General features: G+C 39.0%; 1 protein-coding gene across 1 annotated transcript; it reads right to left on the reverse strand.

Moving 5' to 3' along the window:
• Positions 1 to 15,176: 15,176 nt before the first annotated feature.
• Positions 15,177 to 33,830, reverse strand: LOC137266307 (uncharacterized). Its single transcript, XM_067801792.1, has 5 exons — positions 33,220 to 33,830; positions 17,388 to 17,415; positions 16,374 to 16,583; positions 15,680 to 15,798; positions 15,177 to 15,349 (listed from the first exon to the last, which is right to left on the reverse strand). The coding sequence occupies exons 1-5, from the start codon at positions 33,400 to 33,402 to the stop codon at positions 15,215 to 15,217; spliced, it is 675 nt and encodes a 224-aa protein (XP_067657893.1). The 5' UTR covers positions 33,403 to 33,830; the 3' UTR covers positions 15,177 to 15,214.
• Positions 33,831 to 72,089: the final 38,259 nt, after the last annotated feature.

The raw sequence follows: 72,089 nt of genomic DNA on the forward strand, positions 1-72,089 counted from the left end.
CTTCCAATTCTAATATTCCCCTTCCCAGTGTGTCATCTTTCCGTGTGTGCGACCAGTGTTCAATATTAAGGTTTCCTGAAGACCAAAAACAATGAACTCGGAAATATCAAACAATCAACACCCAACAAGCGTCCAAGATTATCCTACACGATTCCATACTCCTCCAGAGCAAGCACATTAATGCCTAATAACCACAGAGTGGGTGGTTACATCTGGGTGCGATGGGTAAGTTCAGTTTTACGCCGCAATCAGCAATATTCCAGCTATATGCCCGCTGTCTGTGAATAATCGTATCTGGACAATCCAGTGATCAACAGCAAAAAATATTTTCTATCCTGGAGACTTTGACCATAGTATTTATTGTTTTGTGACCCGAACTTGCTGATAATCATGTTTGTATTGACCAAGTGAAACGACAGTGTATTTTCTGTCCGTAGATTTTATGTTATCACGTTATTTGGCAAATTGTTTACCTGTTAGAGATGGGGTTTTTTTTGGTTTTTTCGGACCACATTCATCAATGATTTGTCTTGTCATCTCCATGATCTTGTCCAAGATTTCCTTTCCTTCAGTTGTCTCCATCACGTATATTCCTTCCCCAGTTTTCTTCGTCTTCTTAATTCTATATCGAAGCAGTTTGGTTACACGCGATACCTCCTGATGCAAGCATATGGCCACTCTAAAATTATCTCATTTGAAGTGATGTTCAGGAGAATCAGTCTGTGATGGTCGATAATCAGATTATAGTCTTCTTGTTGAATGGTGATAGGCGTGTTTCGGTGGACCTTCACGAAATACGACTCTGAATGTGTATGTATTTTCTGAAAGTCAGTGAAACATCCATCTTAGAATAAATGTCTGAATTTGATCAATAGACTAAGTGATATTATTATATGAATCAGACCAAGGTTCAATTCCCCACATGGGTACAAAGTGTGAAACCTATTTCTGGTGCCCCACGCTTAGAGATTGCTGGAATACAGCTAAAAGTAGCGTAAACTGTACTCAATCACTAAAGAGGTTCCTAAATGGAACGATCTGAGGTCGATGTGAGGTCAGTTTTAGACATTAACCTTATTGAACGATCCCGAAACATATTGTGGACACGTGTATAAATACGCGTATGACTATATCACCTACTTGATGACAGAGGCGTGGACAGAAGGGCTCGTATCATACTCTTTTCGAGAATATGTTAGTTTTCCTTGATGTTTGATGTTGTGCCCTACTTTCCATAGAGGGCCGAACATTTAATTCATGTCCTTTATGCAATGAATAAATAATGATAACTGCTAGGTATTGATGCTGTATAGAATTGCTCCGATAAATCATGATAACTGTTGTGTAGAATTGCCCCTATAAATCGCTAAAAGTGCTTTGTAGTAGTGCTTCGATAAATCGCGATAAGTGCTGTGTAGAAGTGCTCTTATGAATCGTGATAACTGACCTGTAGATGTGCTTCGATAAATCGTGATAACTGCTAGGCATAAGTACTTTGATATATTGCGATACACATACCAATGTTTGTGTTGCCTTGCCTTTTAACGTCGCGATCACCTGTGTATAGACCAGTCAATCCCGTTATTGATACGACGATTACCAATCCAACCCGAGGGGGTACGACGATATGTAATGAACCAAGTGTCCTCACCACCCTAAATTTTGTGTCACCATCATTTCTGTCTTCGGTGTGGCAGGCATTATTTGTCTTCGGTGTGGCAGGCATTATTTGTCTTCAGTGTGGCATGCACTATTTGTCGTCACTGTGGTATGCATTATTTGTCTCCAGTGTGGCATGAGCTATTGCTATTCTGTAGAAATGTGTTTGAGTGAATGGGTGCATTTAGGCTTATGCCGTCTCCCAGCGATATGACGGTGATCTATAAATAATCAAGTCTGGATCAGACAGTTCAGTGATCAACAGCATTGGATACGATGACCTGTGTCAAACAAGTCAGTGAGCCTGATCACCCGATCCTGTTAGTCACTTCTTGCGGCATGTATTGCTCGCTGAATTCTAACCCATATTTTCAACTCTAACCCTCTAATCTTCACGGGTCGCTTCTTACAACCAAGCGTTACTGAAGATCAACTCTAACCCTTTTTACACTTTCGTAGTAAAGTTGTCATTCTAGTATTGTTTTGAGTACCATCCGGGATTTGAACCCACACTGTAAGAGTAGGCCATCAGATCACCAGTTCAACAACCTGCAATACATCACCTTCGTCTCCTAGGGCTTCCACAAGACAGAGTTCCGACTTGTAGTAGTCTAGACCACATGCTTGCGTCTAAAATGTCATTAACGTAATAGATGATATTAAAAATACATTTCTCCGAGTTTGTGACTGTTTCATGCAATGGAAACAGATAACGTTGTTTGACTTTCATAAAATGCAAAAACTGTACGTATTTCCAACCTTTCTTTCAAAAGTTGCCCGTATATTTCCCTTATGTTATGTTTAAATATAGGGCGGAGATTAGATTCATTTGATACAGCTTAACATCCGCTTTACATGCAAGGGGCACAGCCATAGCATCCAGGAATACTGACGTGTAAGTACAATAGGAAAAGAAGACCTATTTTCAGTTCAGTCTAATATGTTTAAAACGTATTTGGTTGTCATGTCACATACAGGATGCATTATGCCTGGTCATGCATCCTCTGTTGTAGAGTGGAAAGGAAATACACCTTATTTTGCATTTTAACCACTTACTGGATTCTTTTGGATTTTAAAATGAATTTCAGTTAGTCTGATATATATGAAAAAAATCAAAACTGAGCACATATAAATATGAAACAGCACTAAGCATTGTTCAGATAATATCTCGATAAACACATATCTTGTTTAGACGTCAAACAAATGAATCCAAGGATTACATAAAACAAACCCAGAATACGTGTCGACAAAATGGTCTCGGTTTAGTCGAAAATTCGGTAGCAGATGATAATAACTTCTTGTAACTCGACTATAAGTTGACATGATCTCCTAAGTAAATAATGTTCTTAGAAAAAGAATATCTTCGACACACATGAAAACATCTCCGACATACCGACATACATTAAAAGATCTTCTAGTAAATCCACATAGTCTTCAATAGAGAAGAATTATCTTATTACGTGTATGAAGATATTTACTACTTAGCTGATATGATATACGAAAACTACACGATCTTCTTTATAGGAGAAATTGTCTCCTGCATAAAAACGTAATATCTGGTATATATGTGTGTGTGTGTATATATATGTATGGATGGATGGATGGATGGATGGATGGATGGATGGATGGAGGCAGGCAGGCAGGCAGGCAGGCACGCAGGCACGCACGTACGTACGTATGTGGGCTCCGTTCCTGAAGGTGATCACAGCACTACGATAGTCATAAGTCTATGTTAAAGTAACAGTATGTTACGACTGTCGTAGTGCTACGATCACTTTGACGAACGGGGCCCTACTCCCAAAGCAAATTGTTCTTATACGTAGGAGGATGTCTCTTTTGATGAAAGGGTCAACTTACGTTGTAGTCCTCGCAATTCGGAAACTGACTGGGTATATTCCCAAACAATGGTCTTCACTGAGGTACAGGAGGTTGAAAGTGAGGACAGTAACAAGGAAGTAACGAACCACTTCAACTGGCCCATTTAGTCGTACATCAGATATATGTAGTGTAGCTATAGGAAAGGGATGTTGCAAGTACAACATGTTCTGATATGACAATGGGCAGCTGACCTGATGTTGCGTCAGCAGGGAGGATTTAAATTAGGAAATATGTTCATGTGATAAGATGTACGATAACTGTTTATATGAGATCAGGCGGGATAACAGTGAAATGAGGCAGGACAACTGTTTATGTGGAGTGAGGAATGGTAATTTCATATGAGATGAGGCAGGATAACTGTTTATTTGAAATGAGAGACGAAAACAGATTATGTGAAATTAAACGAGGCAGGGTAACTGTCATATGCGATGAGGGACGATAACAGTTATGTGATCCTGCCTCATCTAATGCGGTAACTGCGTTCCTGCCATGTTAGACTCGTAAAGATTCGAGTATGAATTGATCTCTAGCTACCCGTGCTTGTCTTAGGAGGCGACTAACGGGATCCCTGACTTTTTTGGCACAAGTCATGGGGTGGTCAGGCTGGTTTGGTTTGGAATGGTACTGGGATCTAGACATCTTCTCATGTAGTGACACAATTGTGTGATATGAAGAGTGAAGTTGCAACTCCAGGTTCCACTGTTCACTACACAAGCATCCGCAAGCCTTCCCATTGAATTAATACTAGTTGAGATGGGATACCATTAAACGCCGTGAAACCAGCTCTCCCACATCAAAAGCCACCACTTTGATGTCTGCCTAACATGTCTGCCACATTTTGCAGAAAGATATTAAGACGTTTTCATGTTGTGACCCGGAAACGAAGCCCATCCCTCCGTTTTGAGACTAATGCCGAAACCATGGAAACCAGAAAAACTTAAAATGACAACAAATTTACAAATAGCAAAAGGCACTACTCTTTGGTCTGCCTTACATATCTGCCAAGTTTTGCAGAAGAAAGATATCAAGAAGTTTTCGAGTTGTGCTCCAGAAACGAAGCCCACCCCTCCATTTTGAGACAAAGTCCGAAACGTTTCCATGAAACCGAGGAAATAGCCAATCACAATAACCCCATACACAGTTTGGAAGCTACACACAGATCCGGCCATACGCTGGACTGGTTACTGTCACGAGAGGACAACAATCTGATAGCAAATATTTGTGTGGAAGATCTTCAGCTTTCAGATCACTTCCTTATAACTTTCAACATTAACATGTCGGTTCCTGAATGTGAGCGTACGACAGTTAAATGTAGAAACCTTAAAGCAATAGATAGATTGGCTTTCAGAGCAGATCTTTTGAGCTCAGGTTTATTGAACAATCCACCCTCTGATTTGGATGAACTCTGCGACATGTATCATAAAACTCTCTCAGACTTACTGAATGAACATGCACCACCAACCTTCAAAACTGTGAAGGTCAAATCATCCTTCCCATGGTATTCCAACATAATACATGCAGCCAAGAGGGAAAGACGTATTGCAGAGCGGAAGTGGAGACAATCAAAATTAGAAGTTCACCGACAGATTTACAGATTCTGCAGAAACCGAGTTACACAACTCATCAGGAAATCAAAAACCGAGTACTGCTCGAGAACGATCGCTGGATTAGAAAGTAGATCTGGAGCTATGCACAAGTTTCTATCATCTCTTCTCGGTATGAAAAAGGATGTTTGTTTACCCAAATCAGAGAGCCTACCTGATCTAGCAAATAGTTTCAATCGAAATTTTGCCGAAAAAATATCTTACATACAAGATTGTGTTAGAAGTGAGATGAAGGACAATCAACACCTATCTACACGCCATTTTGATAGCCCTGTCATGGACTGTTTTCAGCCATTCACAGAAGTGGAAGTCTTGAAACTGATTAAGGATTGTAAGCCAACGACATGTGTCTTGGATCCTATGCCCACCAAATTGTTGTTGGAATTTCTTGATGTGCTCATTGTTCCAATAACTAAACTGGTAAATTTGAGTTTAACTTCAGGTGCGGTTCCTACACCCCTGAAGGAAGCAGTCATCAGACCATTGATCAAGAAAGCAGGATCTGATCCCAATGACTTGAAAAAGTCTCCAACTTACCCTTTCTATCCAAACTTGTGGAAAGGGCTGTGAAAGTGGGACTCAACTCTCATCTTACAGCGCATGGACTTATGGAAAAGTTCCAGTCTGCTTATAGACCACGTCATAGTACGGAAACGGCACTCATTCGTGTTATGAATGATTTGCTCTGCTCGGTTGACAGTGGAAAAATCGCCCTACTTGTACTCCTTGACCTGTCAGCTGCTTTCGACACTCTTGACCACCATACATTTTTGAAACAAGTTGAAATTTCATTTGGAGTTACTGGAGTGGCATTGTCCTGGTTTGTTTCTTACCTCAGTGATCGACAGCAGTCAGTTATCATAAACAATCATTCATCTAAGAAAACCCCATTATCCTGTGTAGTACCTCAAGGATCCGTTCTAGGACCAGTGTTGTTTACACTTTACACCAGAGATCTTGGAGATGTAATCAGTACACATGATGTGAGCCACCACTTCTACGCAGATGACACTCAGCTGTCTGATTCATGCTATCCCAACACTGCAGAACAAATGTGTGAGCAACTGTCAGAGTGTACTGGTGATGTAAAGACATGGATGACGACAAATTTGCTCAAACTGAATGAGGCGAAGACCGAGGTGTTGCTTGTCGGCACTAAGAAGAATCTTCGTCATGTGATGACCAACTCACTCACAGTTTGCAACATTATCATTCCATTTTCGAAAACTGTTAAAAATCTTGGGCTTCATCTGGACTCTGATCTCTCTATGAAAGCTCATATAAACACATTAGAAGCTCCCTTACTACACCAGCAGCTCAAGCCCTAGTGCGATCGCTTGTTCTTTCAAAGATTGACTACTGCAATAGCATATTTTATGGACTTTCTGAAAAACTTCTGTCAAAACTCCAAAAAGTACAAAACTCTGCAGCACGACTTGTCTGCAAAGTTCCCACAAGGATCCATATAAGACCTGTCCTGGAAACCCTGCACTGACTACCAATTAGAGCCAGAGTTGAATTCAAGGTCCTGAGTCTTGCCTACCAGTGCTACCATCATACAGCTCCAGACTACCTTGTTGAGCTAGTCACCAAGTACAATCCTTCTAGAATGTTAAGATCAACAGACCAACACCTTCTCATTGTTCCCAGACAGAAATTACAGGCATTTGGATTTCGCTCATTCGGCTATGATGCTCCACAGTCATGGAATCAACTCCCGATTGAACTCAAAATGTCTCCCTCCATTGACTCATTCAAAAGTTCACTGAAAACTTATCTTTTCAGAAAATATTACAATGAATAGCTTAAATTTCCTCAGATTGTTTTTCACCATTGTTCCAGCATAACCTCTGCCTTGCTTTGTAAATATTTGCTTGGATTCATTCAATGTAGCGCTTTGAGCATGCTTTATGTGTGGAATTCAGCACATTATAAATACACATATTATTATTAATATTATTACCTGTAAATAGCAAAAGGCACCACTTTAGGTTCTGATTGATATAACTACAAAGTTTTGCAGAAAAATATTGAACGGTATTTGAGTTATGCTCCGGAAACGAGCCCCCGCCTCCCATTAGACTAAGACCAAAACGTTCCATGGAAAAACGAAAAACCTAGAAATGCCAAACGTCTGTAAATGGCAAAAGGTACAGTCATAGCTTCTGTTTATTATATCTGCCAAGTTTGGTCTCAAAATATTGAACGGTGTTTGAGTTATGCTCCAGAAACCAAATGATTACGGACGGACGGACAGACGTGCCAGGGGGATAACAATACAGTCTTGACTCTCGAATCATCTTGGTCACAACATCTTGGTCAGTATCTAATTCAGACACATTGGCGGTATCCTCTCCGTATTCTGTTGGTGCACAGAGGCTACAATCTAAGCATGTTTCAGCAAAGTGTACAGTCTGTCCATAGTGAAAGTATGCACTGCTGTCAGGATTTTGAAACCTGAAAGGATACAAATTAATGTCCACGAAATTTAACTACAAATTCTTATAATTCAGTTTTTAATAGTTGTTCACTGAAGTGGATCTTTTTAGATTTAATTCATTTTCATTAGAATAATCATGCTAAGAAATAACTCAAACTTCTTTATAGATAAGGGACCAGGTGGTTGTAATAACCATGTTGTTTTAGCTAAACAATAAGTCTATGAAAGAAAAAACACAATTAAGACAATTTTGAACAACAATTGAGCCTTCATACCTTGTTTCTATAATAAACCAGGTAAAATACTACTTTGCAATCATGTAGCTATAACTCATACTGTATTATCAAAGTTGAAACGCTGACTTGTGTGAACTTACCTCCACCAGGAGCAGGGTCAGGTCAAATGCCAGTCAAATTAGTTGTGATTAAGAATGCAGTTACGCTGTGAGGTTTGATGGAGGTTGTCCAAAGTAGTGTAAGTAATGGTGAAACGAGCTCATATCAAATATATAAGTTATACTTATCAATAACATGGATCTAGACCCTTATTCAAAAACTCTGGAAACACAGACACAACCCATCTGCATTCACACAAGCCCACTGTGGGGGCTGCCTCTAACAGTGGGCCGGCCTGTTTCCTAGACTAAACAAATGTTTAAATGTGAATCGATCGATACTGGGGGTCACACAGTGCTTGATCGAAAAAGTGACAAGCAATTAGAGAAATGATTCACATATAGTATGAACAATATATCATGGCTACAGTACATGAATTGAAAAAGCGTGCACGTGAACATGGTATGCAGGGCTATTCTTGTATGCTTAAGTCAGAGTTACTAACTTTATTAGGGATAAGATATCAATTCCTCCTACTGTGAAAGATTTGAAAAAGCAAGCATGTGACCATGGAATGAATGGGTATTGTTGATATGAATGGGTTGTTGATATGATTATATGATCTACCTTGATATAGCAAACTATAAACCATTGAGAGGTGGATCGTACTTACCCCTGCCTGTGTATTCTATGGTTAATGTTAAAAATTGTGGTGATGATTGCGGGACGGTAGGAATAAGAAATGTTAAATTTCCAGCTGGAAAAAAAATCTGACAGACTTTCCAGTTATCCGGAAGATGATGGGATGAATTGGGGAGGTATTGATGAACCCACCCCTATATCTCAGTGGTTAAATGAAGAAAAACAGAATCCAGACTTAGCTATGAATGTATTCGGACACAAAGGTAAAAACGTAATAGTGCACAGAATAAGTCCTTTAATGTATAAGGATAGTCGTAAAACAATCAATTTATTTATGATACACCAAGGTGAAAAATATCACTACATATGGATTAAGAATTTCAGCTGATTGTTGTATGATCAATCGAAAGATGGGGGAAAGAAACACTTTTGTGAAAGGTGTCTTCAGGGCTTTTTTAGAGCCGATCTGCTCAGTTCACTACAGGGATGATTGCTTAGGTGTAGGGGAGACAGCTGTACAGGTACATATGCCAACCAAAAACAGTAATATGTTGAAATTTATCAACCACAAAAATCAAATGTCAGTAACATACATTATCTACACCGACTTCGAAGCTATCATTAAACCATTTGATACTGTGGCCCAGTCTCATAATATAAGTTTCTCGCAAAATGTTGAACAGCATGAAGCGTTTGGGTTTGGGTATGTGGTCGTTTGTTGTAATGGCCAAACTAACCCTACAGTCATTTATAGAGGCCCAGACATGTCTGAGAAATTTCTAAAGGCTTTACAAAATGAGGAGAAAGAGATTGCAAAAAGAATTGCACAACATAACCCACATGTGATTGATCCAAGCAGACTGGGAAGCCTACATCAAAAGCACACATATGCTGTAAACCTCTGAATGGTGATTTGGTTAGAGACCACTGTCACATTACTGGTAAATATAGAGGTGCAGCTCACAATGAATGTAATCTGATGTTACATATCAACCCTAAGCTTATTCATATCCCGCTGGTGTTTCACAGTCTATGTGGGTATGATTCACACTTGATTATGCAAGCTATTTCAAAGGTAGAAGGCCACATGTCCTGTATCCCAAACAATATGGAAAGATATATATCCTTTTCATTAAACAGGTTGAGATTCATAGACAGTGTTCAGTTTCTGTTGTTGTCTCTAGACAGTTGAGTCAAGGCTAATAACCCAGACGACTTGGCTATAACTAATCGATACACAGAAGAGAAAACTAGACCTAAGCTGCTATGTAAGGGTATTTACCCGGACAAATATATGACGACTGGTCTAAGTTTAATGAGAGTTAACTCCCACTGACCGCTTCTATAGCAAGCTGACTGATGGGTCTCACAAGACGATTACGAACTCGCAAAAAATGTATTTGAAAAACTTAAGCTGTAAGAATCTAGGTGATTACCACGATTTATATTAGAAAATGGACATGTTGTTGCTGGCAGATGTGTTTGAGATATTCAGTAAAACATGTTCGAAACAATATGGGTTGGACCCTGCATGGTCCTGGGCTATCATGGGATGCCTTACTGAAGAAAACAGGAGTGGAGTTAGAATTATTCACAGATTACAATACGCATTTGTTTATTGAGAAAGGGTTAGTGGTGGTATTTCTATGGTTTCAAAACGTTATACTAAAGCAAACCACAAGTATGTGGAAGGTTATAACCCTAATAAACCTACAAACCATCTACTCTACCTCGATGCTAACAACCTGTATGACTGGGCTATGAGCCAATATCTACCAACAGTGGAATTCGAATGGGTGCCTGACCAGTAGGTGGATGTCATGAGTATTGCACCTGATTCTGATAAGGGCTATATACTCAAAGTGGACTTAGAATACTTGGAGGAATTGCACCAGTCTCACAATAGTTACCCCCTGGCACCAGAACGGTTGAGGGTTAACCAAGACTGGATGTTCGAGTACAAACATAACTTGCTTGTGGGTATTGGGGTGTCCCCCATTGAAAAACTGATACCAAATTTAAAGAATAAATCAAAGCATAATGTTCATTATCATAATTTGCAACTATATCTATCACTGGGTATGAAGCTGACTAAGGTACATAGAATACTGAAGTTTGATCAAAACCCCTGGATGGAACCCAACATTAGAATGAACACAGATATGTAAAAGCTGGCCACCAATGACCTAGAGAAAAACCCGTACAAAGTCATGAACAACTCTGTATTTCGGCAAAACAATGGAGAATTTATGAAAACAAGTCATTGTGAAGCTAGTCCGGTCGAGTGAGGAAGACCAGACCAGGAAACTGATATCGAACTGATAGAAGTACTATATTTGATGATGACCTGGCGGCGATACATGTGAAAAAGAGTCATATTAAACTTAATCGACCGGTCTATGTTGGTATGAGCATTCTAGACCTTTGTAAACACCTGATGTATGACTTCTATTATAAAGACCTCAAGAAACATCTGTGCCAGGTGTGGTGTGTTGTACACTGATACTGATTCCCTGCAGATGGAGATTCAAACCGAGGACGTGTACAAGGATATGAAAAACAATATACACATGTACAATACCAGCAATTACCCGAGAGACCACCCCATGCACAGTCAAATCAACAAGAAAGTATTAGGTAATATGAAAGAAGAATGTGCTGTCACACCAGTTCCTGAATACGTTTGGTTGAAGCCTAAGATGTATTCCATCAAGAAAGCAGATGACGCTGAAATAAGAAAGGTTAAAAGTGAGAAAAAGAATGGCATATCAAGCATACCCTCAACACACCAGCCCTTTTCGAGAAAAAAAACGTTCAAACACCAATTGAATACACTTTGTAGTGACGGGCATAAGATATACACGTTGACTTTGAATAAGACATCTCTATCACCCATGGATACAAAACGATGGATAGCTGTGGATGGTGTCAATACATACGGTTAAGGTTACCGTGGGGTTCCCCCACACACCAGTAGATGGTAATAGCTGTCCACATGACGCCCTACTAAAGATATTTAAATTCAATATACATAATGGAGAAAGTTTACTACAGCCCTCAGAGATACTGGAAAGGGGCAGACGCTATTAAAAACTTAGCTAAAGCCACATGCGTTTCAGAAGAAAAAGCCAAAGCCTGGTTACAAAAAACAAGCTATATGGCAAGTATACTTACCTGATATATACCCAGGAGAAAATTCAGCATTCATATTCCTAATCAAGTTCACCAGGCCGACCTGTTGTTTCTTCCACGTGACACCGTCAGAGGTAACGCGACACATGTAGCACATGGCTGCGATCACATATACCAACGCAGTGACCTTCCATGTTGCAAGTAGACCCAGGCTGGGAATTCATGGGTGCCATGTCACAACTGCTAGCCAAACACAATGTTGAGGTAAGGCGTGGTGTGGCAGGAGAACATTAAAGTCAAACCATAGTCAAGAGATTCAATCCCTCCTTAGCCAAATGTTTGTTTGCACACCAATATTCATGTGACTTGCAATCGGCTGTTGCGACCCCCAACTCAGCTGTCTGCAAGAACCCCAACACTGAATGGGTAGTACAACTTCCTCGGGTGGTTGATTTCATGAATCACAAAGTAACGAGACAACTAGGGGTGGGGGAACACTCCACTAGGCCTGTAGACGCAACCCGTATGAAATCCGTTGTAACAGAGTCAGCAGCACCCCGTCCAAAAAGAGAAAAAATTCCAGATCGCACAGTCATTAGATATTTATATCACCCAGGTGAACATGAGGGAGACAACCGTAAATGTACTACGGATCCTACCTTGTCTGAGAAAACGTACAATAGCCAACAAATGGATATAAAAGCCGGGGAGCCTAACCTGTGCTTCTTAAGCTTGGAAAACGGAGCCACGTAGAGGATTCGTTCGTGAGGAATTACAAATCATACCTTGATCTTTAACAGTTGTTTAACTTCCCTGATGTAGTCTTTTTTTCTTCTTGTAAATAAGCTGAAATCGTTTTTTAGCCACGCCATGGGCTTTACATTATCGGTAATGACCGTTCACCCCTATACCACACCGAGCACGAGCACCTAGAGTTTATATTATCTTTACGGTGATAAGAACAATAACCCTCGATGTGGCTTATTTCACCACAAATTTCACGAAGTCGTATTTTGTAGTCGGATGTTTTATAATCATTTTAGTCAACCGAGTGTATCCTACTGCTAATCCACAAACCACCAGTGCGTGGTATGCGTCGTTAATGAATGTTTTCCCCTCAGACATAATACATATTAAGGAAATATGTAATTTTAATTATAACATAATGTGAGGGTCGATGGGGGGTGGGGGTGGGGGTGTGGGGGCTACTACACGACCTACATTTTGTGCCTCACTAAGACATTTTTCCTACCACTGTCAACTCTTTCTTGGTTCTTTTTCTTGGTGACTTGCATCACTGGCTCCACTGGGGTGTGGGGTGTCCCCTACATGCTGTCCATTGCCGGGCTGTCCATCACCCAGCTGTCCACCTTGGTTATCTCTTGGGCAGCATTCATCTTTTTTAATATTATTATTATTTTACAGATTAAGATTGATATGCAGCAGAGAGGGGTTGGGTGATCCTGGCACAGTAAGGCTGGTAAGGCTCATCATCAGCTCAGGGCCGTCTCCACCTCTACATGCAGCCAAGACAGTGAATGGGAGCCCAAAGGTCATGCCAATATCATTAGAGAAGGACTCGACAAGGAGAACCTGTTGTTTCAAATTGGTATCTACTTTGGCAAGGAGCTTGATGTCATCCATGTAGAGGAGATGAGTAAGAGGTGTTGCTGATCTGTGCTGAGGAGGCCCGGGATGGTAACCCTTCTCCCTATTGAGCTGAAAACTCAACAGATTTAGAGACAGACAAAAAGGCAAAGGACTGAAGGAGTCCCCCTGAAATATTCCCCTTCTGATTGGAATAGATTCTGAAGTCTGCACCTGTCCTTGCGAGTACATCTCAAGTTGAGTCGACCAGCAACCTATTAAAGACTTGAGTAAATCAAGTAGTCGCTCAGGGAGGTCAATACACTGAAGAGACTTCAGAATCCATTCGTGTGGGACAGAGTCATATGCCTTTTTGAAGTCAATCCAGCACATGGAGAGGTTGCGGTGGTACGTTTTAGCCTCTTCCAAAATCATTTTCTGTACAAGAAGTTGATCCTTGCACCCCCAACATTCCTTTCTCACCCCCTTCTGCTCTCTGTAAATTATCTCATTGGAAGAGCAGTAAAATGACACGAGGTTTGTCAAACACCCTGTGAATCATTTGTATTTAGACATGTGATAGGGCGGAAGTTTTTGGGATAAGTCAAGTCTTATCTGGTGAGATGTAACAGACAAACGACCTGGTTAATTTCTCATGCATTGCATGGTCATAATCACTGACACATGGTGCCTCCAGGTTACAGTCGCCAGGTATAGACCACAACTGTTTCCAGAACTATTTGTTTTATTACATTTACAATGCTTTTCCGTGATGATCGCTGACGGCATCGGGACTAGTTACATGCCGTTTTTATTATACAAAGCACAACTGATGTAGCTCAAGGCATTATCGATAAACGGGTCCTTCTCTACGTCCTCCAACAAATAGAGATGACGTTCCGATGGGATCGGTAAAAAGTGCGACGCTATGCCTGTGTAAATCTGGGTAATAGTAGAACCTATGACTTTTGTCATCTCGACCCCGAGTTGTGTCTCATGCCTAAGGTATAATTTATTGACTTCCTCGTCCGTCATTTTCCGAATTTTATCAGCAGTGATGTTTTCTAAATACTGTTTTCCCATATCACCCACGACTAGCATTACCAGTCTGTCACCCTGCTTGTTGCCTTTTTGTTACATCCTCGCTTCCGTTGCCAATGCAACGCGCACTACCGTGTAGAGTGTTATCATCCGTCGACCTCATATTACGCCAAATGCCATGTCGCTGAATATAAACGTATTTCATTGACAGCAAATACGAGTAACACCATGTCAAAGGTCGCTCACAATAAACAAATTTCATTGACCGCAAAAGCGTGTAAGATGCCACGGTTGCTCATAATACGTGACCACAAATGTTCAAAGCGCTAACAAAATCAGTCAATTGATTGTGTGGTCAAGATTCGCCTGTTTACAGGCTCTCAATTGCCATGCATCAATGCTGGAGGGAATGTAGATAGCCTGAGTGCGTATGTATAAATATTAAGCACACGAATGAAAGCGACAACATTTTCAGATGGAGAACATTTGTCTCCCTTTTCAAGGACTGCAATGCCTGCAATGATAGCTGCAGTTAGGCAACCATTTAATTGATTTAAACCTTATCAACCCGTGAAGGTCCCGGGGTAGAATAGGCCTGCAGCAACCCATACTTGCCATAAAAGGTGACTGTGCTTGTCATAAAAGGCGACTAAACGGATCGGGTGGTCAGACTCGCTCACTTGGTTGACACATGTCATCGGTTCCCAGTTGTGCAGATCGATGCTCATGTTGTTGATCACTGGATTGTCCGGTCCAGACTCGATTATTTACAGACCTCCGCAATATAGCTGGAATATTGCTAAGTGCGGTGTAAAACTAAACTCATTCACTCACTTATCGACTCCAAAAATAAAGGTCTCTGATGCAGACTCCTTTATTGCAAAAGGTACAGTTTGTTACTGACAGCCGTTCAGATAGACGTCTAGGTATTGAACCAGGGTCACATTTGCTGTGAAAATCAGTTTACGGCGGTTGAAGCGCCAGATAACCAGTTCCACATCTTCTGGTTTCATTGATGAAAAATACATCATCTACGAACATAAAACAACCATTATGAACTTTTCTTTACTAATAATTTAAATACATAATTATGTTTACGTAAGTATGAACCAAATTCATCATTTCATTGTTAATCCGTTCACAGAAATGCCACTAAGTAATCGAGGCATAAGATATTTTCTATATATCTTGGAATACCCGCCACAGAATAAACCCATGAGTATTGCTTTTTGTCATGCTCTTTTTATATCATGTTCTGGTTTGTAAACAATTCAGCTTGGACCAGACAAATCAGTAAAAATCAGAAAGCAGTTAAAACTGATCCAGGAGAGACAAACGTTTTCATCAAGTCCACAATTTACCTGAATAGGAAACACTCCGAGAACTCTGTAAATGAGATTCTGGTGATTTTCCAGTCTGTACTTAAGGCTGTTCTCCAGATTGTCTCGTATTTCCTCTTTGTATTCTTCACTTGTTAGATCTGATATACACAAGTACATACAGCGACTCAAGTTATATTAGTTGTATAACCATACTTTAGAGAGTGAAAAAGAAATATTATCTTCAAGAAAAGTAGGGGAACCTGAACCTGAAGTCTGATAGAAGGAAGACCCCTGAGGAACGTTACAATGACATTCATCTTGTGCATGCAGCATCAGTTCACGTTATCACCACTCGCAAGCACAATGCATGGGAAGCACGTGCACAACATGGAAGCCTTCTACACGTGCATGGGTTGTCATTATGAACTTTGACGTTTTGAGGCAGGTCGACAAATCATTGTAGACCCTTTTTTCCGATAATTTTCTCGCATCTGTGCATGGTCAGGGTTTACAGTGTCAAATCCATATGGTGATGCATTGTCAAAACACCCATTATTATTGTATCAACATTGATTCAATCCCATATATCTCCTTATTTCGACAATTGTACATTGAAAGTACAGTTCCCCTACGTTTTTAAGAGTGTACATCATAAAACCAATGTTCCTTTTGGGCACGACGTTTGCCTGCAAATCGCAACATCGTATATGGTGCAACTCAAAACATTTTTTACCTTCCATTCTGAAAACTACATCCGAAAAGTAAATGTGGTCTCCAGTTAGGTTCGTTGGAGGCGGGGCACTTGCAATAAGGGTTTTGTTCACTCCCAGATCAGCTGCAAGTTTTTCACCGAGGAAAAGAGATTTCACAGTGATGTCCAGTTTAGCCTCTAACAATTTCTTTTCAAGAGGGTGTATATCACACAGGCTGGATAGATTAAGAACTGGAAAGAGATCATGGTTAAGAGAGTCATGAAACTATATGGTAAGTCTTTGGTAATTCTTGAACAGCAAAAAAAAACAACCCAAAACAACGAAGCTATGGGTTCGTGAAATATGTTTTGTATCTCTCCAACAGAAATACATTACTTAATTTCCGACCCTTTTGTGTTGTTTCACGCAGTATAATTTGTTGAAATTAATGAAATATTGTACCATGGATATCCCACCTGGCTGTTGACCTTCAGTGCAGACAGAAGTAGCACATATTGTACTGATTGCAGCTGCCATTGTGATGTGATATACAACAAACATACAGGGAGTATATTGGCCAGAGTTTCAAATTGTTGAATTAAATAGAAGTGGAAGGGTGTCGGACGGCGGTTATCCGACTGTCAACATACATCGACGGGCCAAAGACGGCGCAAAAAAACAGAGCATGCGAACTCGCTGGTCAGTTATAACAGAATAAATGCTGAACGCAACCATGATCAGCACTAACAGCATTGTTTGGCTCCGACGAGATTTTCTGATCTGTCTGTGTCACACTTACTTTCACTCAATATTTACATGTGTTTGCCTGTGAATACCACACTGCAGAATAAGACACTTCCAAGTGTGGTTCAAGATCTATTGAACGCTCTATATGATGACACTCACCATCCCGCCATATAGCTTGAATAAATCTAAACTCGCTCACTCGCTCACACTCAACATTGCTCTTCTCTACATCCTAAAGGAACCCTGATGGTACTTTGGATCAACAGAGGCAGTTTAAATGTAGACTGTCAAGACTAGTGTGTACTTACTTGCTAATACTCTTGGTTTACCAACTATCTGCAAAAAGACACAAACGCATCAATTTGAATGGTGTACTTCTTAATCATATTTTGATTTCGTTGTTCTTCATTTGATAATATATTACTGCTAGATATATATTAGATGATCCTGCGCACAAAACACATTTGTGACAAGAGAGGCGGTACAACGAATTGGGCGACTGCACTTGGCTGCTACAGGTAGCTTGACGATTATGCACGTGCAATACATGCTAACCGTGACATGAAATCAACACCGCTACTGATTAACATCTGTCTCGCTACTGTGTAACACCAGTCTCACTACTGTTTTACACCTGTCTAAAAAAATGTTAAACAGATTTCAGTTGTAGTAAAAAATGTCCAAGTTCGGAAAACATGGGCAGATAATTCATTCTCAGGCAAGGGAGATAGCATACAATGTTATCATGTATATGGACAATAATTGTGCAACCAAAGCAGATTCTCTTTCACAAAGTAGCCTTGCTACTGGATTCTCAACGGCAACTTTAAAGCGCATTAAGGCAGAAGGTGGTAGGAGTGCGAGTGGACCTACATTTGTCAGTCCCACCAAGTTGCAAAACCCAAAACGTGCAGTTACAAACTTGATGATTTCGACCGGTGTGCAGTCCGTCAATTTGTACAAGGTTTATATGGCGTAAAAAAACAACTACCCATTCTGGATACGATGTATGATATGGCAAAGTGCCAGTTGAACTAAGGGTTCTAAGGAAAGTTTTCGAAAAAATCTCAAAGACATGGGTCAGTGAGTGAGTGAGTTAATATTTTACGTCACATCGGCATTATCTCAGCCATATCGTGACGAGAACATTTACATGAAATATATGCATGTGGTAAAATCTGTCAACGAAGGACAGTAAAACAACTAGAATATCACAATTTCAATTAAAACTAGCATGGAAAGTTAAAACTAATAGCACTATTTAGAAAATACAATATAAAAAACAGACTATAGATCGCCAACAACAGAAGGTAGATCACCACACTAGGGTGAGTGAGTGAGTGAGTTAAAATTTAACGTCACATCGGCAATATCTCAGCCATATCGTGACGAGAACATCTAATATCAAAATTAATTATGTGTCTGCTATAAAACCTGTCAACGACGGACAGTAAAACAACTAGAATATCACAAATGGAATTAAAACTAGCATGGAAAGTTAAAAATAACAACACCATTTGGACAATACACTATAAAATCAGGCTATAGATCGCCAACAACTGAAGGTAGATCACCATACTAGGACCATGGGGACTTACAGTACCTTTGCTACCTACATGGACCCTAGATGGATTTACACCATCACTTCAGCCGCTGGCGAGTGTACAATATGCTAGCCACAATTAAAACAACACGAATACTACGATTAAAAACAGTGGTAGACTTAAATTTACTATCAATGTTTTTGGACTTACGTACCCTCTCAGGAGGACAATAATTTTACAATACTTCAACCCCCTTTGAGGGTACAGCCACTAACAATTCTAGTTACGAATCCAAACTACCAATTATTAAAATACATCTTTTTACAGAAACATATTGCTCAAAATTCAGTCAAAAAATCAATTTCTTTTAAAAAATCAAGAATTAAATGAAAACTAACGCTGCTAAAAAGATCCTTCATTGTTTTAACTGAAAAATACATATCCCTTGTGATGGAGAATTCAACACAGTCAAGCAGAATATGCTTGACTGTAACTCTCTCATCACAAGGGATACAGAAAGGAGGATCCTCACCTTTTAACAGGTACGCATGAGTATATCTAGTGTGTCCAATACGACATCGTCGTAGAATAACCTCTTCAAATCTGGACTGACAACCCAAGTGGGTATAGCCAATGTAAGGTTTTATCTCATGTAATTTATTCATACCCACTTGGGTGTCCCACTTCTTCTGCATCAGGTCACGGATATAACATCTAATGGTGGCTTTGTAATCAGTGTAAGGAATAAGCAGTGGTGTCACAGATTTGTTGAGTGCTGCTTTAGCAGCAAGGTCAGCCAATGTGTTACCAGAGATCCCTACATGGCTGGGTAACCAACAGAAGACGATGTCGTATTGGCCAGTAGCAAGATCATTATACAATTCAATAATTTCTATTAAAAGTGGATGTTTACAAGAAATATTTTTAATAGCCTGAAGGCAAGAAAGAGAGTCGGAATAAATTATATATTGTTTGCGTTTAGGGTGTCTCTGAATATACCTAAGAGCTGTCAATATGGCGTTAGCCTCTGCGGTAAAAATAGAACTATTATCGGGTAATCTAGAAGATATTGTTCTGGATCCAATGACAGTGGCACAAGCCACAGCGCCACCGTCCTTGGACCCATCTGTAAATAAGGATTTATAATTGCTATATTTATGTTTCAATTGATTATATTCTTGTTTATACTGTAATTCGTTGGTTTCTGATTTTTTAAATGTCGTTAATGTTAGGTCAACTTGTGGCCTAACCAATTGCCAAGGAGGAGAAGAAAGAAGACGGGAAGGAGCTATATTTTCCAGCTCGATGCTAGAGGCTGCAAGAAATTGCTTAATTCTGAGCCCAAGAGGCGGAACAAGGGAAGACTTTTTGGTATACAAATCCTCGTAGAGAGGATTAAAGACACAATTAAATGCGGGATTAGACTCTTTTGAAGCTAATTTTGTAATGTATTGTAAAGATAGTTTTAAACGACGTAAGTTGAGAGAAGGCTCATCAGCTTCGACGTATAGACTGTCAATAGGAGAGGTTCTAAAAGAACCAAGACAAAGTCTTAGGCCTTGGTGGTGCACAGGATCAAGTAGTTTTAGGTTGCTTTGACAAGCTCCACTATATACGATGGAGCCGTAATCAAGTTTAGATCGGATCAGTGATCTATATAAGTGAAGAAGGGTAGACTGATCCCCTCCCCATTTTGAATTTGAAACAACCTTTAATAAATCGAGTGCCTTCAGGCATTTGGCTTTGAGGGATTTAATATGCGGTAAAAAGGTCAAATGTGAGTCAAAAATAAGTCCCAAGAATTTAGCCTCCTTGACCACTTTGATTGGGGTACCACTGAGAAATAGTTCTGGGTCCTTATGGGGTTTGTATTTACGACAGAAGTGTATACAATTGGTTTTTGATTTAGAAAATTTGAAGCCGTTTTCAAGACACCATTTATCTATTTTGTTTAAACACAGCTGCAGTTGCCGTTCAATAGTATGCATATTTTTACCACGGCAAGAAATATTAAAATCATCCACAAATAAAAATCCATCGATTAAATCGTTTAAAACTTTAGGTAAACTGTTGATCTTGATGCTAAAAAGAGTGACAGACAAAATACTGCCTTGTGGAACACCCTGATCCTGATTATAATGATCAGACAGGATAGAACCCACGCGGACTTGAAATTGCCTGTTATTTAAAAATTTGGCTATGAATCCATGGGGGAGAGGAAAGAAGACGGGAAGGAGCTATATTGTTCAGCTCAATACCAGCAGCAGCAATAAACGGCTTTATTCTGAGCCCAAGAGGTGGAACAAGAGAAGACTGTTTGCTATACAAATCCTCATAAAGGGGATTGAAGACACAGTTATATGCAGGGTTAGATTCGTTAGAGTATAGTTTTATGATATATTGTAAAGATAATTTGATACGGCGTTGTGCAAGAGATGGTTCATCGGCCTCAACGTAAAGACTGTCAATAGGTGAAGTTCTGAAGGACCCAAGACAAAGTCTTAGACCTTGGTGATGGACAGGATCAAGAAGTTTAAGATTGCTTTTGCAGGCTCCACCATAGACGATGGAGCCATAATCAAGTTTAGAACGAACGAGTGATCGATATAAATGGAGAAGGGTAGCTTGATCCCCTCCCCATTTTGAATTTGAAACCACTTTCAACAAGTCAAGAGCTTTCAGGCATTTACTTTTAAGTGATTTAATATGTGGTAAAAACGTTAAGTGTGAATCAAAGATTAGACCCAAGAACTTGGCTTCCTTCACAACTTTAATGGGCGTCCCATCTAGAGACAGTTCAGGGTCTTTATGTGGTTTGTATTTTCGACAAAATTGTATGCAGTTAGTTTTCGATTTAGAAAATTTAAAGCCGTTTTCAAGACACCATTTATTAATCCTGTTTAAACACAACTGCAATTGCCGTTCAATGGTATGCATATTTTTACCACGACAAGAAATATTAAAATCATCCACAAATAACGATCCATCAATTGAATCGTTTAAAACTTTAGATAAACTGTTGATCTTGATGCTAAAAAGAGTGACTGACAAAATACTGCCTTGTGGAACACCCTGATCCTGATTGTAATGATCAGACAGGGTAGAGCCCACGCGGACCTGGAATTGCCTGTTATTTAAAAATTTGGCTATGAATTCAGGCAAACGACCTCGCAAACCGAAATCACGTAAATCTCTTAAAATACCATATTTCCAGGTTGTGTCATATGCTTTCTCAAGATAAAAAAAGATAGACACAGCATGTTGTTTATTAATCAGCGCATTTTTCACAAATGATTCTAAACGCACTAAGTGATCGACAGTACTTCTGTTTTTACGGAAACCACACTGTATATCTGTGATAAGATTATTTGTTTCCAAGTACCAAACAAGTCGATTATTTATCATGCATTCCATGGTCTTGCAAACACAGCTAGTTAGTGAAATAGGTCGATAATTGGACGGATCCGTATGATCACGTCCAGGTTTAGGTATTGGTACTACTATGGCGTCACGCCATGACGGAGGAAAGTTACCCGATGTCCAAATATCATCTAAAATATTGAGAAGCGTTTCTAGGCAGGATTCTGGTAAATGTTTCAGGAGTTGATAATGGATGTTATCAGCTCCTGTAGCAGTATCATGGGCTTGATCAAGAGCAGTATGGAGTTCATGAATAGAAAACGTTTCATTATAATCTTCCCCATTATCAGAATTGAAATTAATAATTTTCTTTTCTTGTTGTTTTTTGTATTGCTGAAATTTAGGTGTATAATTCGAAGAGGAAGAATGTTTAGCGAGGGTTTCACCCAGTTTCTTCGCAATATCTGACTTATCAGTAAGTAATTGATCTCCATGTTTAAGATGATGGACACTAGATTTAGTACCTTTACCTTTAATTTTCTGGACCATGTTCCATACCTTGGACATAGGTGTCCGAGAATTTATTTTGGATACATAATTTTGCCAAGATTGACGTTTGTTCTGTTTAAAAGTACGCCTCGCTTTAGCATTTAAAATCTTAAATTTATTGAAATTATGCACCATAGGATGGCGACGGAAATAATATTCTGCTTTTTTCCTTGCCTTCCTAGCTTGTTTGCATTCATCGTTGAACCATGGTTTTCTTATGTGTGGAACTGCAGAGGACTTTGGTATACACTCATCAGCTATGGAATTCAGTTCCTCAGAAAAACATTGAATAGCATCAGGAACGTCAATAAAAAGTTCAGGTTTAAGTTTTTCAGCACACAGTGTTTCATATAAAGCCCAGTTAGCCTTTTTAAAATTCCGCCTTGATGATGGAGGAACATCAGATGGAGTTATAGATTTTAATATAGTAGGGAAATGGTCACTTCCACAGAGATCATTGTGGACTGACCACTCAAACTCATTACGTAGTGAAGAGTCTGCAAAAGACAGATCTAGAGAAGAGTAGGTGCCGGTTGCAGGGTGCAGATAAGTGCTTGAATCATCATTGTATAAACATAAGTCATTATTGGAGATAAAATCTTCCAGTATTTGACCTTTTGAGTTAGTGTTTGTACCACCCCATAGCGGGTTATGGCCATTGAGATCACCCATTATGATACACGGCTTTGGGAGTTGATCATAGAGATCTTGCAGATCTGACTGTTGGAGTGCTGAGGAAGGCGGTATATACAAAGAGCATAGTGTAAAAGTAACGTGAAGAGTAAGTCTCACTGCAACGGCCTGGAGGTTAGTTTTAAGAGCTACAGAACTATGGATAACATCTTGTTTAACGAGGATTGAAGATCCTCCAGTGGCCCTGTCACCCGAAGGGGAAAAATAATTGTATGCATCAAACTGACGTAAATTAAAAGCATCTGTCCGTTTCAGGTATGTTTCCTGTAAACAGAAAGCTGCTGGTGCAAAGTCTTGGACTAATAGCTGTAGTTCATTAAGATTAGTCCTTAATCCTCTACAATTCCATTGTATTATATTTTTGAAAAAAACTATGGTGGGTTGATTGGGGATCTACCCCGCACTTTCTTAGAGGGCGACAAGCTATGTGCCCGAGGATGGATGTTATCAGACACATCCATATCTTCTAGTGACCCAAACTTCTTAAATAATTTGATCTTGTCTGACCCTTTAGGAGCTCGATTTGGTCTTGAAGTGTCTGATCTTGATTTGATCTTTGTTTTACCTGTCTGTTTCTCATTCTTCCCTGGTTGTGATCCAAGTTGAGAAACGGGAGATTGGTGCTGAGAAAAGTTCTGCTGATCAGGAAGTAAATCTGCTGTCTGTGTTGATTGCTCAGGAGAAAGATTTTTTGGAATGTCTGTGTTTATCCACGTCAGGTCTGTTTGACAGGCATGTGACAAGGTAATGACTTGAGAAGCATTTTCTTTGTTGGTCATTTCTGATGGCTTTCGGGCGATGGAGGCATAAGTTTCATTAGTATCCCTTGACTGTATCAACTTTTTGGCTTCAGCAAAACTGACATTATTAGTGTATTTAATCCTGTTGATCTCCATCTGCTTTTTCCAAGAGGGACAATCCTTAGAAAATGCTGAATGATTTCCATTGCAGTTGGCACATTTTTTGGAGCTACTTTCACAATCTTCTGTTACATGAGTAGTCTCAGCACAGTGAGCACATGTAACAGACAATGTGCAAGTCTTCACACCATGTCCAAACTTCTGGCATTTGAAACATCTCAGAGGATTGGGGATGTATGCATCAACAGTAACGCTGTAGTCACCTGCCCTGATTGAGTTGGGTGGATTTGGCGCAGAAAAAGAAAACAGGTATGTGTTAGTTGGAACACTTTCATTGTTTTTTCGACTGGAAAATCTTTTGACATACATCACACCTTGATCCTTCATTTCCGATGCAATGTCAATCTCGGTCATATCTGCAAATAGACGATCTCGGTCTCGTACAATACCTTTACTGGTGTTCAGTGTTCTATGTGCAGAGACCTTAACCGGAACTCCAACAAACGTTTCAATGGACAATAGGTTAGTTGCTTGCTGTTTTCTATTACATTCAAGTAATAAACATCCTGAACGCAAGCGTTTCACATCTTTAATATCTCCTGCTATTCCATGGATACCTTTAGATATCGCAAATGGATTCAGCTTTAAAGGAGTATTATCAAGCGTCTCAAGGATCAGAAAACGAGGCCAGTAATCAATAGATTTGGAGGGTCGCTGTTCATCATCATCATCATTGTCGAGTTGGCGTTTCGTTTTTTTGTTTGGGGTTTGGTATTCCATGGTAAGTTAGTATGAATTCGTCATCCGAGCTCCCCACCCCCCACGGAGTATCACAAGGACAATGCTAAGAGCAGGCGGGTTTCCAGCCTGCAGCACCAAGGATACCCGGATGATATACTCAAGCAGAATAATCAGCAAGTAATTATTCCACCAGATTGGCCCATGAGCCACTGCCTTCTGGACATAGGACTCAAGGCAAGATACGAAATTTGAGTTATTTAATCGTAAAATAGATATATCATCACAAAGCCATGACAACTGACAAAAGACAAAATGGTTTCTAAAAATTTATGCTGTAAAATTTACATGTACAGGGCTTAGCATGACCAGCCGATTGGTTGAACCGGGCCCATTCAACCTCCCGTCTAGGTGAAGTAAGGGTCGAAGGGGTGTGTTGAGCAAAGGGAACGCGGTCACAGGCCCCCAGTGCCCTCAACCCCCAGACTCCCGTCCTCCACCGACACAGGGCCGCAACCCACGGCAAACAGGATGGTGGACCAAATATGCCCCCGGGTCCACAACGGGGGTGCCGGCGAGCTCTTCGCGTTACCCAGCACCCACCACGAGGAGGTGGCTCGCCACGGGTGCCACCACACTAGGGACCATGGGGACTTACAGTGCCTTTGCTTCCTACATGGACCCTAGTTGGATTTACACCATCCCTTCAGCTGCTGGCGATTGTACGAAAATTTAGCCAAAATTAAAAGAACATAAATACTACGATTAAAAACCTGGTAGACTTAAATTTACTGTGAATGTTTATGGACTTACGTACCCTCTCAGGAGGACAATAATTTTACAATACTTCAACCCCCTTTGAGGGTACAGCCATCAACAATTCAAGTTACTAATCTAAACTACCAATAATTAAAATGCAACTATCTACAGAACATAATAATCAGAATTCATTCATGAAAGCAATTTCTTTTAAAAATCCAGTGATTAAATGAGCACTAACTGTGTTAAAAAGATCTGACATTGTTTTAACATTAAAATATTTATCCCTTGTGATGGAGAATTCAACACAGTCAAGCAGGATATGCTTGACCGTGGTTCTCTCATCACAAGGGATGCAAAATGGAGGATCCTCACCTTTAAGCAAATGTTTATGGGTATATCTTGTGTGGCCAATACGACATCGTCTCAAAATAACCTCTTCAAATCTGGACCGACGACCCAAGTAGGTGTAACCAATATACGGTTTTATTTCATGTAATTTATTAATACCTACTTGGGTGTCCCACTTCTTCTGCATCAGGTCACGGATATAAGATCTAATGCAAGCTTTGTAATCTGAATATGGAATAAGAAGAGGCGTCACAGATTTGTTGAGTGCTGCTTTAGCAGCAAGGTCAGCCAGTGTGTTACCAGAAATGCCTACGTGGCTGGGTAACCAACAGAAGACGATGTCGTACTGGCCAGTAGCAAGATCATTATATAATTCAATAATTTCAAGTAAAAGTGGATGTTTACAAGAAAGATTTTTAATCGCCTGAAGGCAAGAGAGAGAGTCGGAATAGATTATATATTGTTTATGTTTATGGTGTCTTTGAATATATTTAAGAGCTGTTAATATGGCGTTAGCCTCAGCGGTAAAAATAGAACTGTTGTCTGGTTATCTAGAAGATATTGTTCTGGATCCAATGACAGTAGCACAAGCTACTGCGCCACCGTCCTTGGACCCATCTGTAAATAAAGATTTGTATGTATTATAGTTCCTTTTTAATTGATTATATTCTTGTTTATATTGTAATTCATTTGTTTCTGATTTTTTAAACCTCGTCAGTGTTAGGTCAACTTCGGGTCTAACTAACTGCCAAGGTGGAGACGAAAGTAGACGGGAAGGAGATATATTGGCTAGCTCAATGCCGCAAGCAGACAGAAAAGGTTTTACTCTAAGTCCCAGAGGCGGAACAAGAGAAGACTTTTTATTGTATAGATCCTCATAAAGAGGATTAAAAACACAATTAAATGCAGGATTGGCCTCATTAGAATATAGTTTTGTTATATACTGTAAGGAGAGTTTTATACGTCGTTGAGTAAGAGATGGCTCATCGGCCTCGACGTAAAGACTGTCAATAGGAGAAGTTCTAAATGACCCAAGACATAGTCTTAGACCTTGATGGTGGATAGAATCAAGTAGTTTGAGGTTGCTTTTACAGGCTCCACCATAAACGATGGAGCCGTAATCAAGTTTCGAACGGATGAGAGATCTGTATAAATGGAGTAGGGTAGTTTGGTCTCCTCCCCACTTTGAATTGGAAACAACTTTTAACAGATCAAGTGCCTTCAGGCATTTAGTTTTAAGGGATTTAATGTGGGGTAGAAAAGTTAGATGTGAGTCGAAAATAAGACCCAAGAACTTGGCCTCCTTTACTACTTTGATGGGGGTGCCATTCAGAAATAGTTCTGGATCTTTATGCGGTTTGTACTTTCTGCAGAAATGCAAGCAATTTGTTTTTGTTATAGAAAATTTAAACCCGTTTTCAAGTGACCATTTTTCAATTTTATTGAGACAGATTTGTAATTTCCTCTCTATTGTATGCATATTTCTACCTCTACAAGAAACATTAAAATCATCCACAAATAGGGATCCATCTACTGAATCACTTAAAACCTTAGAAAGACTATTGATTTTAATACTAAATAAAGTCACAGACAAAATACTGCCTTGTGGAACACCCTGATCTTGATGAAAATAATCTGACAGGGTTGATTCCACACGTACTTGAAACTGCCTGTCATTTAAAAAATTAGATATAAACTGAGGCAAGCGACCTCACAACCCAAAAAACGTAAATCTTTCAAAATGCCATGCTTCCAAGTAGTATCATATGCTTTTTCGAGATCAAAAAAGATTGATACTGCATGTTGTTTTTTAATGAAAGAATTTTTTACAAATGATTCCAAACGAACCAAGTGGTCAATTGTGCTTTGGTTTTTACGAAAACCACATTGTATATCAGTAATCAGATTGTTGGTTTCCAAAAACCAAACTAAGCGATTATTTACCATTCGCTCCATGGTTTTGCAAACGCAGCTAGTTAAGGAAATAGGTCGGTAATTTGATGGATCTGTATGATCCCTCCCAGGCTTTGGAATAGGAACAACTATGGCTTTTCGCCATGAAGGGGGAAAATGTTGTGTTATCCAAATATGGTCAAAAATGCCAAGTAACGTTTCGAGACATGATTCAGGCAAGTGTTTTAAGAGTTGGTAATGAATATCATCAGGTCCTGTTGCAGTATCGTGAGCCTGTGATAACGCAGTATGAAGTTCGTGTAATGAAAATACCTCATTATAATCTTCACCATTATCAGATTTAAAATTTACTGGTTTCTTCTCTTGGTGTGTTTGATAAGTCTGGAATTTTGGATGATAATTTGAGGAGGACGAATGTTTAGCCAAAGTTTCACCCAACTTGTTTGCAATATCACATTTTTCAGTTAGTATGCTATTATCATTTTTGAGATGCTGAATACTACTGGATTTGTAACCCTTGCCTTTAATTTTTTGGATCATATTCCATACCCTTGACATAGGAGTACGGGAATGTATTTTGGAAACGAAATTTTTCCAAGTATGACGTTTAATGTGTTTAAAAGTTCGTCGAGCTTTAGCGTAACTGATTTTTACATTATTTAAGTTATGAACAGTGGGATGAAGACGAAAATATTTCTCTGCTTTCTTCCTCTTTTTCCTAGCCTGTTTGCATTCATCATTAAACCATGGTTTACGGATGTGCGGATTTACAGAGGACTTAGGAATAGTTTCATCAGCTATATGTTTTAGTTTGTCTGAGAACATTTTAATTGGATCAGGTACATCCATGAAAAGGTCTGGTTTAAGTTCTATAAGGCAGGTGGCCTGAAATAATGGCCAATTGGCCTTTGAAAAATTCCATCTTGTTACTGGCGGATCATCGGAAGGGTTAATTGCTGTAAGTAGTGTAGGAAAATGGTCACTACCACAAAGATCATTACGGACTGACCATTCAAACTCATTATAAACGTTTGAATCAGTGAGTGACAGGTCTAAAGACGAATATGTTCCCGTTCTAGGATGTAAATACGTGTCAGAACCATCATTGAATATACATAAATTATTATCAGATATAAACTCTTCAAGAACTTTCCCTTTACTGTTGGTATCAGGACTTCCCCATAATGGGTTATGTCCATGGAGATCACCCATTATGATACAGGGTTTTGGTAATTGGTCATACAAATCTTGAAGATCATTCTGATGGAGAATGGAAGAAGGGGAGATATACAAGGAACAAAGGGTAAGGGTTATATGTAAAGTAAGACGAACAGCAACAGCCTGAAGATTGGTTTTAAGTGGAACAGGGCTATGAATAGTACCATGTCTCACCAATATGGAAGATCCACCAGTGGCTTTGTCACCAGGGGGTGAAAAAGAATGATAAGAATGGTATTTACGCAATTCGAATTTATCAGTTTGTTTCAAGTATGTTTCTTGAAAACTAAATGCTGATGGTTTATAATCCTGTGCTAGTAATTGTACTTCATTAAAATTGGTCCTAAGTCCTCTGCAATTCCATTGGATTAAGGAATTACTGTTCATTTAATAGTAGGCGGTAGTACTGGGGACCGACTTTTCCCCTTCCGAGGCGAACTGCTTCTATTTCGCGCACGGGGATGAGGAGAGACGTCCATGTCTTCTAAAAGTTGAAACTTGTTATAGACTTGTACAGGATCACGTGATCCCTTTTGTACTCGATCAGATTTTTGTCTATAATCTACTTTATGACAAGGATTTTTCACTGCAGGAGATACTGTTTGTGAGTCAGTCTGGCAAGCTGATGTTGCATCATTCTTATCAACAGCAGAATCTGATGTACTTAAAGTATGTTTGTCAGCTTTAACCCAGGTGATATCTGTCTGACATGAAACAGACTGAACAGATTTAGCATGAGGGCGAGCAACGACAGCAGAGTATGTTATACTTGATGACTGAGGCGAGGCTGCATTTACTAAACGTTTTGCCTCATGATAATTGACATTCTTTTGAGTTTTGATTTTGATAATTTCATATTCACGTTTCCAGATTTCACATGACTTTGATGAAGACATATGGTCTCCAAGACAATTAACACATTTTGGAGAAGACAAACAGTCAGAACCTTCATGATCTTCTTCACCACATCTGTAGCATGTTGCACGATTCCTGCAAGATTGGGCACCGTGACCAAACTTTTGACACTTGTAACAACGAAGTGGATTTGGAATATATTGCTCCACTTCGATATTACAATATCCAGCTTTGATATACTTTGGGTGTTTCGGTTGTGAAAAAGAAATCAAATAAGTATTTGTATTGAAAGTTTCTCCATTTTTCTTAAAAGTGAATCGTTTGACATGAGTGACTCCTTGATTTTGTAGTTCAGTGGCGATTTCTGTTTCGCGCATGTGGGCAAGCCACCGGTCTCTGTCTCTCAAGATGCCTTTGCTGCTGTTTAAAGACGTATGTGGAGAAACAGATACTGCAGTATTTGCAAGCTGTTTTGTACCTATGAGGGTAGCTGATTGTTTCGCTGTTTTACACTCTATGAGGAGAAACCCAGATCTATTTTTTGTAACAGCTTGGACATCACCAACAAGTCCATAAATTGCTTTTGATGTGGCAAATGGATTGAGTTTTAGAGGTTCACCGTCAGTAGAAGACACAACCAAAAATCTACTCCATGTATCCGGTATTCTGTTTGTAGCACTGTCCTCGTCAGAGGACAAACACTCATCTAGTGCTCGTTTATGTTTTTTGGGTTGAGCCATGGTTAATAATAGAAAGTTCACCATCCCAGCTCCCCACCCTCCACCGAGTATCACATGGACAATGCTATATACCAGTGGCTCTCCGACTGGCAGCACCAAGGATACTGGAATGGTATACTCCAGCAGAAGATTAATTCAAAATTAATCGATCCACCAGATTGGCCCATGAGCCACCGCCTTCTGGGCAAAGTTCAGAACATCAGTATTCAAATCTAAAAGTTTTATGTGAATGAAAAAGCCAAGGCCAAAATTGAAACAATACAAAATCAAATCTGTGCAATTACATAAATAATCCACGCACAGGGCTTGGCATGACCAGCCGATTGGTCGAACCGGGCCCATTCGACCACCCGTCTAGGCGAAGTCAGGGCCAAAGTGGTGTATTGAACACGGTTACAGGTCCCTATTGCCCTCAACCACCAGGATCCCTTCCTCCGCCGACACAGGGACGCAACCCACGGCAAACGGGTTGGTGGACCAAATATCCCCCCGGGTCCACTACGGGGGTGTCGGCGAGCTCTTAGCATTACCCAGCACCCACCACGAGGAGGTGGCTCGCCACGGGTGCCCAAAGACATGGGATTTAGGTGGCAAAAAAGCAGTCCAACCGTAAACTTTTAATGGAACTAAAGACTAAAGCGTTTGCAATACTTCCGTGCAATAAAGAAATACAGAGAAGAAAATCGAACACTCATCTTCATCAATGAAACATGGTTGCATGTACACCACATTGTCCCAAAGTGTTGGCAACTTGAGGGTCTGGCACCGGACCTCGGCTTTATGTGGTTCATGCAGGGGGTTAAAACGGTTTTGTTCCCAATGCTTTGCTTGTTTTTGATTCCAAACTCAAATCAGCAGACTATCATGATGAGATGAACTTTGATAATTTTTTAAAATGGCTCCTGGGAAAGTTGATCCAAAACCTTCAACTGCACTCTGTCATCGTTATGGATAATGCACCATATCATAGCAAGCAAGTGGACAAATGTCCAACAACCGCCAACAGAAAAGATGACATAAAAGCGTGGCTACAAAGGCACAATATCTCATTTGATGAGAAAATGCTTAAAGCCGAACTATTGTTTCTTGCAAAATCCAACAAATCGGGCCCTGTCTACAGAGTAGACACGATGTTGAAGCAACATGGTCATGATGTACTACGTCTCCCGCCATACCACGCAGAACTAAACCCGATTGAGTTAATGTGGGCAAATGTGAAAAATTATGTCGCTTCACAAAAGTTGCAGTTCACAAAAAGTTCCTTAAGAGTTGCCATAAATGAAAGGATCTCTGCAATCGGTGCAAATGAATGGTCGGAATGTTGTAAACATGTTAAAACAATTGAAGATGGTTACTGTCAACGCGAAATCGCAGTAGAAAGGGAAATTGACAGACTAGTGATTGACTTAGGAGTTGCAAGTGATTCACACACCGAGACTGATTCAGAGAGTGATAATTAAAGCATAAGTCAGTTAGTCCGTCTAATTTTCCAGCATTGTTGTGTCTTGTATAATATTTGACACATACTATATCAGGTTTTTACTGTTCCCATACTTTGTCATAAAAAAGAGTAATCTTTGGTGAATTGTCTGTATTTTATAATTTTTTAGTCACTGATAAATCTACTGAGTACTGAGTAATCCCCAAACCGACAAATTTGTGTACAAAGACATTTCTCACTGACTTATCAATGTCAAAAGGTATTTTCAGTTTCCTGTACACAATTTTGGTGACCATAATAAAAATATGACAGAAATTTGGAAGTATTTTTTGAACACTTACCATTTCTCTGGAACCGGTTATATAAATTTTCAAGACATGTATTACCGGTCGATCACCAGCGGAATTATGGACGAAAATCAGCCGAAAATCATACGGAGAAATAGGAACAAAATTATGGGATAAAAATATTTCCCCCTTGCTACTCTGATTTAGCCACCACCATTCAGTAACAGAAAACTTTTAACATATTAAAAAGTTAAATGAAACACAATTAACTCTATGTAGTTATTATCTATTTAATATTTAGCAGACGAAAAGTCAACTTTACCCATTAAAACAACACCGCATATTCCTTCGAATGATAAGAGTGCAATTTCAGGCATAAGATACTGATATTCCACGCTAACCTTTAGTTAAGACGAAGACAAATAGATGATTGGGGCACTGACAAGCATTTTAGATATTCAACAATTTTGTTTTAAAAAAACCCAGGAAAATGTCATTTACTTCGTGAAATGGATCGGTGGTCCTAAACATATTTGCTCAGTATACTGTGTTGATTCAATTCGTTGGGATTGTACCTGTTCCCAAATCGAGTGTGCTACAACAATTCATGCGTGAAACGCACTGGGAAAATGAACTTCTCGATATTTATCAGACAACCTGTCTCCCTCTTGTTTCAAGTGGATCGTTCTGTAGGGCGTTCCCAAGTATGCAAATTGGGGTCATTTGTCAGGTCGTGGACCATCTTATATGTGTTTACCAGTAGCCAATCAATTACATGAATGCTGAATCCGCAAAAGGCATTTAGAGTAACTGTATCTAAATTTTCCTTACCTTGAAGATGAAATCAGCATCGCCTGTATCTTTCAAAATTCTGTTTATAGTAGCCATGGTGTTCTCTTCATCAGCGACACCTGTTGGTTCAGAGATATCGACAAGGAAACGAGAGTAGTCTTCGCATCTTGCAAGGCCCAGCAGGAGCATTATGGCCACAATGACGAGTGTAGGACGTTCCATTGTTGTATGTTAATGTGAAACAAACTCCTTACTGATTCACCACACTTGAAGTTCCCATATATACTGAGAGAGAGGTATAGCAATGGAAAGGTCCATTTACGAAAAGGGGCGTTAAGTTGCAAACTGCACGAGCACAAATCCTATATCTAATGAATCATGTGATCAGACACAGATGAAGCTGGGAATGAACTCTACATCATCTGAATCCAGGTGATTTCTAGAGATAATGCTTTGCCAGTGTTGCTACAACCAATCACAGTTCGACGATTACAGTACTCCGCATTCACATCAACTGATTGGTGAAATGCAATATTCGCCTTCTACTGTTCATTCCAGAAAACGCAGTCAGTAGTACGATTAATTACCATACGCATTGTGGTGCTACAGCACGATAACCATTGCTCTCAACATCAACTGACACTTTCTGTGGTCAGGAGTGATGTTGCGTGTACAGCAGATGGAGTGAGTTTAGGTTTAGTTTTAAGCCGCTCTCAGCAATGTTCAAGCTATACGGCGGCAGCTGTTGGAGTGACGAACATGTTTCATGAACATAAAACATAAATACAATATTTTGAAAAATGCAATATTTTGATATGACAAGCGTGGGATGTTTCATCGCTGAATGAAAGGCTTCAATACTATATGACATGATGTCTGTAGGTTTAGCACAATACAAACAGCTGCTGTAAAGTACGATAATGTACTAGCTTCCAGTACAACAAAGGATAAGCTATAAGACCCTCTGCTTCTTGTACCAATGTCTGTCGGGGGATGCTCCAGAGTATCTCCGTGCCTGTATCGTACCTTATATCCCGGCTCGATCTTTGAGTCCAAAAATTTGCTGACTATCCCAGTTACCAAACCAGTTTCCTATAGACAGAGATCCTTCTATTTGCAGATGCGACTGAGTGGAAGCAGTTCCCAAAATACATTAAAGAATCTGACACTTTCTCTCTGTTTAAATCCAGCCTCAAAACCTATCTCTATAAGCAGGCATTCTGTGATGAGTCATGTCGGTGAAGCTTAGAGCATGACGTATTCATGGAGTCATTTAAAATGTCTCTATCGCCCTCGAAAAACACGTTTATGGTTAACAACGGGGAGAGTTCCATGGATATACTTCGTCATTATTGATAACACTGTCGTTACTAATTCTTCCTTGCCAACAGTGTCGTTACTGATATACTATCCTATAAATATACGCAAAGACGAGAATTCTGATGCGAAAATGTTATTTCTTTTCAAACAGGAATATTACACCAGTTTAGAAGAAGTTTATGTCTCCACATACAAATGGAACTGTTCGAAAACAGAGACGTTGAGCGGCATGGTGACGACGTGTCACGACCCCGACGTCGGGTTTCTGTTCCGTACAGTTTGACCGGATACCCTCTAAAGTCAAGGCACCCTGGCTGCTGTGCTCTCAACCGTGGCAGTACGATCACGCAACTGTAATACCCGGATGTGCCCATCTTGGGCTGCAGTGGTAACTCAAAGTCTGCCTGTTCGGGGACGGTCATTTGTTATACTTGTTTCATTGCAAAGACCTGCAAAGCCATGATATCTTGCTCAGACTTTCATTCAGACGCCTGGCAACAGAAGCATGGAAATCTCCAGCATGCAGTCTTTCAATGGCGATGCTCAAGACGTCACTTGGGGATTTTACCTGGGAACTCCTTCAAAACGAATGCCAATTTCTGAAAGTAATCTGAACTTTTATTGCCAGGCAGTGAATGCTCTTTCCTGCACAACTTCAACTGGAAGGTGATTTCTGTTGAGTTGTGGCGATGCAATCTAATCCTTGTGAGAAATCCCATCAAAATCGATATTTTCAGGTAAAATCGATTGGTTTACTTGTGCAATTGTTTAAAATCATGTTATCAACACTTTTGTTTCATATTTTGTTTGAGCACAATAAGTAATTAATAGAGTTTTAAAAATACAAATCGCCTATGCGTTTCTTTTTGGGATAGTACAGATATCTTATAAAGGATCTTTCAATTTGGATTTATCCAGAAGTTAGCTTTAAGTGCAATGAAATTCCAGGTTGGTAAAATAATTAATGTAATGAATTGAAATAAGTTTACTAATAAATAATTTGCATGTGAATATTGAGAACAATTTTCATACATTGGTTTATGTTAATAACTCCTAATCTCTTACAAATGAACTCTGTAAAATCAGTTTGATTGTTTATCTATAGCTTGCTGAATTAATTTCAGGATAAGGCTTTCTTAAGAGACTGGGTGATTTCAGGCAGTCGATGTATCACAAAATATGATGATGATGAGTTAATATTTAGCGTCACATCGGCAATATTGCAGCCATATCGTGACGAGAACAATTTTAATTTATATCAAGATTAGAATAAATAAATTTAGAACATAAAAACCTGCCATCGAAGGACAGTAAAATACTAGACTATCACAGATATGAACATAAAACTAGCATGGAAAACTAAAACACTGTAATCAGGGAAGACAATACAATATAAAACACGGGCTATAGGTCACCAACAACCAAGGGTAGATCACCATACTAGGGACCATGGGGACATAACCTTTGCTACCTGCATGGATCTTAGCTGGATTTACATCATCTCCTCAGCTGCCAGCGACTGTGAGAAAATTTAGCCAAAATTTAAAATAACAAATATACTACGTTTAAAACCTTGGTACGTGAAAATTTTACTTTGAAAGTTCTGGGACTTACGTACCTTCTCAGGGGACAATAATTTTACAATACTTTAACCCCCTTTGAAGGCACAGCCACTAACGATCTCAGTTTGCCAATTTACACTACCAGTAATAAAATAACATTTATCTATTTACAAAACATATTGTTCAAAATTTATCCAACAAATCTATTTCTTTTAAGAAACCAATTAGTAGATGATAATTTACTTTATTAAAAAGATTCTTAATTGTTGTGGCACTGAAATATTTATCCCTTGTGATAGAAAAATCAATGCAGTCAAGCAAGACATGCTTGACTGTGATTCTCTCATCACAAGGGATACAAAAAGGAGGATCTTCGCCTTTTAACAAATACTCATGGGTGTATCTTGTATGACCAATGCGACATCGTCGCATAATGACCTCTTCGAATCAGGACAGGCAACCCAAGTAAGTATAACCGATAGTTGGCTTGATTTGGTGTAATTTATTGATACCTACTTGAGTATCCCACCTCTTTTGCATAAGATGACGGATATAAGATCTAATAACAGCTTTATAGTCAGAGTATGGAATTAAAAGTGGTGTCACAGATTTTTTCAGCGCTGCCTTAGCAGCAAGATCAGCCATCGCGTTACCAGAGATTCCAACATGGCTGGGTAACCAACAGAGGACGATGTCACATTGGCCAGTAGCAAGAGCATTATACAATTCAATAATGTCTAATAAAAGTGGATGCTTGCAAGACAGATTCTTAATAGCCTGAAGGCACGAAAGAGAGTCAGAAAAGATTATGTATCGTTTACATTTGGGGTGTCTATCAATGTACTTAGGAGCCGTCAGTATTGCGTTTGCTTCTGCAGTAAAAATAGAGCTATTATCTGGTAAGCGAGAGGATATTGTTCTGAATTCAATGACAGTGGCACAAGCTACGGTGCCACCATCCTCGGATCCATCTGTAAATAAGGATTTGTATGTATTATATTTACTTTTTAGCTGATTAAATTCTTGTTTATATTGTAATTCATTAGTTTCTGATTTTTTTAATGCTGTCAGTGTCAGGTCAACTTGTGGCCTAACAAATTGCCAAGGAGGAGAAGAAAGCAGGCGGAAAAGGCCTATATTATCTAGTCGAATGCCTGCAGCAGAAAGAAAAGGTTTGACTCTTATGCCAAGAGGCGGAACAAGAGAAAGTTTCTTGGTGTACAAATCTGCATAGAGAGGAGTAAAAATACATTTATATGCAGGATTTGATTCGTTAGCGTAGAGTTTTGTAACATATTGTAAAGCTAATTTTACACGCCGATGGGGAAGAGATGGCTCATCGGCTTCAACATAGAGACTGTCAACAGGAGAAGTTCTGAAAGACCCAAGACAAAGTCTCAGACCTTGGTGGTGGACAGAATCCAATAGTTTTAGATTGCTTTTGCAGGCTCCACCATATACGATGGAGCCATAATCAAGTTTGGATCTGATGAGTGATTGATACAGATGTAGCAGGGTAGCTTGATCTCCTCCCCACTTTGAACCAGACACGACTTTCAACAAGTCAAGCGCCTTCAGGCATTTATGCTTCAGGTATTTAATATGTGGTAAGAAAGTCAGATGAGAGTCAAAAATAAGTCCCAAGAATTTGGCCTCCTTTACAACCTTGATGGGAGTGCCATTTAAAAATAGTTCTGGGTCTTTGTGTGGTTTATATTTCCTACAGAAATGTATACAATTTGTTTTGGAATTAGAAAATTTAAAACCGTTTTCAAGACACCATTTATGGATTTTATTGAGACATAATTGTAGTTGCCTCTCTATTGTATGCATATTTTTACCACGACAAGAAACATTGAAATCATCCACGAAAAGTGATCCATCAACTGAATGACTCAAAACCCTTGAAAGGCTGTTTATTTTAATACTAAATAATGTCACAGATAAAATACTGCCTTGTGGGACACCCTGATCTTGGTTGTAATGACCAGACAGGGTAGAACCCACTCGGACTTGAAAGTGTCTGTCGGTTAAAAAGTTAGATATAAAATGAGGCAAACGTCCCCGTAAACCGAAATCATGTAAATCTCTTAAGATACCATGTTTCCATGTGGTGTCGTACGCCTTTTCCAGATCAAAAAAGATAGACACTGCATGTTGTTTATTGATTAGAGCGTTCTTCACAAATGACTCTAAACGCACCAGGTGATCAACAGTACTTCTGTTTTTACGGAAACCACACTGGATATCGGTTATGAGGTTATTGGTTTCCAAGTACCATACAAGTCGATTCTTTCCCTGGTTTTGCAAACGCAGCTTCTGAGAGAAATTGGTCGGTAATTTGAAGGATCGGTATGATCACGTCCGGGTTTAGGTATTGGGACTACTATAGCTTCTCGCCATGATGATGGAAATTTTCCTGATGTCCAAATGTCATCAAAAATATTTAAAAGGGTTTCTAAACAGGACTCTGGTAAGTGCTTCAGGAGTTGATAATGTATATCATCAGCTCCTGTAGCAGTATCATGAGCCTACTCAAGAGCAGTATGGAGCTCGTGAATAGAGAATAGTTCATTATAATCTTCCCCATTATCAGAATTGAAATTTATAGCTTTCTTTTCATGTTGATTTTTATATTTTTGAAATTCAGGTACATAATTTGAAGAAGATGAGTGTTTGGTCATGGTTTCTCCAAGTTTATTTGCAATATCTGATTTATTTGTCAGTAGTTGGTCCCCATCTTGGAGGTGGTGAATGCTAGATTTAGTGCCCTTGCCTTTGATTTTCTGAATCATGTTCCATACCTTTGATATCGGCGTACGTGCATTGATCTTTGATACATACATTCGCCAAGAATGGCGTTTACTTTGCTTGAAGGTACGTCGTGCTTGAGCATTTAGAATTTTAAATTTATTCAAATTGTGGACCAAAGGATGGCGACGGAAATAATGTTCAGCCTTTTTCTGAGCCTTTCTAGCCTGTTTGCAATTATCATTGAACCACGGATTTCTAATGTGTGGAAGTACAGAGGACATAGGAATACATTGTTTGGCTACGTTATTCAATTCATCAGAAAAACACTTTGCGGCGTCAGCAACATCAACAAAAAGTTCAGGTTTAAGTTTGTCAGCACAAAGGATTTCAAATAAAGGCCAGTTAGCCTTCTTAAAATTCCATCGGGATGATGGAGAAACATCAGAGGGGGTTACCGGTGTTAGAATTGTTGGAAAGTGATCACTTCCACAGAGGTCGTCATGGACGCACCAGTCAAATTCATTCAAGAGATTTGAGTCAGTGAGTGACAAATCGAGATTAGAATATGTACCAGTACCAGGATGTAAATACGTGTGTGAACCATCGTTATAAATGCATAAGTCATTATCTGAAATAAAGTCCTCAAGTAATTTACCTTTATTGTTGGTGTGGTCACTGCCCCAAAGTGGGCTGTGGCCAATTTAAATCGCCCATTATGATGCATGGTTTGGGAAGCTGATCATAAAGTGCTTGAAGATCAGCTAGCTGAAGCGTCAATGTTGGAGGAATGTAAAGTGAGCACAAGGTAAAAACAACGTGCATAGTTATCCGAACTGCGACAGCCTGAAGACTGGTATGAAGCAACACAGGACTGTGGATCACACCCTGCTTTACTAGAACAGAAGATCCACCAGTAGCCTTAGTCCCTGGTGGAGAGAATGAATGATAAGTATTGTACTGACGTAAAACAAAGTTGTCAGTTTCTTTTAAATATGTCTCCTGGAGACATATTGCTGACGGCTTATAATCTTGTATTAGTAAGTGTAAATCATTAAAATTGGTCCTGAGGCCTCTGCAATTCCACTGAATTAACGAACTGGAAACGCTCATGTGACAGGAGGTTGCACGGGAGATCTAATTTTCCCTTTTCTAGGCGACTTACTTCTGTTGCGCCGAGGGGGGAGAGGAGAGACATCCATGTCCTCCAAAGAGTGAAACCTATTATGTATCCGTATAGGATCACGCTGACCCTTCGGTACACGATCTGATTTATCTTGTTTTGTGTTGGTCGTCTTCACAACAAGAGATGGTTGTGATACCGATGTAGGGGCCAATGGCGACGTTGGTATCATTGTAGATTGATCTTCAGTTTGTGATGAAGAAGAACATGATGATTGTTGAAGACGTTTAGTCTGAACTGGAGTCGAGGACTCTAGCCACGTGTATTCGGTCTGGCAAGCTACCGAATGACATGAAACAGGTCTGGAAACATTTTGGACTGAGGCAGAAGCAGTAGCCGCATAAGATGGCCCTGGTTTTTCAAGAGCAAGAACATACGCCTTCACTTCTGAAAAGGTGATATTGCGGTCATGTTTCAGTTTTGAAATTTTGTATTGAAATACCCACGCAGGACAGTCTCTGGAAGATGAGGGGTGATTCCCTGAGCAGTTAACACATGAAGGAGGTTTATCACAGAGTTTACTGTCTTCACATTTGCCACCACAGCGATGACAGGCAGCTGGGTTATGGCATGATTTTGAGCCATGACCATACTTTTGATACCTGTAGCACCTAAGGGGATTTGGGATGTAAGAATCCACCTTTAAATGACAGTATCCAGCTTTTAGTGATTCTGGGCGTTTAGGAAGACCGAATGTAAATAAATACGTGTTGGTCTTAATAATTTCTTTGTTTCGTTTTGATGTAAAACGTTTAACAGCTGTAACTCCTTGTGAGCTTAATTCCGAAAGAATGTTATCTTCATCCATGTCTGAAAGACAACGACTTACATCTCGGACAATACCTTTACTGCTGTTGAGAGTCCTGTGAGGGGAAACCGTTACAGGAACATTCGCCACAGACCTTGTTGATAGTAGGATTTGTGATTGAATCTGCTTTTTGCATTCAATCAGTAGACAGCCAGAACGGAGCTTTTTAATTTCTTTCACGTCACCTGCCAGACCTTCAATACCTTTTGCGATAGCAAACGGATTCAGTTTCAGTGGACCATCATTTGGTGAAGACATGACTAAGAAACGAGACCAATTTTCAGAATTACCAACGGCAGTAGGAGTCTCATCTTCAGAGGATAATGAATCATCAGATTCATACGATCTTTTTTTGAGTGGGGGTGCCATGGTTGTATTAAATATAGTTCGCCCTCCTAGCTCCCCACCCACCATGGAGTGTCAACAAGGACGATGCCTTATGTCCATGGACCTCCAACAGACGGCACCAGGGATACCAGGAGGGTATACTCAAGCAGGAGAATATCTTGAAAAGATACGTCCTACCAGATTGGCCCATGAGCCATCGCCTTCTGGGCATAAGACTCTAGGCAAGTTCGGAACATCATAAATCGAAATCAAAAAGTTTGAAATGAACAATTAGGCCAAGACTCAAAATAACACAGTTCCAAAATAAATTTGTGCAATGACATATATAAATGTAATCCATGCACAGGGCTTGGCATGACCAGCCGATTGGTCGAACCGGGCCCATTCGACCACCCGTCTAGGCGAAGTCAGGGCCAAAGTGGTGTGTTGAGCAACAGTAACACGGTTGCAGGTCCCTATTGCTCTCAACCACCAGGATCCCTTCCTCCGCCGACACAGGGCCGCAACCCACGGCAAGCGGGTTGGTGGACCAAATATCCCCCCGGGTCCACTACGTGGGTGTTGGCGAGCTCTTGGCGCAACCCAGCACCCACCACGAGGAGGTGGCTCGCCACGGGTGCCATCACAAAATAAGGAACAAATGAAAAAATATGACCAGACACAATGTGAACATTGTTATCCTAAAATATTCTGATAATTTCAAACGTACAGAGGTTATTGACAAGGCAAACATAAATAATGTATTTCTGAATTGATTGGCAGTTGAATTCCTTTCATATGAGTAGCTGAATAAATTAACAAATCAGCGCTAACCAATTTCAATCTTTGTATTATCGTGATATCATAATATTATTATCTTACTTTACTTTTGTATATTTGGAACAGCAAGTATCATCACGATGACAAATTAAGAAACATTACTGAAAAACAATGAATCGAAAATGTTCGTCGTAAACAAATAATATTTTCGATGGCAACACGTTTTATTCAAATGGTACTATTACATATATTCCAACGTGTCAAATCAGTAAAATTGCAGAAGAAAATACATGATTAATGAGTCCTAAGATAAGTGTTACACTTCATTAATTTCGACACAAACTCTCAGAAAACCGGTGTGTTTTTAACTATGTAATTGGCATATCACGGAACCAGTTTCACCATATATTCTTCCTTGACCCGGAAAAAGTAGTCGATCAACACTCCACATGCATGTTTCTCAGTATCTTTTATTTGAACTTTTGTTTATATTAAAAGCGTCACTATATTCTACACTAAATATGCAGATAAGAATTATTTTGAAGCATGTTGATGTTTGTTTCTTTTGTTTACCGCCGCAAGAGTTTTTTTCATACGGTCCGGCGCAAAAACAAATTTATATATATATATATATATATACACAGAGAGAGAGAGAGAGATAGGAGGATAGATAGATAGATATAGTGTGTGTGTACAAAATTTTGCATCAAGTACTTCCAGTATCTTTTATTTGAACTTTTGTTTATATTAGAAGCGTCACTTTATTCTACACTAAATATGTAGATAACAAACTTATAATTATGAAGCATGTTGATGTTAGTTTGTTTTGTTCACAGCCGTAAGAGTTTGTCTCATTTGTTCCGGCGCAAAAAAATAATAATTAGATATAATGTGTGTGTACAAAATTTTGCATCAAGTACTTCCAGACCATCAACGAATGAGTGATCAGGCATTTTGTCTAATTCAAAGAACATTGCTTTTGACGTTATTTTGTTTTATGGAGTCAGAGGATATTGTGTACTGTAATTACGAGAAAATCAGTATCACTATAAATTTATATGTGAATATATATACACACACACACACACACACACACACACACACACATATACATATATAGATATATACGTGTGTGTGTATAGATACATATGTTTTTTAAGTAATATATATAAATATGTGTGAGAGAGAGACAGAGAGAGAAAGAAAGAAAACATTTCAGTGTATATCAAAAATTACCAAGTAACTGAGTGAGTTTGGTTTTTATGTCGCTTGTAGCAATATTCCAGCAACATGCTGTTGGGGACAGCAGGATTGGGTTTCACGCTCTCCTCGTGTGGAGAATCGAACCTTCACCTTTAGTATTACCATTGAATGTTTCAACCACCATCACACCCCACTGCGCTACTTTACATAACAATGTAACCAATGAAGCATAAATATAATGGATGACATCAGCATTGGCATGTATGTCAACAATTCATTTCTTTTGGTTGTATTTGTAAGAGTTCAGCTTCATCGCTTCTTTCCGTTAACATTAAATTGAGTGAGTTAATATTTAACGTCACATCGGCAGTATTGCAGCCATATCGTGACGAGAGCATTCTTGTAAAAGGAATCTATGTATATGAGAAAAATCTGTCGACGTCGGACAGTAAAACAACTAGAATATCACAATAAGAAATAAAACTAGCGTGAAAAGTTAAAACTAATATCCCTATTCAGACAATACAATATAAAAACAGGCTATATGGATCACCAACAACTGAAGGTAGATCACCATACTAGGGGCCATGGGGACTTACAGTACTTCTGCTACCTGCATGGTCCCTAGCTGGATTTACATCATCCTCTCAGCTGCTGGTGATTGTATGCAAGATTAGCCACAAATTAAAATGACAGAAATACTACAGCTAAGAAAAGATGGAAGATCAAATTTGACTTCAAATGTTTTGGGACTTACGTACCCTCTCAGGAGGACAATAATTTTACAGTGCTTTAACCCCCCTCGAGGATACAGCCACTAACACTCTAAGTTACTAATTCAAACTTCCAAGCATAAAATATTTATCTATTTACAATTCATTCAGCAAATCTAATTCTTTTAAAAATGAAATAATTACATGAGAGCTAACATATTTAAAAAGATCCTTCAAAGTTTGTGAATTAAAATATTTATCCCTTGTGATGGAATATTCAACACAGTCAAGCAGGACATGCTTGACTGTGATTCTTTCATCACAAGGGATACAAAACGGAGGATCTTCACCTTTTAATAGATAACCATGAGTATACCTCGTATGACCAATGCGACATCGTCGCATAATGACCTCCTCAAATCTGGACTGACAACCCAAGTAAGTATAACCGATATAAGGTTTTATTTCATGTAATTTATTTATACCTACTTGGGTGTCCCACTTCTTCTGCATCAGATCACGGATGTAAGATCTTATTGCAGCTTTATAATCAGAGTATGGAATAAGAAGTGGTGTCACAGATTTGTTGAGTGCTGCCTTGGCAGCAAGATCGGCCATTGTGTTACCAGAAATGCCAACGTGACTAGGTAGCTAACAAAGGACGATGTCGCACTGGCCTGTAGCAAGATTATTGTACAGTTCAATAATTTCTATTAAAAGTGGATGTTTACAAGAAATATTTTTAATCGCCTGAAGGCAAGAAAGAGAGTCGGAATAGATTATATACTGTTTATGTTTAGGGTGTTTTTGTATGTATTTGAGAGCTGTTAGTATGGCGTTCGCTTCTGCTGTAAAAATAGAGCTATTATTTGGTAATCTAAAAGATATTGTTCTGGATCCAATGACAGTGGCACAAGCCACGGCTCCACCATCCTTGGACCCATCTGTAAATAAGGGTTTATAATTGCTATATTTATGTTTCAATTGATTATATTCTTGTTTATACTGTAATTCATTCGTTTCTGATTTTCTAAAGGTAGTTAATGTTAGGTCAACTTGTGGCCTAACCATCTGCCAAGGAGGAGAAGAAAGAAGACGGGAGGGAGCTATATTTTCCAGCTCAATGCCGGCTGAAGAAAGAAAGGGTTTAATTCTGAGCGCAAGAGGTGGAACAAGAGAAGACTTCTTGTCGTACAAATTCTCATACAGTGGATTGAACACACAGTTATATGCAGGGTTAGATTGATTAGAGTGTAATTTAGTAATATATTGTAAGGATAATTTAATACGGCGTTGTGTAAGAGAAGGTTCGTCAGCCTCAACGTAGAGACTGTCAACAGGTGAGGTTCTAAAGGACCCAAGACAAAGTCTTAGACCCTGGTGGTGGATAGAATCAAGACGTTTCAGGTTGCTTTTACAGGCTCCACCATATACGATGGAGCTATAATCAAGTTTAGACCGTACTAATGATTTGTATAAGTGAAGGAGGGTAGCTTGATCCCCTCCCCACTTTGAATTTGAAACAACTTTTAACAAATCTAGTGCCTTCAGACATTTAGCTTTAAGGGATTTAATATGCGGTAAGAATGTTAAATGAAAGTCGAAAATTAAACCCAGGAACTTGGTCTCCTTTACTACTTTGATAGGGGTGCCATTTAAAGATAATTCTGGGTCCTTATGCGGCTTATATTTTCTACAAAAATGTATACAATTAGTTTTTGATTTAGAAAATTTAAAGCCGTTTTCAAGACACCATTTATTTGTTTTATTTAAACACAACTGTAGTTGCCGTTCAATGGTACGCATATTTTTACCACGACAAGAAATATTAAAATCATCCACAAAGAGTGATCCGTCAATCGAATCGTTTAAACCCTTGGATAAACTGTTGATCTTGATGCTAAATAAAGTGACAGACAAAATACTGCCTTGTGGAACACCCTGATCCTGATTATAATGGTCAGACAGGGTAGAACCCACTCGGACTTGAAATTGTCTGTCTTTTAAAAACTGTGATATAAAAAGAGGCAAATGGCCTCTCAACCCAAAGTCATGTAAATCCTTCAAAATACCATGCTTCCATGTCGTGTCATAAGCTTTCTCGAGATCAAAGAAAATCGACACAGCATGTTGTTTATTGACTATAGCATTTTTAACGAAGGATTCTAAACGTACCAGATGATCAATAGTACTTCTATTTTTCCGAAAACCACATTGAATATTTGTAATGAGGTTATTGGTTTCCAGATACCAAATCAATCTGTTATTTACTATTCGCTCCATGGTTTTACAGACACAGCTGGTTAAAGATATCGGTCTGTAATTGGAAGGATCAGTAGGATCCTTACCAGGTTTGGGTATTGGGACCACAATGACATTACGCCATGAAGGAGGAAAGTTTCCAGATGTCCATATTTTATCAAATATATCCAAAAGTGTAACCAGACATGGTTCAGGCAAGTGTTTCAGCAGCTGATAATGAATATTGTCATCACCCGCTGCTGTGTCATGAGCTTGCTCAAGAGCAGTATATAGCTCATGTAATGAAAACACTTCATTATAGTCTTCACCATTATCTGATTCAAAGTTAAGTTTTATCTTTATTGTTTCTGGTATCTCTGAAACTCAGGGACGTAATTTGCTGATGAAGAATGTTTGGCAAGAGTTTCGCCAATTTTATTTGCAATTTGACATTTGTCAGTAATTAGATTATCACCATCTTTGAGATGGTGAACGGCAGATTTTGAACCTTTGCCTTTAATTCTTTGAACCATGTTCCATACTTTGGACATTGGCGTGCGTGAATTAATTTTGGAGATATAGTTCCTCCAAGATTGTCGCTTACTTTGTTTAAAGGTACGACGCGCCTTTGCATTCAGTATTTTAAATCTGTTTAAGTTATGGACAGTTGGGTGATGGCGGAAATATTTCTCTGCCTTTTTCCTTGCCTTTCTAGCACTTTTACAGTCTGTCGTAAACCATGGCTTTCGTACATGTGGAGTTGTAGAGGATCTTGGTATGCACTCATCAGCAATTACATTTAAAACGTCAGAAAATACCTGAATAGGATCAGCAATATCACTGAAACATTCGGGTCTTAGTTGAGATGTGCATTGAGTTTGAAATGAGGAGCAATCGGCCTTGGAAAAATTCCATCTTGTATAAGATGAAGAATCAGTCGGAGAAGATGCAGATAATATCGTTGGAAAATGATCACTTCCACAGAGATCCTTGTGAACGGACCAATCAAATTCATTGAGTAGATTAGAGTCTGCTAGAGACAAATCTAGAGAAGAGTAAGCGCCCGTTGCAGGATGTAGATAAGTGCTTGAATCATCATTAAAAATGCACAGGTCATTATTTGAGATAAAATCTTCCAGTATTTTGCCTTTAGTGTTAGTATTTGTACCACCCCAGAGTGGATTGTGACCATTAAGATCACCCATTATAATGCATGGTTTCGGAAGTTGATCATAGAGAGCTTGGAGATCAGTTACGTGAAGAGTTGAAGAAGGCGGAATATACAGTGAGCATAATGTAAGTACAACATGAAGTGTAAGTCTCACTGCAACGGCTTGAAGATTAGTTGTAAGTGGTACTTGGCTGTGGATAACATTCTGCTTAACAAGGATTGAAGATCCACCAGAGGCCCTATCACCCGAAGGTGAGAAATAATGATATGCATCGTACTGACGTAAATTAAATGTATCTGTCTGTTTCAGATGGGTTTCCTGCAGACAAAATGATGATGGTGCCAGATCTTGGACTAACAGATGTAACTCATTATAATTAGTCTTCAATCCTCTACAGTTCCATTGTACTATATGTTTGGAAGACATTATCTTTTAGGTGGGTTGATTGGGGATCTACCCCTCACTTTCCTGGAGGGCGACAAGCTATGTGCCCTGTGGTGGATGTTTTCTGACACATCCATGTCTTCGAGTGAACCATATTTATTGAATAATTGTATACGATTTTCTGAACCCTTGGGTGGTCTGTCAGTCTTTTTCCCATTACCTGTTCTCGTTTTGACAGTATTTTTAGACTTTGAGTTTGTTTCAGATCGAGTATGTCCTGTAGATTGTGACAATCTCTGTTCTTCACCCTGAACTGTAGATGGCACACGGGCGTTCACATTTGTTTCTGAAGTCTGAGTAGTTTGTTCAGGCGTGAAAAGTTTCGGATTATCAGTTTTAACCCAAGTCAGGTCTGTTTGAGTCACACTTGATGAAGTGGATACTTTTTTAGTCATGGTGTCAGAAGGTAATCTGATGACCGATGCATAAGTCGTATTAGATAGTGTTGATTCCACAATCTTTCTAGCATCTGCAAAGCTAACATTTTGAGTGAATTTCACTTTGTTTATTTCCATTTGCTTTTGCCATATTTTACATTCTTTGGAAAAAGATGAATGAGTGCCTGAACAATTTGTGCATTTTGTGACAGTGCTAGTGCAGTCTTCCGTTACATGAGACGTTTCACTACAATGAGCACATGTCACTGGCTGTGTACAGGTATTAACTCCATGACCATATTTTTGGCATCGAAAACACCTCAGTGGATTTGGGATGTATACTGCAACTGCGATGTTACAATAACCCACTTTAACAGACTGAGGGAGACTTGGAGATGAGAATGAAAAAAGATATGTGTTTGTGGATATCAGTTCATTGTTTTTCCGGGTAGTAAATCGTTTAACGTATGTCACACCTTGATCTTTCATTTCAGACGCAATGTCCAGTTCTGACATGTCAGCTAACAAACGGTCTCTATCTCTTATGATGCCTTTGCAGGTGTTCAAGGTTCTATGGGCTGTGACTGAGACAGCAATGCCAGCCAATGTTTGCATTGACAATAGGTTGGAGGCCTGCTGTTTTCGATTGCATTCTATCAGTAGAGATCCCGAACGCAAGCGTTTGATGTTCTTAACGTCGCCTGCAATGCCATATATACCCTTAGAAATAATAAAAGGGTTCACCTTCAGTGGAGTCTTGTCAACAGTGTCAAGAACAACGAAACGTGGCCAACTTTCTGTTACAGTGGATTCATTCTCTTCATTGTCATTATCAAGTTGACGTTTGGTCTTTTTCGAGGGAGTCTGGTAAGCCATAGTGAGTTTATAATTGTTTCATCATCCGAGCTCCCCACCCACCACGGAGTATCACAAGGACAATGCTATAAACAAGCGGATCTCCAGCTTGCAGCACCAAGGATACCCGGATGATATACTCCAGCAGAAAAATTAAAAGTATAATCATTCCACCAGATTGGCCCATGAGCCACCGCCTTCTGGGCATAAGACTCTAGGCAAAGTTTATGAAAAACGTATCACGAAGTGAAATTTTTCCTATGAATAAGGGTGCCAAGACCATATTTTCAAAAAGTCCAAGTAAAAGGGTTGTGCAATCATATAAAATCTATGCACAGGGCTTGGCATGACCAGCCGATTGGTTGAACCGGGCCAGTTCAACCACCCGTCTAGGTGAAGTAAGGGCCGAAGTGGTGTGTTGGGCAAATGGAACGTAGTTAATAGCCCAATTGCCCTCAACCACCAGGATCCCGTCCTCCACCGACACGGGACGCAACCCACGGCAAACAGGTTGCCCAATTTGGTCGCCTTTTACGACCAGCAATGGGGTGCTGTGGACACATTCTGCCCCGGGTCCACACGGGAGAAGAGCACTTGGCGTTACCCTGCACCCACCACGAGGAGGTGGCTCTTCACGGGTGCCCCGTTAACATTAAAACATAGTGGTCCAGCTGTATAGTGCTATATATGGAATGTCAGTTGCTTGGCCTTATTCACAGTATATTTGAAAAGTGAAAACTGTTACATTTCATGACAAGTAATCATACTCGTGTTGTTATGACATAGTATTTTTACATATATATTTTTCTTCTCGTGTATTTTTCAGTATCTTTTACAATACAGGAAATGTCTTTGACTGATTACTCCATATTCTACAGTATTTGATCATGCATTTGGCAACTTGTGACTTTTGCTATCTCTTGCTTACTGCGCAGAACCTAAACCCTGCATAACTAATATCATTCATGCATTGTACATCATAGTATATGTCTCACTGAACAACTACAAGTACAAAGCGTACAAAGTAACATTGTAACACAACCACTTTTCATTTATCATTGGACTGGCATAATGTTCACATAATTTGAAAAATAATTGTTTCATGATCAATAGTCGTTTAGACTTGGAAGACAGTAAAATCATGTATTCAGCACACCAAAAGTGCATATTGACTATTTATGGTAAGATAAAAAATACGATAAGAACAGATATACCTATTTCATCCCGTGAAAAATTCTTTTTGCTTAAAAACCGGTCTCAAAATCAGTATACATGTATACAAAATCGACACAAAAAATATACACAATAATTACATGCACAAATGAATGCTGATGATAATTAATAAGGGCATAAAGGTTTAATCTGCAGTTGTCGCATGTATGACGACTGTTCCAAGATATTTGTTGCACTAATAATAGGAATACTAGATGGTATAAAAGACTGTCGAGCTCGATTTGTAACCGAAAGCTGCCTCCAGATGGAAGTATGTAATTCAGAACATAAAATATGGGCACTATGAATTCTAATTTTAGTTTTAGACAATCTGGCGCTCGTAAATAAAGTGAATATACTCGAATGAGTGAGTGAGTGAGTTATAATTTAACGTCACATCGGCCACATTTCAGCCATATCTTGACGAGAACAAATATGATTATAAAGAATATGTATATATTAGGAAACGCCTCATCAAACTTCGGTAAGGTAAAATAACTGGAGCATCACGATTCGAATTTAAAACTAACATATGAAGTTAAAACTAAAAGCACACTTTGGACAATACGTAATATAAAAAGAGGCTATACATCACCAACAACTGAAGGTAGATCACCATACTTGGGGGAATATACTCGAGAGACACTCCAGTAATTTTGCTGGCAGTATTAACAATTATGAAAAGTATGTTTTTGTTGCGAGCAGACAGACACAATTATCAATTAGAGCATGATTACAGCGCCGTAGCTAAGAGCAGTGAAACAGATGCACGTACGGGACTTGTTGTCGGTGTTTTATTTGATGTACATGCGCCCTTGTAATACAAACCAATAATAACGATTTGAAACTATGATCGTTTGTTAAACAACTTTTGTCCTAAGTTGAATAGCATCTGCGATTTAAATTATCAGTTGGCAAGCTGGAATCATGAGGATTCACAATCTTAGTTTCGCTATATACGATTTAATTGCTTGCTTAAAGTGAAATTCATCAGTACGTTTTCACTGCAGATTATAATAAATATTAAAAGTCACATTCAAACATAAGTAAAATGTAGTAATCACTTGTTCATGATATATAACATGCATTGGTGATTGTGGAAAAAACCCAAATAAACAGATGCGTATAATCGCAAATCATAAGTGGAATATTTTGTACTTGGGTTTACCTCCCTCGAAGCGAAGCAGTCGCGATACCGAACCCAGTCAGTGCCACCGGGTGTGCAGTCAAGTGTAACGTGGCTTTCTCACTGGCCACTGGTTGATTTGCCGGTACGCAGCAGGCTCTTTGTCTATGGCTTGTAAGCCCGATGCGTGTTAATCTCAAATTGCAAAAGGTCAATAATTGAAGTTGTGCATTGCATATTGTCATCAGCAGAGAAGCAGACAGACATATAGATGTCAATAAACCTGACATGTAGTTACTTGGTTATGTACACAACCAAGATTAGACAACTGCTCATGACCCCATACTCCGGACAGGCATACTGTTTCAAGCTCCGCAAACCTGCTTCCTGCGCATGTGTTATGGGCGCAACGCAGCGTATGTAGCTGTTGAAACCAGTTTTTCCCTCAGCGCTACGGGGAAAAGTAGTGAATCGTCTGAACTCAGATTTCGCGGGCATTTTTCTATTGCGTTTTTTTTTCAACTTAAATAAGTGCATACCAAAAGGTATCAGAATCTGCAAAGTTGTGTTTTACGTTGTATGTGACCTTAAATATCAATATGTAAAACATACTTATTTTGAAATAGTTACTGAAAATATTGTTGCAGCTTAATAGTGTTTTTAGAAAATAACCAAACAAAACTATTCTAATTTGGAAATTACACGCACATACGTTGATTGAAAATGGAAATGACAAGGTCATTGGGGACAAATGTGAAAGGAATATGTGCTATAGACATGACCTGTTTGTAACACATGATTGTTTTAGGCATATCAGTTTAGTAATTAATTTTTATGGATTCAATACATACAATTTACTGAGACGCATTTCACGTTAACCACTTGATTAATTGATTAACCGACTATTACGAATGTGAACAGCTGTGACAGCCAAGCATGTTTGAAAACTTGGTCCGGTCTAGTCCGGTCATTTTTGTCGGTCGCACACTTTGGACCCAACACTGGTTCTTGAATATACGCTTGTCACCGGAAATCTGGGAAGTACCGTTTCGCGAGACTTACGGGCCCTATATTCACTGACGTTTCTTATTCAGCTAACATTCCGCTTTAGGATTCTGACAAATTACAACATGATCCGGATGTTTCCGCCATACTGTTTGAGGAACAGCCTGATCTTTTTGTGACACTTGACCAGTTTTTCTCACAACACTACCAGGTACCCACTTTTATCCTTCCCGTTTGCTCCAAGCTTGAGATATTTGTTCCATCCCCCTGTCGTCTATCTGTTCAGCGTCATCAAGAGTAGAAGCATTTGAAGGCTTTATCAAATCAACTCGTGACCTTAGTCGACCTGCACTCTGTTGGTGCTTCTTTTGTCCTTGCACGGGATCTGTTTCGGTACAGAAATCTGAACACCATCTGCGAAAAAGTGAAATGTCAGTTCTGAGGCCTAATACCTTGTTTCGCTGTTTGCACAAGTCGTTCAGCTAATCCGTTACCAGCAAAGTGGTATGGCCTTGATGTTATCTGTTTCATCCCGTTCATTTCGTTGATAGCCTTGAACTCGTCGGCGGCAAACTGATGAGTTGCTGTGGCCAGCGATACTTAATGAACATCTCAATGGATTCGGATGCCGTTGCATAGCCCATCATAACGACTTCAGACCACTTACTGAACCATCGAGGGTCACAACAACATCTTGCCTTCGACTGGTCCAGCAACATCGACATGTATTCTTTTCTAGGGACTTTCAGGGACTTGCCAAGTTAGAAGCAAAAACAGATAGGTTTGGATTTACTACTGGTGGTTCACAGATCTACACGGTCTGCTCAACATTGGCGTCTGGATTGAGGTACAAAAAGTACCTCCGAGCGAGAGCTATTCTTTTCAAACTTACCTGATGTCCTAAATGACGTTCATCCAATATCACATGCAATTTTGACACGCATGCCCCACATGGCACATCCTTGTGCCACTGCCAGTTCTTGCGTAGAATGGTATCAGATCTGGATCTGCGAGTTTCGGCCAGCCTGTAAATGTGTACGTTTATGTTGTCAAATTGCAAAAATATGCAGCATTGGTATATGTACACGCATGCGTCAGTTAACACGGAAATGCTCCTTCCTACTAGTAGAATTAATGAACAATCTGTCTGAACTCAAATATATTATCTGATTCAATTTCAAGTTAATATAACTAACCTAATAACATTTAACTACAGGTCATGGTATATTTCCACCAAATGCATAAATTCAGCTATAATTAAAATTGAATAAAACAACAATCATGCATATTTGTGTACCGGTAATTTATTTTTGTTACATAAAACCAAGTGTAACTAACTGTTATTCACCAATTAAAGATCCTCATACCATAGCATCCAGGAATATTGACGTGTAAGTACAATAGGAGAAGAAAACCTATTTTCAGTTCAGTCTCATATGATTAAAACGTATTTGGTTGCCATGTCACATACAGGATATATTATGCCTGGCCATGCATCCTCTCTTCTAGAGTGGAAAGGAAATATATCTTATTTTGCATTTTAACCACTTACTGGATTATTTTTAGATTTTTAGATGAATTTCAGTTAGTCTGCTGTATCTGAAAACAATTAAAACTGAGCACATATAAATAAGAAACAACACTAAGCATTGTTCAGATAATATCTCGATAAACATATATCTTTTTTAAACGTCAAACAAATGAATCCAAGGATTACATAAAACAAAACACGGAACACTTGTCGACAAAATGGTCTCGGTTTAGTCGAAAATTCGATAGCAGATGATAAAAACTTCATGTAACTCGACCATAAGTTGACATAATCTCCTAAGAAAATAATATTCTTAGGAGAAGAATATCTTCTACATAAATTAGATGAAAACATTTCCGACATACCGACATACATTAACAAATCTTCTAGTAATTAAAGCACCCGTGGCGAGCCACCTCGTGCTGGGTGCTGGGTACCAACACACCCTTTCGACCCTTACTTCACCTAGACGGGAGGTTGAATGGGCCCGGTTCAATCAATCGGCTGGACATGCCAAGCCCTGTGCATGGTGGGTGGGTTGGGAGCTCGGATGATCAACCGTATTACACTAACCATGGCTTATGAAAGATAGTTTATTCCAACAATATTGTACAGTGGAACTGTAGAGGACTGAGGACTAATTTACATGAATTGCAGCAATTAGTCCAAGATTTTACACCTTCTGCGATCTGACTTATTTAAAACAAACAGATACTTTGGACCTTCGTCATTACAAAGCATATCATTGCTTCTCTCCTCCAGGTGATAAGGTCACGAGAGGATCTTCCATTCTAGTCAAAGAGAACATTATTCATAGCCCCGTTCCACTTAATACTAATCTGTAGGCCTTTGCAGTACGACTAACTTTGCACGTTGTATTTACATTATGCTCTCTCTATATCCCTCCGTCTTTGACGTTTCACAAAACCTATCTGAATGAACACAAACCAATCTGGGAAAGTGTAACTACAAATGCTAAAGATACATTGTTGGTGGATTTTTGTTCTGATAATGATTTATGTATTTTTAATGATGGTTCCAACAAATATTTACACCCAGCTACAGGAACCTATTCGGTTCTCGACTTGTCACTCACAAATTCAGAACTTCAGAATTTGAATGGTCAGTCCACGATGACGTCTGTGGAAGTGACCATTTTCCTACTTTACTAAAACCTGTAACTCCATCTGATGTTCCTCCGTCATCAAGGCGAAATTTTAAAACAGGTTAACTGGGCATTATATGAAACACTGTGTGCTGAAAAACTTAAACCTGAACGCTTTATTGACGTTCCTGATGCTATTAAATGCTTTTCTGATGAATTGAACTCCATAGCTGATGAGTGTATACCAAATTCCTCTGCTGTTCCACATATTCGAAAACCGTGGTTCAACCATGACTGCAAAATTAAAGGTAAAGGTACTAAATCTAGTGTCCATCATCTTAAAAATGGAGATTTCTCAACTGCTTACGGATAAATCAGATATTGCAAATAAACTGGGTGAAACCCTCGCTAAACACTCTTCCTCTTCTAATTATGTACCTAAGTTCTAGCAGTATCAAGGACAACAAGAAAAAAGAACTATTAATTTCAACTCAGATAATGGGGAAGATTATAATGAAACATTTTCTATTCATAAACTCCATACTGCTCTTGATCAAGCTCATGACACTGCTACAAGAGCTGATAACATCCATTATCAACTCCTGAAGCACTTAGCAGAGTCCTGTTTAGAGACGCTCTTATATGTTTTTGATGATATTTGGACTTCAGGTAAATTTCCGTCTTCATGGCGTGATGCTATATTTGTACCAATACCCAAACCGGGACGTGATCATACGGATCCATCCAATCATCGTCCAGTTTCCTTAACTTGCTGTGTTTGCAAGACCATGGAACGCATGATAAATAATCATCTTTTTTGTACTTGGAAACAAATAACCTTATCACAGATATACAATGTGATTTCCGTAAAAACAGAAGTACTGTAGATCACTTAGTGTGTTTGGAATCATTTGCTGATTAATAAACAACACGCTGTGTATATCTTTTTTGATCTAGAAAAAGCATATAACACAACCTGGAAATATGGTATTTTAAGAGATTTACATGACTTCGGCTTGCGAGGTTTTGCCACAATTTATAGCCAACTTTTCAAAATTACAGACAATTTTAAGTCCGCGTGGGTTCTACCCTGTCAGATCATTACAATCAGGTTCAGAGTATTCCACAAGGCAGTATTTTGTCTGTCACACTTTTTACTATAAAGATAAACAGTTTATCAAAAGTTTTAAGCGATTCAATTGATGGATCGTTATTTGTGGATGATTTTAATCTTTCTTGTCATGGTAAAAATATGCATACCATTGAACGGGAACTGCAGTTGTGTTTAAACAAGGTGTCTTGAAAACGACTTTAAATTTTCTAAATCGAAAACTAACTGCATACATTCTTGTCGTAAATATAAACCCCATATAGACACTGAACTATCTCTAGATGGCACGCCAAATAAAGTTGTGAAGGAAGCCAAGTTCTTGGATCTAATATTTGATCCACACTTAACTTTTTTTTTTTGCATATTAAATTCCTTAAAACTAAATGCCTGAAAGCACTTGACTTGTTGAAAGTGGTTTCAAATTCTAAATGGGGAGGGGATCAAGCTACCCTTCTCCATTTATATCGATCACTTGTGCATTCTAAATTTGATTATGGCTCCATCGTCTGTGGTGGAGCCTGCAAAAGCAACTTAAAACTATGAGATTCTGTCCATCATCAAGGTCTAAGACTTTGTCTTGGGTCTTCACCTATTTACAGTCTCTATCTTGATGAACCATCTCTTGAGCAGCGCCATATCAACTTAGCTTTACAGTACATTACTAAATTATACTCTAATGAATCTAACCCTGCATTGAATTGTCTTTTCAATCCCCTTTATGAAGATTTATACAACAAGAACTCTTCTCTGGTTCTACCTCAAGGGCATAGAATTCTTTCTTTGGCCGGCATTCAACTGGAAAACATAGCTCCTTCCCGTCTTTTTTCTTCACCTCCTTGGCAGTTGGTTAGGCCACAAGTTGAACTAACATTAACTTCATTTAAGAAATCAGAAACTAATGCATTACAATAACAACAAGAACATAATCAATTAAAACTTAAATATAGCAATTATAAATCCTTATTTACAGATGGGTCCAAGGACGGCGGTGTTTCACAGTCAACGTGAGTATGATTCATACTTGATCATGCAAGCTATTTCAAAGGTAGAAGGCCACATATCCTGTATCCCAAACAATATGGAAAGATATATATCCTTTTCATTAAACAGGTTGAGATTCATAGATAGTGTTCAGTTTCTGTTGTCGTTTCTAGACAGTTTAGTCAAGGCTAATAACCCAGATGACTTAGCTATAACTAATCGATACACAGAAGAGAAAACTACAGCTTTGCTGCTATGTAAGGGTATTTACCCATACAAATATATGGACGACTGGTGTAAGTTTAATGAGACAGAGTTAACTCCCATTGACCGCTTCTATAGCAAGCTGACTGACGCGTCTGTCTCACAAGACGATTACGAACAGGCGATAAATGTATGGGAAAAAACCCTGGATTTCACAGACATGTGTAAGCTGGCCACCAACGACTTCGAGAAAAAACCCATACAAACTCATGAACAACTCTGTATTCAGCAAAACAATGGAGAATTTACGAAAACAAGTCAATGTGAAGCTAGTCCGGTCGAGTGAGGAAGACAAGACCAGGAAGCTGATATCGAGCACGGTGTACAATTGCAGTACCATATTCGATGATGACCTGGCGGCGATACATGTGAAAAAGAATCACATTAAACTTAATCGACCAGTCTATGTTGGTATGAGCATTCTAGACCTTTGTAAACACCTGATGTATGACTTCTACTATAACGAGCTCAAGAAACAACGGTGGTAGGTGTGGTGTGTTGTACACCGATACTGATTCCCTGCTGATGGAGATTCAAACCGAGGACGTGTACAAGGATATGAGAAACAATATACACATGTACGATACCAGCAATTACTCGAGAGACCACCCCATGCACAGTCAAATCAACAAGAAAGTATCAGGAAAGATGAATGTGCTGGCACACCAATCCCTGAATACATTGGGTTGAAGCCTAAGATGTATTCTATCAAGAAAGTAGATGACGCTGAAATAAGAAAGTCTAACAGTGTGAAAACGAACATAGTGAAACGACAAATCAAGCATACCTCAACAAACCAGCCCTATTTGAGAAAAAAACGTTCAAACACCAGATGAATACACTTCATAGGGACGGGCATAAGATATATGTGTTGACTTTGAATAAGAAGTCTCTATCACCCATGGATACAAAACGATGGATAGCTATGGATGGTGTCAATACATACCGTTACAGCTACTGTGGGGTTCCCCCACACCCCAGTAGATGGTAATAGCTGTCCACATGACGCCCCACTAAAGATATTTAAATTCAGTATACATAATGGAGAAAGTTTACTACAGCCCCCGGGGATATTGGAAAGGGGCTGATGCTATTAAAAACTTAGCTACAGCCACACGCGCTTCAGAAGCCTGGTTACAAAAACAAGCTACATGGCAAGTATACTTACCTGCACCGAGATATATACCCAGGAGAAAATTCAGCCTTCATATCCCTAATCAAGTTCACCAGGCCGAACTGTTGTTTCTTCCACATGACACCGTCAGAGGTAACACGACACAAGAAGCACATGGCTTCGACCGCATATACAAACGCAGTCCGCTGACGTAGCCTTCCGTGTTGCAAGTAGACCCAGGCCGGGAACTGATGGGTGCCAGGTCACAACTGCTAGCCAAACACAATGTTGAGATAAGGCATGGTGTGGTAGGAGAACATCAAAGTCAACCCATAGTCGAGAGATTCAATCCCTCCTTAGTCGAACGTTTATTTGCACACCAATATTCATGTGATTTGCAATCGGCTGTCGGGACCCCCAACTCAGCTGTCCACAGGAACCCCAACACTGAATGGGTAGCCCGACTTCCTCGGGTGGTTGATTTTATGAATTACGAAGTAACGAGACTACTAGGGGGTGTTGGGGAGCCCTCCACCAGGCCTGTAGACGTATGAAATCCGTTGTAACAGAGGCAGCGGCACCCCATCAAAAAAAGAGAAAAAAAATCCAGATCACGCACTCGTTAAATATTTATATCAACCAGTTGAATATGAGGGAGACACCCGTAAATGTGCTACAGATCCTATCTGGTCTAGGAAAACCTACAATAGCGATCAAGTGGATATAAAAGCGGGGAGCCTAACCTGTACTTCTTGAAAAATGGGCCACGTACAGGATTCGTTCGCGAGGAATTACAAATCATACCTTGATCTTTGTAGTCTTTTTTCTTCTTGTAAATAAGCTGAAATCGTTTTTTATCCACGCCCACCCCTATACCACACCGAGCACAAGCACATACAGTTGATATTATCTTTGCGGTGATAAGAACAATAACCCTCGCTGTGGCTTATTTCACCACAAATTTCAATTTTCCCAATATGTACCCATTGACAAATATGTGGAGGTGTTCTCATTTTGTGATGATTTGTGTAATTAGTCTAATTTTTAACAATTAACACTTTTGCCGCTAAACCAAGTGCCGTGATGACCAATTCACAATCTTTCTGTCCCTTTGAAGGAGTGTAAAGTGAGTGAGTGAGTTCATATTTATCGTCACATCGGCAATATTGCAGCCATATCGTGACGAGAGCAAGTAATAATGACAGTGTAGAATGAATGAATAAAACCCTGTTCACGAAGAACAGTAAAACCACTAGTAAATATCACAGATATCCATTTAAGACTAGTAATTAAATCTAAAACAGTTTAACTATAGAAGACAATACAATCTAAAAATGGGCTATAGATTGCCAACAACTGAAGGTAGATCACCATACTAGGGACCATGGGGACTTACATTACTTTTGCTACCTGCATGGACCCTAGCTGGATTTACACCATCCCCTCAGTCGCTAGCAATTTAGGCACATCTAGCCATGTATTTAAAAGGACACATATACTACGATTAAAAAGGCGAAGAGTTTGAATTTACTTTGAATGTTTGTGGACTTACGTACCCTCTCAGGAGGACAATAATTTTACAGTACTTTAACCTCCCTCGAGGATACAGCCACTAACAATCTTAGTTATCAATTTAAACCTTCAATTATAAAATATTCATCTATTTACAAGTATGATATCAAATCTAACTCTTTTAAAAATGCAAGAATTAAACGAGAACTAATGTTACTGAAAAGATCCTTCATAGTTCGGCATTTGAAATATTTATCCCTTGTGATGGAATAGTCGATACAGTCAAGCAAGACATGCTTGACCGTGATGATTTCATCACAAGGGATGCAGAATGGAGGATCCTCACCTTTCAATAAGTATTCATGAGTATATCTCGTATGGCCAATACGACATCGCCGCATGATGACCTCTTCAAATCTGGACTGACAACCCAAGTAAGTATAACCAATATAAGGTTTTATTGCATGTAATTTATTTATGCCCACTTGGATGTCCCACTTCTTCTGCATCAGATCACGGATATAAGATTTAATGGTAGCTTTATAATCAGAGTATGGAATAAGAAGTGGTGTCACAGATTTGTTGAGTGCTGCCTTGGCAGCAAGATCGGCCAGTGTATTCCCAGAAATGCCTACGTGGCTGGGTAACCAACAGAAGACGATGTCGTATTGGCCAGTAGCAAGGTCATTATGCAATTCAATAATTTCTATTAAAAGTGGATGTTTACAAGAAATACTTTTAATAGCTTGAAGGCAAGAAAGAGAGTCCGAATAGATTATATACTGTTTATGTTTGGGGTGTCTTTGAACATATTTAAGAGCCGTTAATATGGCGTTAGCTTCAGCTGTGAAAATGGAGCTGCAATCTGGTAATCTAAAAGATATTGTTCTGGATCCAACTACAGTGGCACAAGCTACTGCGCCACCGTCCTTGGACCCATCGGTAAATATGGGTTTGTAATTGCTATATTTACTTTTTAATTGATTATATTCTTGTTTATATTGTATTTGATTAGTTTCTGACTTCTTAAACTGTGTAAGAGTTAAATCAACTTGTGGCCGCACTAGTTGCCAAGGAGGAGAAGAAAACAAACGCGAAGGAGATATAGTCTCCAGCGCAATGACAGCACCAGAAAGGAATGGTTTAATCCTATGCCCAAGGGGTGGAACAAGAGAAGATTTCTTACTATATAAATCCTCATAGAGGGGATTAAAGACACAGTTAAAAGCAGGATTAGACTTGTTAGAAAAAGGTTTTGTAATATATTGTACAGATAATGTTCTACGGCGTTGTGAAAGAGATGGTTCATCTGCCTCAACGTAAAGACTGTCCACAGGAGAGGTTCTAAAGGACCCGAGACACAGTCTAAGACCTTGGTGGTGGACAGAATCTAATAGTTTTAAGTTGCTTTTACAGGCTCCCCCATATACGATGGACCCATAATCAAGCTTTGAGCGGACCAGTGATCTATATAGTTGAAGCAGAGTAGCTTGATCACCTCCCCATTTTGAATTGGAAACAACTTTTAGTAAATCCAGAGCCTTCGAGCATTTATTTTTTAGATATTTAATGTGTGGAAGAAAAGTTAAATGGGAGTCGAAAATTATACCCAAGAACTTGGCCTTCTTGACCACTTTGATGGGAGTGCCATTTAGAAACAGTTCTGGGTCCTTATGTGGCTTATATTTTCTACAGAAGTGTAGACAATTAGTTTTTGACTGAGAAAATTTGAATCCATTTTCGAGACACCATTTATTTATTTTGTTTAAACACAACTGTAGTTGCCGTTCAATAGTATGCATATTTTTACCGCGACAAGAAATATTAAAATCATCCACGAAAAGCGACCCATCAATTGAATCATTTAAAACCTTGGACAAACTGTTAATCTTAATGCTAAACAGTGTGACAGACAAAATACTCCCTTGTGGAACACCCTGATCCTGATTGTAATGATCAGACAGTGTTGAACCCACTCGGACCTGAAATTGTCGGTCATTTAAAAAGTTGGATATAAATTGAGGTAAACGACCTCGTAATCCAAGGTCATGTAAATCTTTTAAAATTCCATGTTTCCATGTTGTGTCATACGCTTTTTCTAAATCGAAAAAGATTGACACTGCATGTTGTTTATTAATTATGGCATTTTTCACAAAAGATTCTAAACGCACTAAATGATCGACAGTACTTCTGTTTTTACGGAAACCGCATTGTATATCTGTTATTATGTTATTTGTTTCCAAGTACCAAACAAGTCGATTATTTATCATGCGTTCTATGGTCTTGCAAACACAGCTAGTTAGTGAAATGGGCCTATAATTAGAAGGATTAGTGTGATCACGTCCAGGTTTAGGAATAGGAACAATAATAGCATCACGCCACGACGAAGGGAATTTTCCACTTGTCCAAATGTTATCAAAAATATATAACAGTGTCTCCAAACATGAGTCTGGCAAGTGTTTCAGGAGTTGATAATGTATACCATCAGCTCCAGAAGCAGTATCGTGAGCCTGATCCAGAGCAGTGTGAAGTTCATGTATCGAAAAAGTTTCATTGTAATCTTCTCCATTATCTGAAGTGAAATTAATAGGTGTCTTTTCCTGCTGTTTTATATATTTTTGGAATTCAGGTACATAATTAGATGAAGAAGAGTGTTTGGCCAACGTCTCACCAAGTTTATTTGCAATATCTGATTTACTAGTCAATAATTGGTTCCCATCTTTCAGATGATGGATACTAGATTTTGATCCCTTACCCTTGATTTTCTGGATCATATTCCACACCTTTGATATCGGCGTGCGCGAATTAATTTTTGAGACATAGTTCTGCCAAGAGTGGCGTTTACTTTGCTTGAACGTACGCCGAGCTTTGGCGTTCAAAATTTTAAATTTATCTAAATTGTGAACCATAGGATGGCGACGAAAGTAATGTTCGGCTTTCTTCCGTGCCTTCCTAGCCTGTTTGCAATCATCTGTAAACCATGGTTTTCGGACATGAGGAACTGGAGAGGACTTTGGGATACATTCATCAGCAATTTTATTTAATTTATCTGAAAAGCATTTTATGGCATCAGGAATATCATTAAAAAGTTCAGGTTTGAGTTTGTCAGTGCAGAGAACTTCATATAATGGCCAGTTGGCCTTTTTAAAATTCCATCTTGATGATGGAGGAACATCGGATGGCGTCACAGGCTTTAGTATTGTCGGGAAATGGTCACTTCCACAGAGGTCATCGTGGACTGACCATTCAAATTCACTCAATAGGTTAGAATCAGTAATAGATAAATCAAGAGATGAATATGTTCCTGTGCCAGGGTGTAAATACGTATTTGAACCATCATTATAAATGCATAGATCATTATTTGTAATGAAATCCTCCAGTAATTTACCTTTCGTGTTGGTATTACTACTGCCCCAGAGAGGATTGTGCCCATTTAAATCACCCATGATTATACAGGGTTTAGGGAGTCCATCATACAGAGCCTGAAGATCAGCTTGCTGAACAGATGATGAAGGGGAAATGTACAAAGAGCAAAGGGTGACTGCAACATGCAAAGTAAGCCTTACTGCAACAGCCTGGAGATTTGTTTTAAGTAGAACAGGGCTGTGAATTACATCATTCCGAACGAGGATTGAAGATCCTCCAATGGCTTTATCACCCGGAGGAGAAAAACAATGATATGCACTATATTGACGTACTTCAAAGTGATCTGTCTGCTTGAGATATGTCTCTTGTAAGCAGAATGCTGATGGTGTAAAATCTTGAACTAAAAGATGTAAATCATTCAAATTTGTCCTGAGTCCTCTGCAGTTCCACTGTACTACGGGTGACGAAGTTATCTCTTCGGGGGATTAACAGGAGAACGACCCCTCGCTCTTCTCGAGGGTGACAAGCTATGTGTCCGCAAATGGCTGCTTTCAGACACATCCATGTCCTCGAGGGATCCAAACTTATTGAACAGTTGGACCTGATTATTTGACCCTTTTGGGGCTCTTCCACTAGGGTTCGGTTTTGCAGATTCAGCTTTAGATTTCGATTTAGTTTTTGTAATTTGTTTCACATTTGTGGCAGATTTGGACAATTGAGTTGAGTGTGATAATGACTGTACCTGAGTTAAAGATGAATCCTTATCACAAGACGCCTGAGACTGAATGATTGTTTGACTTGAAGGAATGGTTTGTGAACAAGAGCTTTGTTGAGAAGGCCTCGCTTGAACTGCTGTAGATATCAAAGTAGGTGCAGACGTCTTTGTCCATGTGTAATCAGTCTGGCAAGCAATTGTTTGAAGAGATGTATGGTTTGTCTTTGGGTCTGAAAGTCGTGTAGACACAGTGGTGGCATACGTAGATCCTGGCTGTTCTTGAGCTAGAACAATCTTCCGTGCTTCCAGAAAACTTACATTACGGTCATCCTTTATTCGAGAGATTCGATATTGAAGTTTCCATGTAGGACATTCCTTTGACGAGGACGGATGGCTACCGGAGCAGTTGACACACGAAGAAGGATTTGTACATGACTTGCCATCCTCGCATGTTCCACCACATCGATGACAAGCGGCTGGATTACGACATGACTTAGATCCGTGGCCAAACTTCTGACAGCTGTAACATCTCAGAGGATTCGGAATGAAAGCATCTACCCTTAAGTTACAGTATCCAGCCTTAAGTGATTCAGGACGAGCCGGAAGACCAAATGTAAACAAATATGTGTTTGTCTTGACCGTTTCATTTTCTTTCTTCATTGTAAAACGTTTCACGTCAATAACATTTTGTGATTTTAGTTCTGAGACAATTTCAGCTTCAGTCATGTCCGAGAGACACCGTATTGCATCCCGAACAATCCCCTTGCTGCTGTTCAAAGTCCTGTGAGGAGAAACTTGGACAGGAACATTCGCTAACGATTTGGTGGAAAGGAGAATCTGTGACTGAATGTGTTTCCTGCACTCAATCAAAAGACAGTCAGAACGTAACATTTTAACTTCTTTAACTTCCCCAGCTAAACCTTCGATACCCTTTGCAATGGCAAATGGATTCAGCTTTAGAGGATTGCCATCAGTGGAAGACATGACTAGAAATCTAGACCAGTGATCAGAGTTCATTTTGTGTGTTGAAGGATCGTCATCTTCGGAAGAGAGTGAATCTTCTGGTTCATGAGTACGTTTTTTGTAAGGGGGTGCCATGGTAATAGTAGTTATGTTTCATCCATCTGGCTCCCCACCCACCACGGAGTGTCAACAAGGACGATGCCTTACATCTGTGGATCTCCAACAGATGGCACCAAGGATACCAGGTGGATATACTCAAGTAGAAACATATCTAAAAAAGATATATCCTACTAGATTGGCCCATGAGCCACCGCCTTCTGGCATAGGACTCTAGGCAATGTAATTCTATGACACGATAGAACATACAAAGTCAAAATGGTCAAAATTGTTCTAACCCTTTTCCAGCTATCTTAAATAATATCCATGCACAGGGCACGGCGTGACCAGCCGATTGATAGAATCGGGCCGATTCTACCACCCGTCTAGGTGAAGTGAGGGCCGAAGTGGTGTGTTGGGCAACAGGAACACGGTTCAGGCTCCTACTGCCCTCAACCACCAGACTACCGTCCTCCACCGACACGGGACGCAACCCACGGCAAACAGGTTGCCCAATTTGGTCGCTCCTTGCGACCAGCAATGGGGTGCTATGGACCTATTTGACCCGGGTCCACACGGGGGTTCGAACGGCTCTTTGCGTTACCCAGCACCCACCACGAGGAGGTGGCCGTTCACGGGTGCCGAAGGAGTGTAAAACTGAGACATTGTTGGTTCATTAAATGGTTCCAGATGTTTAGAGGTTGTTAGAGGTTGTTAGTATTCTTTCATAGCTTCGTCGACGTCCGTGAAAGTTCTAACAGCATGATTTTCGTGCTGGCGTTAATCCTTGATAAAATCTAGTCTCTTCATTCGTCTCTTAGCATATTCAACCTGTGTGGCCTGTAGATTTTCTACAGCTTAATTGTGTCGTTTTTGCTCTTCTTCTATCTCAGCTATGTTTGAATCTCTCAATTTAGAAAATAGGAAATCACTAACAGAAAATGCTGGAGCATTCACGAGAGCTCCACCAACCATAATTGCTACCGTGGCCATTTTATATATATTACTTTATAATAGTTTTGGGTATAATACCTTGCTTTACCAGAACATCCTTGGTGGCCATTGCCATACCAACATTCATGGTAAGCATAGATATATGTTGCACGTCGAAGTCGTATTTTATAGTCGGTTGTTTTATGATTATTTTAGTCAACCGAGTGTATCCTGCTGCTAATCTGGAAACCACCAATGCATGGTATGCGTCGTTAACGTTAATGTTTTCCCCTCAGACATAATATAGACAACAGTTCTACTTTTACAGCTGAAGCTAACGCCATATTAATAGCTCTTAAATATATTCAAAGAAATCCTAAACATGAACAGTATATAATCTATTCAGACTCTCTTTCTTGCCTTCAGGCTATTAAAAATATTTCTTGTAAACATTCACTTTTAATAGAAATTATTGAATTGTATAATAAACTTGCTACTGACCAATACGACATCGTGTTTTGTTGGTTACCAAGCCACGTTGGCATTATTGTTTACGTTTATGATGTCTTTCAATGTATTTAAGAGCCGTTAGTATGGCGATAGCATCAGCTGTAAAAATAGACCTGTTGTCTGGTAACCTAGAAGATATTGTTCTGGATCCAATGACAGTGGCACAAGCCACTGCGCCACCGTCCTTGGACCCCTCTGTAAATAAGGATTTATAATTCCTATATTCATGTTTTAATTGCTTATATTCTTGTTTATACTGTAATTCATTAGTTTCTGATTTTCTAAATGTAGTTAAAGTTAGGTCAACCTGTGGCCTAACCAACTGCCAAGGGGGAGAGGAAAGAAGACGGGAAGGAGCTATGGTTTCCAGCTCAATGCTGGCAGCAGAAATAAGTGGTTTTATTCTTGAACCAAGAGGAATTGAAAACACAGTTATATGAAGGGTTTGACTCATTTGAACATAGTTTTGTTACATGCTGTAAAGCTAATTTTATACGTCGCTGCTCAAGAGATGGTTCATCAGCCTCGACATATAGGTTGTCAACAGGTGAAGTTCTGAAGGAACAAAGTCTTAGACCTTGATGATGTACTGAATCTAATAGTTTTAAGTTGCTTTTGCAGGCTCCACCATGGACGATGGAGCCATAATCAAGTTTAGAACGCACGAGAGATCGATATAGATGGAGAGGGGTAGCTTGATCCCCACCCCATTTAGAGTTTGAAACCACTTTCAACAAGTGCCTTCAGGCATTTAGTTTTAAGTGATTTAATATGTGGTAAAAACGTAAAATGTGAATCAAAGATTAGACCTAGGAACTTGGCTTCATTCACAACTTTAATGGGCGTCCCATCTAGAGACAGTTCAGGGTCTTTATATGGTTTGTATTTTCGACAAAAATGTATGCAGTTTCTTTTCGATTTAGAAAATTTAAAGCCGTTTTCAAGACACTATTTATTAATTTTGTTAAAACACAACTGTATTTGCCGTTCAATAGTATGCATATTTTCACCACGACAAGAAATATTCAAATCATCCACAAAAAACGATTCATCAATTGAATCGTTTAAAACTTTGGATAAGCTGTTGATCTTGATGCTAAAAAGAGTGACAGACAAAATACTGCCTTGTGGAACACCCTGATCCTGATTGTAATGATCAGACAGGGTAGAACCCACACGGACCTGGAATTGTCTGTTAAAACTTGGCAATAAATTCAGGCAAACGACCTCGCAACCCGAAGTCATGTAAATCTCTTAAAATGCCATATTTCCAAGTAGTGTCATATGCTTTTTTGAGATAAAAAAAGATAGACACAGCATGTTGTTTATTAATCAGCGCGTTTTTCACAAATGATTCTAAACGCACTAAGTGATCGACAGTACTTCTGTTTTTACGGAAACCACATTGTATATCTGTGATAAGGTTATTTGTTTCCAAGTACCAAACAAGTCGATTATTTATCATGCGTTCCATGGTCTTGCAAACACAGCTAGTTAGTGAAATGGGCCTATAATTAGAAGGATTAGTGTGATCACGTCCAGGTTTGGGTATTGGTATTACTATGGGATCACGCCATGAAGAAGGAAAGTTCCCGGAAGTCCAAATATCATAAAAAAAATTGATAAGAGTGTCTCTAAACATGATTCTGGTAAGTGCTTCAGGAGTTCATAATGTATGTTATCAGCTCCTGTAGCAGTATCATGAGCTTGATCAAGAGCAGTATGGAGCTCATGAATAGAAAAAGTTTCATTATAATCTTCTCCATTATCTGAGTTGAAATTAATAGTTTTCTTTTCTTGTTGTTTTTGATACTGCTGGAATTTAGGTACATAGTTAGAAGAGGAAGAGTGTTTAGCGAGGGTTTCACTCAGTTTATTTGCAATATCTGATTTATCAGTAAGTAACAGATCTCCATGTTTAAGATAATGGACTGTAGATTTAATACCTTTACCTTTAATTTTCTGGATCATGTTCCATACCTTGGACATGGGTGTCCGAGAATTTATTTTGGATGCATAATTTTGCCAAGATTGGCGTTTGTTCTGTTTAACAGTACGCCTTACTTTAGCGTTTAAAATTTCAAATTTATTTCAATTATGCACCATAGGATGGCGACGGAAATAATGTTCTGCTTTTTTCCTTGCCTTCCTAGCTTGTTTGCAGTCAGTGTTGAACCATGTTTTTCGAATGTGTGGAACTGCAGATGACTTTGGTAAACACTCATCAGCTATGGAGTTCATTTCATCAGAAAAGCATTTAATAGCATCAGGAACGTCAATAAAACGTTCGGGTTTACGTTTTTCAGAACACAGTGTTTCATATAAAGCCCAGTTAGCCTTTTTAAAATTCCGCCACAGCAAAAATAACCTGGTTTCCGCAGTGCGGAAACCTGATGGAAAATGGACTGAAACTTAAGTTTCCACCAAGAATCCAGTGAGTTTCCGTTCTTTTACACTGAGTTTCCGCAATGACGGAAACTTTCAATTACCCACTTTCTAAGGGTTTCCGCACGGTATTCGTTACCCATGCTCCAACAAGTTTCCGTTGAGTTTCAGTTAAGTTAGAGATCCATCAGGTTTCCGCAGGGTTTCAATCACCAAGACTCCATCAGGTTTCCGCAGAGTTTCAGTTACCAAGACTCCATCAGGTTTCCGCAGAGTTTCAGTTACAAACTGACCTACATAGTTTCCGCAGAGTTTCTGTTGCCAGAAAACTTTCCACAGCATTTCATTTACTCGAGTTCACTGGAGTCATTCAATGTGTGTCATTGCATATAACATTCTTGTTACTCCTGGTTGGCAAAGACAATATAAGGAGTTTGTGTACAATCATCGAGTATACAGAAAGAAAAACAAAAGATACAATAAGATTCACTGTTTTATTTTCAGACAAATATGGATCAAACATATATCTAATAAATAATAAAAAGATATAGCACTAGATAACAGATCAACATTTGTAACTTTTGACAAAAATATTTCTAAAAACATGCTATAACAGTTGCATCCCTTGACTCCTCCTGCACCTCCTCACGCTGACACAGAAAAACACACCCCAGTCAGTCAATGCTAAACATATAATAACACACACCATGCAATACAATACAACAATGAAATAAAATGCAATAAAGAACTTAGGTTACACTGAAAGTACAAAAAATGTATTTAAAGTAAATAAAGGTCTCTTGGAAAATAGATAAAAATTAAGATTGAATAAAATTGTATTAATTGAAATACAATCAGAATATCAAAACTATTAAAGTTTTACATTGAGAATAATTCAAATTTAATTGATCACAGATACAATAACGTTCATGTGATCGATTAGCTATTTACTAGCCCACTTGGGCATCCTTCAGCGGATATCTCTGTCATTCTGGTTGGATGCCGCATCCTGGTCTTCATGTTGGCCTTAGCTTTGGTGGTGGCGTTGAAAATTGTGGCTGAGTCCAGTGCAGACGTCTTAAGTTTAGATTCCCAGGTAAAGGGGTAAGAGATTAATAAATTGGCATCTTCTTCATCACTCACAACTGGTGAAGTCATTTCCAAGGTAAGTATAGTTGAAACTTTCGTCGATCTGGCCAGTCAATAGTTTTCAGGCTTTTCATGAGCAGTGTAATTTTCTGAAAATTAAACAAAAATCAATCAACAGATAAACCATAATGCCAAGATGGATTGCAAATTATTAAAAAGGAAGTGTCATGAAAAATCATTTACTTCATTAATCACCCCAACACAAGTTAAGCAGTTCATCACATTTAATGACATATCCTATTTTCTTATGGACACACAGTCTGGTGCTCTGAAGTGACATGTAGTCACTGAAGTGTAGTAACATGTTTATATATCATCATTAACTGACTTGATTCTTATGTTATGATTTATGAAATTATGATCTGAATCATGTGTTACATATCTTAAGAATGTAAAAAGCAATAATCCATAAACATTTTAAATGTATATTTCCGGAACTTAGAATCTGTCATCAGACATTGTAATGAGAAGAGTTGTTACATGTTATTATTCGAATAGATATACCTACGGATTTCATTCTTTTTGTTGTTTTCTTTTTTGTTTTTTCGCTGCTGTTCTGAGTGACAAATTCTTTCCGGTTTCTTGTCTACTGAGATCATCACGCCTGTTCCGTCACACTCTACAAAGCGCTTCTGAAAATAAATGTTTAAAGTACTATACAGCATGCTTCACACATTTTAGTTCATCTGTTAGGCAAAGGTATTTATATATGCCATGCTGGCTGGGTTACTGAAGTTAACATCCATAAATCTGTCTTTACACTATTAATTAAATCATTAACTATTTATAATGACAGGTAGGTGAGTAAACATTACCTTCACAAGATCCTATTGACCATACTTGGTCGTGATATAGTCGCTTGTTTCTTTGACTACTATATTCATAGAGTCCTCGTCACCGGCTTTACTGAAATAAAAACAAATGTCATTTTCCTTGCACTTCATTCAATCATGCATTCAACACAATGTCTAAATAAAATTAAAGATCGTCAGTGAAAATTATACAACCAAGTAAACTACAGATTTATCACTTTGAATACATATATTGTTCTGAAAATTTACCATTTTGTAGTTAAATGATTTAAAATAATTTCCAAAAAGGCTAACCATCCTTTGTGTTATTTCGTGCAAATACTATGTACATCCTGTTTGCCAAAGTTATGCAACCGGTAAGTGAACAACTGACATAAAGATCATGATAAAAGAAGTTTAGTTATATCACATGACATAACCTTGCAGCAATTAAGGATTGAAAAATCAAGGGGTCAGTTTGATGGCAATTTCACACAGGTGTAATGTTAAACTGATTTAGTTTACCGTCTCTTCAAATCCACTTGCAAATGATACTTTCATGTATTTTTCAATTTGAGAAAAACGTACGTAGGGAAGTGAATTAATAAAATATTCAAAGTGAAATTACCTAGTAACATGAGCACATACCTTCGATAGACAAGGGCGATCCTCCAGGAGCAGTCGTGTCAAGATTTTTCTCACAACAGCCTAAAAGATTAAATCAAATACGTTAAATATAACAGGTATATATATATAACAGGTATATATATATGATTATGCTCAACACATATGTATTAAATTACTGAAAAATTACATGAAATTTCAAATGTATCTTACGCAAAGCTAACAGTTTCTTATATGAATTTAGTGTTTGCCTCAAATAGTTCAGAAACACATCTGACCCCTCTGAGCGAATTTGGGGGTAAACAATTTCATTTCACTAATGATCCAGGATTGCATTTGATAAATTACACCGAAATGTTGCCATTGTAAAAGTCCATCATTTTTATCATTCTTTCAAATATATCTGAATTGGTGAAATATATCTTGCAATACCCAGTAAACCCATGAGTGAACCACTACATATGGCGGATCTTTGTGATGCAGATCGTAATTCATACCCTCCCCCCCACACCTTTTGTACAAGTGTTAACCGAGTTGCAACGCTAAAATTTGCAAACTATTAACAGGAGCACTAAAATCAAAAGTCTGCCCCTTTAAAGTTAAATAAATACTTGTGGTTAGTACTAAGATAGTTATTTACAAATACAAGCTTGGTGTATTCTATACCATGTCGATCTATT

Source organism: Haliotis asinina, chromosome 15, assembly GCF_037392515.1.
Source record: "Haliotis asinina isolate JCU_RB_2024 chromosome 15, JCU_Hal_asi_v2, whole genome shotgun sequence".
NCBI lineage: Eukaryota > Metazoa > Mollusca > Gastropoda > Lepetellida > Haliotidae > Haliotis > Haliotis asinina.

Bases quoted from the DNA above. Each gene is read 5' to 3' on its own strand.
- LOC137266307 (XM_067801792.1), bottom strand. From the start codon at position 33,402: ATGGAACGTCCTACACTCGTCATTGTGGCCATAATGCTCCTGCTGGGC. The intron at 16,584-17,387 runs GTAAGTACACAC...ATCTCTTTCCAG, and splicing joins TAAACCAAGAGTATTAGCAA to TTCTTAATCTATCCAGCCTG. The intron at 15,799-16,373 runs GTAAAAAATGTT...TGTGTATATCAG, and splicing joins TGTAGTTTTCAGAATGGAAG to ATCTAACAAGTGAAGAATAC.